Source organism: Tamandua tetradactyla, chromosome 12, assembly GCF_023851605.1.
Source record: "Tamandua tetradactyla isolate mTamTet1 chromosome 12, mTamTet1.pri, whole genome shotgun sequence".
Taxonomy (NCBI): Eukaryota; Metazoa; Chordata; class Mammalia; order Pilosa; family Myrmecophagidae; genus Tamandua; species Tamandua tetradactyla.
This window is the reverse complement of record NC_135338.1, coordinates 8116850-8188938: the sequence shown is the minus strand read 5'-3', so window position 1 is coordinate 8188938 and position 72089 is coordinate 8116850. Positions and strand designations below refer to the sequence as shown.

Here is a 72089-nt window from a genome sequence, read left to right as displayed (position 1 = left end):
ATCAAGATATTTATATGCGACGAAGACAACAGATCACTAAGCATATCACAATGCAAACAGATATAGCCTTGCCTAATGACCAAATTAAAACACCAGAGGAGACACAGACGTTGGAACAACTAATCAAAGATGTTCATACAAGTCTACTTATTACAATAAATGGGATGGCTGATGACATAAAGGGGATCAAGAAGACAGTAGAAGTGCATAAAGAAGAATTTGAAAGAATAAATAGAAAAAAGCAGATATTACAAAGATTAAAGATTCTGTTGACCAAATGAAAAACATACTAGAGGCATACAAAACCAGATTTGAAGAGACAGAAAAAAGAATAAGTGATATAGAGGACAGGATGGCTGACTTCAATCACACAAAACAGCAAATGGCAAAAAAAGGAAAAAATTGAATGGAATCTAAGGGAAATGATAGACAAAACAAAGCACACAAGCATAAGAATCATTGGTGTCCCAGAAGGAAAAGAGAGGGGTAAAGGGCTAGGAAGAGTAGTTGAGAATATAATGGGGGAAAACTTCCCAACCCTTATGAAGGATGTAAATATACAAGACAAAGAAGCTCAACAAACTCCAAACAATAAATCCAAATAGGCCTTCCTCAAGACACATACTAATCAGTCTGTCAAATGTTGAAAAGAAGCAAAAAATTCTGAAAGTGGCAAGAGAGAAACAATCTACTACATACAAAGGAAACAACATAAGACTGAGTTCAAACTACTCAACTAGCACCTTGGAGGCAAGAAGGCAGTGGTATGATATATTTAAGATCCTGAAAGAGAAAGACTTTCAGCCAAGAATTCTGTACCCAGCCAAACTGTCCTTCAAAATTGAGGGAGAGATTAAAGTTTTCACAGACAAACAAGTCCCAAAAGAATTTGTCAACTAGAGACCAACCCTACAGGAAATACTAAAGGGAGTTCTGCCAGCTGGAAAAAAACAAAACAAAACAGTAGTGGGAGTGGAGTGGAAGATCTGGAGGAGGGCACAGAATTGAAGAGTACCAGTAAGGGTAACTTAAAGGACAAAAAAGTGAAAGAGGGAAAAGAATATAAAGATCTGACAAATAAAATAAAAAAGATAAGATGGTGGATTCAAGAAATGCCCTTTCAGCAATATCTTTAAATGTTAATGGACTACACTTCCCAATTAAAAAACACAGATTGGCAGAATGGATTGAGAAATATAATCCAGCTATATGCTGCTTACAAGAGACTTATTTTAGGCACAAGGATACAAATAGATTGAAAGTGAAAGGAAGGAAAACGATTTTCCATGCAAGTTGTAACCAAAAGAAAGCAGGAGTAGCTATACTAATATCAGACAAAATAGACTTTAAATGTAAAGACATCATAAGAGACAAAGAAGAACACTATATACTAATTAAAGGGTCAATTCACCAAGAAGATATAACAATCATAAATGTTTATGCTTCCAATCAAGGAGTGCCAAAGTACATGAGACAGACATTGGCAAAACTGAAGGGAGTGATAAATGTTTTGGCGATAATAGTAGGAGACTTCAATACACCACTCTCCTCTATAGATAGAACAACCAGACAGAAGATCGACAAGGAAATAGAGAAGTTAAATAACTTGATAAATGAATCATACCTAACAGACATATATAGATCATTACACCCCAAAACACAAGGATATACATTCTTCTTTAGTGCTCATGGGACATTCTCCAGGATAGGTCATATGCTGGGGCACCAAACAGATCTTTATAAATTTAAAAACATTAAAATTATTCAAAGCACTTTCTCTGATCCTAATGGAATGAAGCTGGATCTCAATAACCATCAAAGAATGAGAACATTCACAAATACATGGAGATTAAGTAACACACTCTTAAACAACCAGTGGGTGGGTCAAAGAAGAAATTGCTAGAGAAATCAGTAGCTGTCTGGAGAACTCTAAACAGAATAGATCCAAATAGACATACTCCAAACACTTACTAATCAGATTGTCAAATGTCAAAGACAAACAGAGACTTTTGAAAGCAGCAAGAGAAAAACAGTCTATCACATACAAGGGAAGCCAAATAAGACTACGTGTGGATTTCTCAGCAGAAACCATGGAGACAAGAAGGCAGTGGTATGGTATGTTGCTGACAGGACGATGTAAGGATTAAGACAGACACAGATTTCTGAAAATGGGAGCAGGGGACTCTTGAGCTTCTAGAGCCAAGAGCCCTTTGCTAGTTTTGCTCCAGCTATTTATTAGTGTTTACTTCAAAAGGCAGGAGGAAGTAACATCAAGTTAATCTTTAAGGTTAATTACAATTATGCCAAAATGTAAAATGTAAGAAAATGCAAAACCTAAGCTAAATTGTTTATCTGTGAAATCTCTTCAAGGAATAGCACATTCCAGCCCCCAGCCCTTTTACCCTTCAAAGCTTCCTTGTAGGTGATGAGAAGCCTGCTATGTGACCCAGTGTTCCAGGTCACCATCTCAAGGTTTAGCCTGAAGGTCAAAAGGTCTGTTTCCCACAATGATATGTTTAAGATTCTAAAAGAGAAAAACGGCCAAAGAATTCTATATCCAGCAAAATTGTCCTTCAAAAATAAGGGAGAAAAAAAATAGAGGGAGAGATTAAAATATTTCCAAACAATTACTGAGAGAATTTGTGACTAAGCCTGGCTCTGCAAAAAATACTAAAGGGAGCACTACAGGCATATAGAAAAAGGCAGGAGGAAGAGAAGTCTAAAGAAGAGTGTAGAACTGAAGACTCCAGTAAAGGTAAAAAGAGAAAAAAGTTAGATATGGCATATAAAATCCAAAAGACAAAATGGTAGAAGAAAATACTACCTTTATAGTAATAACATTAAATGTTAATGGACTTACCCCTTCCCAATCAAAAGATATAGATTGGTAGAATGGATTAAAAATAAGGACCCATCTATATGCTATCTATAGGAGACTCATTTTGGCCCAAGGACAAAAATAGATAGAAAGTGAAAGGTTGGAAAAAGACATTTCACACAAACAATAATCAGAAAAGAGCAGGAGTTGCTATACTAATACCCTACAAATTAAAATTCAAATGTAAAACAATTAAAAGAGCCAAAGAAGTACTATGTAGTAATAAAAGGAACAATTCAGCAAGAAGACATAACAATTATAAATATGTATGTACCAAGCCAGAGTGCTCCAAAATACATGAGGCCAACTCTGACAATACTGAAGGAAGAAATAGACACATCTACCATGATAGTTGGAAATTTCAATTCCCCACTGTCATCAATGGATATTACATTTAGATAGAGGATCAGTAAAGAAACAGAGAATTTGAATAATAAAATAAATGAACTTAACAGACATTGTGAACATTGCACCCCACAACAGCAAGAGAGACATTTTTCTCAAGTACTCATGGATCATTTTCAAGGATAGATCATATGCTGGGTCACAGAGCAAGTCTCAATAAATTTAAAAAGATTGAAATCATACAAAAATACTTTCTTGGATCATAATGAAATGAAGTTGGGCATCAACAACAGGCAGAGGGCCAGAAAATTCATAAATGTATGGAGACTAAACAACACACTCTTAAATAACCAGTTGGTCAAGGATGAAATTACAGGATAAATCTGTAAAATCCTGAGGCAAATGAAAATGAAAAAATGAAAACATAACATATCAAATTTTATGGGATGCAGCAAAGGCAGTGCTGAGAGAACAATTTATTGCCTTATGTGCCTACATTAAAAAGGAAGAAATAGAAAAAGTTGAGGAATTAGCCATTCACTTGTAAGAACTAGAGAAAGAATAGCAAACTAACCCCAAAGCAAACAGAAGGAAAGAAATAATGAAGATTAGAGCAGAAATAAATGAAATTGAGAACATGAAAACAATTGAGAAAATAAATAAAACCATAAGTTGATTCTTTGAGTAAATCAATAAAATTAATGGACCCTTAGCTAGGTTGACAGAGATAGAGATAGAGATAGATAGATAGATAGATAGATAGATAGATAGATAGATAGAGAGAGAGAGAGAGAGAGAGAGAGAGAGAGAGAGGATGCAAATAAATAAAATCAGAAATGGAAGAGAAGATGTAATCACTGGCCCCTCAGAAATAAAGGAGGTAATGAGAGTATACTATGAGCAACTATGTGCTAATAAACTAGACAGCATAGATGAAATGGACAACTTCCTAGAAAGGCATAAACAACTAACATTGACTCAAAAAGAAATAAATTACCTCAACAAACCAATCAAAAGTAAAGAGATTGAATCAGTCATCAAGAAGCTCCCAAGGGCCACAGTGGGTCAATAGGCAGAATTCTTGTGTGCCATGCTGGAGACCCAGGTTTGAGTCCCAGTGCCTGCCCATGCTAAAAAAAAAAAAAAAGAAGAAGCTCCCAAAAAGCCAGGACCAGATGGCTTCACATGTGAATTCTACCATTCATTCAGGAAAGAATTAGTACCAATTCTGCTCAAACTCTTCAAAAAAATTGAAGAGGAGGGAAAGCTACTTAACTCATTTTCTGAAGCAACATCACCCTAATAACAAAGCCAAAGATAATACAAGGAAAGAAAATTACAGATCAATCTCTTTAATGAATATAGATGCAAAAATCCTCAACAAAGTACTTGCAAATTGAATCCAGCAGCAGATTAAGAGAATTATACATCATGACCAAGTGGGATTTATTCCAGGTATGGAAGGTTGATTCAACATAAGAAAATCAACTAATGTAATATACCATATCAACAAATGAAAGTGGAAAAACCACATGATCATCTCAAATGATGCAGAAAAGGCATTTGACAAAATTCAACATCCTTTCTTGGTGAAAACACTTCAAAAGATAGGAAAAGAAGGGAACTTCCTCAACAAGATAAAGGGAATATATGAAAAACCCACAGCTAACATCGTCCTCAATGGGGAAAGATTGAAAGCTTTGCCTATAAGATCAGGACAAGACAAGGATGTCCACTATCACCACTGTTATTCAAACTGTGCTGGAAGTTCTAGCCAGAGCAATTAGACAAGAAAAAGAAATAAAAGGCATCCAAATTGGAAAGCAAGAAGTACAGCTCTCACTATTTTGCAAATGATATGATACTATATTTCGAAAATCCTGAAAAACCTACAACAAAACTACTAGAGCTAATAAATGAGTACAGCAAAGTGGCAGATTACAGTATCAACACCCTCAAAGCATTAATGTTTCTGTTAGTGATGAGCAATCTGAAGAGGAAACCAAGAAAAAAATTCCATTTACAATAGCAACCAAAAGAATTGCACATTTAGGAATAAATTTAAATAAGGAAACAAAGGAACTATACATAGAAAACTGCAAGAAATTGTTAATAGAAATCATGGGAGACCTAAATAAGTGGAAGAGAAAGCTGTGTTCATGGAATGGAAGACTAAATATAGTTAAGATGTCAATTTTACCCAAATTGATTTATAGATTCAATGCAATACCAATAAAAATTCCCAAAACTTATTTTTCAGAAATAGAAAAACCAATAACTAAATTTATTTGGAAAGGCAGGGTGCCCCAAATATCTAAAAATATCTTCAGAAAGAAAAATGAATGGGAGGTTTCACACTACCTGATTTTAAAGCATATTATGAAGTTACAGTGGTCAAAACAGCATGGTACTGGCATAAATATAGATATACTGACCAATGGAATAAAATAGAGTGGTCAGAAATAGACCCTCTCATCTACAGACAATTGATGTTTGGTAAAGCAGTCAAGTCAGCCCACCTGGGACAGAGCAGCCTCTTCAACAAATGGTGTTTGGAGAACTGGATATCCATATGCAAAAGAAGGAAAGAGGATCCATATCTCATACCCTATACAAAAATTAACTCAAAATAGATCAAAGACCTAAATAGTAGCACTTAGACCATAAAAATTTTTTGAATAAAATGTTGGGAAATATCTTATAAACCTTGAAATAAGAGGTGGTTTCTTAAACTTTGCGCCCAAAGCATGAACCCTGAAGAAAGAAATAGATAAATGGAAGCCCCTCAAAATTAAACACTTTGGGGCATCAAAGAACTTTGTCAGGAAAGTGAAAAGCAGCCTACACAATGCGAGACAATATTTGGAAACCACATATCAGCTAAGGGTTTAATATCCAGAATATATAAAGAGATTCTTCAACTCAACAATAAAAAGACAAACAACCCAATTAGAAAATGGACAAAAGACATGAAGAAAGAGGAAATACAAATGGCTAAAAGGCACATGAAAAGATGCTCAACTTCATTGGCTATTAGGGAAATGCAAATCATAACCACAATGAGATATCAACTGACACTCACTAGAATAGCCATTATCAAAAGCACAGAAAATGACAAGTGCTGGAGAAGATGTGGAGAAAGGGACTCACTTATCCATTGTTGGTAGGAATGTAAAATGGTACAACTGCTCTGGAAGGCAGTTTGGCGGTTCCTCAGGAAGCTAAGTATAGAATTGCCCTATGAGTCAACAATCTCATTTCTAGGTACATATTCAGAGGACCTGAGGGCAAGGACACAAATGGACATTTGCACACCAATGTTTATAGCAGCATTATTTATGATTGCCAAAAGATGGAAACAGCCCAAATGTTCATCAATGAATGAATGGCTAAGCAAGCTGTGTCATATACATATGATGGAATATTGTGCAGCTATAAGACAGAATAAAGTCATGAAGTCTGGAACAATGTGGATGTAACTTGAGGACATTATGCTGAATGAAATCAGCCAGAAACAAAAAGGCAAATACTGTATGATCTCACTAATATGAACTAACATTAATGAGTGAACTTTGAGAGTTGAAGCTGAGAACACAGGTTATCAGGAGAGAGAAATTAGGTATAGATTAAGCATTTGGTGCTGAAGGAATACAGATTGTGCAACAAGACTAATTGTAAAAATTCAGGAATAGATAGCACAATTCCTCCTGACTGTAGCACAATAATATAAGCACACTGACTGATTGCGAGTATGATTGAGGGAGAAGGGCTAGGGGCACGTACGAAACCAGAAGGAAAGAGAGAGGGTAAAGATTGAGACAGTGTAATTTAGGAATGCCTAGAAAGGACAGTGATGGTGATTAAAATAGAAATATAAAAACATTTTGCATGAGGGAGAACAAATGAATGTCAGCATCGCAAGGTATTGAAAATGGATGGTATATGGGGAAAAGTACAATCAATGCAAGCAGGGGTCTATAGTCAACATAGCAGTAACATTGTAATATACTTCCACCGAAAGCATATTACAAAGGCCCAAACTAAATATCAACAGGCAGGGGCCATGAGGGAGGGGTATGGATTTGTTTGTGGAAGAAAAGGAAATGTCTTCATATAGATTATAGTGACAGAGGCAGATCTATATACTTAGGTTGGATTGTATGATGTGTGAATAAAGCTGTTTAAAAATGAACAGAGAGAAACAAGTGCTAGAGAAAATGCAGAGTAAGAGGTGTGCCTATGCACTGCTGGTAGGGAAACTCAGAGGTACAGCCCTTGGAGGGCAGTGTGGGTGGTTCCACAGGAGGCTAAGGGTGGGGTTGCCATATGATCCTGAAACCCCTACTCAGTATATACCTGGAGGACCTGAGAGTGGAGACATGAATGGACATTTGCACACTGGTGTTTATGGCGGCAGCATTCCCAATCCACAATGGACGGAGGTGGCCTAAGGGTACAGTGATTGAGGAATGGAAGGGGGAACCATGGTGTATACATAGAATGGACTACTGAGCAGCTGTAAGAAGGAATGAAGTTGTGAGGCATGCAACTAGGTGAATGAACCTGGTGGACTGTATGTTGAGTGAAATATCCGGAATAAAAAGACAAATATTATCGTGCCTCAATCATATGGACTAACTATAATACAAAACTCTGTGCACTGAAGTCAAGGGCATGGGTTATCAGGTTGGGGCCTATTGTAAAGGACCCTAGATTGAAAGCTCTTTCAGCAGACACATATATTCAGGAGGTGTAACTGTTATTCTAAATTCTGAGATACTGAGCTGTTTATATGTAACCTAGTTTTCCCCAGAAACTTTGGGGATTTGTGTGACACCTGAGACTCAGAGTTAGACCTCTGAAGCTGTGAAAGTCAGCAATATGCCATACAGAAACTGTTGAAAAAGCTGAAAAAGGGATTAGACTTGAAGTAGAAACATGAAAGAAGCTGATCTGGATGGAACTAAGATTGAGCAGAGTACAGGGTAAAGGATGATATCACCCATATTTTAAAACTTCAACTTCTGTGTGAGACCGAAGGGTGAGATGTTTATTTGTTGCAAAATTTATATTTTGAGAAGCATGTTAGCTAATTTAGCTTGTATGGTATGTTTAGTTGAACCTTATAAGTACCTGGAATCTTGAATAGGGTGTGAGATTTTGTTGGTTTGTCCAGATTAGTGTGATGCCCCGATATATCCCAGAGTGATTTGGGCTGTAAATAAAGAAGTATTTGCAAAGTTCTCTTGGGGGGCTGGGGAGAAAGGAGGAAATACTCAATTTCCCTATTTGGAGAATTTCTGATATTCTCGCAAGCAGTGGAAACAACCAATTCAAGCAGCTGAGCCCGCGGTCTTGGGGTTTGCACGTATGAAACTTATTCCTGCAAAAGATAATCTAAACCTTCTCAAAATTAGGTCCAAGAGTCACTCCCAGAGAACCTCTTTTGTTGCTCAGATGTGGCCTCTCTCTCTAAGTCAACTCGGCAGGTGAACTCACTGCCCTCCTTCCTAGTTGGGACATGATTCCCAGGGGTGCAAATGTCCCTGGCAACGAGGGGCAGAATTCCCAGGATGAGCTGGAACCTGGCATCATGGGACTGGGAAATCCTTCTTGATCGATTGGGGGAAGAGAGAAATGAGAAAGAATAAAGTTTCAGTGGCTGAGAGATTTCAAACAGAGTCAAGAGATTATCCTGGAGGTTATTCTTATGCATTATATAGATAACCCTTTTTAGTTTATGGTGTATTGGAGAGGCTGGAGGGAAGTACCTGAAACTGTTGAGCTGTGTTCCAGTAGCCTTGATTCTTGAAGGTGATTGTATAATGATATAGCTTTTATAATGTGACCATGTGATTGTGAAAACCTTGTGTCTGATGCTCCTTTTATCCAGGGTATGGACAGATGAGTAAAAAAAAAAAAAAAAAAAGAATAAAAATAAACAAATAATGGGGGGAGGGGTAAAATAATTTGGGTAAATGGAAATACTAGTCATCAATGACATGGAGGGGTAAGTGGTATGGTATGTGTAAGGTTTTTTTTTTCTTTTTATTTCTTTTTCTGGAGTGATGCAAAGGTTCTAAAAAGTGATCATGGTGATGAATACACAGCTATGTGATGATATTGTGAGCCACTGATTGTACACTATGTATGGAATGCAGGTGGGTGAAGATTTGCCAATAAAAAATATATATTTAATAAAGATCCAACAAGCTCCTGTCTCCAGAGAATATCAAAAGTAGTCTTGAGCCCACTGGGGTGTTGTAGTGGGACCTGGCATCGTGGGAATGAGGAAACCTTCTTGAACCAAAGCTCATCAGACCATTAAACCGTGGGGCTCCCAGTCTTTCTGCCTCTGGGTTCCTGGCACTAGCTCCCTCACACCATCACCCCCTGTCCATCGCTCCCTCCAATTGCTACACATGTGGAAAAAATAGAATTAGAATTAATAAAGACTTCTTGTTCTAGCTTGCCAGATAAACCAGCATTGATCGTATTAAGTCTTCTGTGTATTTCTGAAAAGCGTTAATGGATAATTAAGAAAGAAGATTTATACTTAAATGTCAGAATTTTTCTAAGGCTTGATCGCTTATACTGTTCACTCTTCTATTGCTTGCCTTGTCCTTCGCCACATGATTTGTCCTCTGGTGGTTCTTGACAAAGCACCTGAACAAAATTAACAGGAGTGCGAAACCTAGATGAGCAAAATTGATTTGCCTATAATCTGTTTGTGAAGAAATCAGGATGTGGTTGAAGTGATTTTAATTTTAGAGCCCAAGTCTCCAGTCTGTCTTTTTGTCAGGCAATTAGTTCCACTGGCTGGGCAAGAATGCCTTGATGCAAAGTGCCAAGGGGAACTGGGCAAATGGAAACGGCATATCCTTTTTTGCTTCCTCCGAGTGTTCCTCATGCCAGGTTTCTTTTGTCACTCTGCTTTATTTTGGGTAAAATTCCCTGCTTGGCACCATGCTCTGTGACTTTGGTAGGCCTACTGCTGTGAAACGGGTGGCCCAAAGTGTCAAATTTGTATGTGAAAGTCTGGGATTCAAAACGAGGAGGGAGGTAAACCAAGGAAATTCAAACGGTACTTCCTACTTCTGGATTGTCTCGCAGTGCGTCAGTCTCTTTACACACATTACTTTATTTAATCTTCAGCCCCACATGGTAGGGGTTAGTCCCCTCATTTTACTGATGATGCAAACGAGGGAGAGGAAGGTCAGTAACTTGGAAAACGTTCATCTAAGATGCAGAGGAGCTAGAGTTGAAACATGGTGCTCTTAGCCCCTAAACGACTTTGGGGAGGAACAAGGTGGGATGAAGAGAGAGGACGAGAGCAACATCCACAAGGCTCTCCCACCCATGAGGAAAGCAGGGCCTTTGTCCTGCCCCCTTCTTTATCCTTCCTACCTAACTGAATAAGTCCATCGGTAGCACACCTTAGGCACAGAGGAGGCACGCTCGTGTTTGTTCAGCGACCGAAATACATGAGCTTGACTTAGAGAGGTAACCAGCAAAGACATTATTATCATTTTCGTGATTGCTTTTACTTTACCTGATTGCTTTTACTTCACCTGAGTGAAAAGGAATATCTCACATCGCCAAAGCTGATTCAAAAAAAATTCTGGGTTGTTGTTGTTGTTGTTTTAATTGTTCAATTACTATTTTAATTGTAATTTAATTTAACTTACCTATGTAAATAGCAAGTTCCTGGGAGGCAGAGATCATTTCTCATGCATTTTTTTTTCCCCTCCCCACAGAGGAGATATGGAGATGTTCTCTAGAGGCAGGGTGGGATCACTTGGTGATGATCTAGCATAATATCCTGCCTCAAAGCCAGAATTCAGTAATTTTTAATGAATACCATAATTATGGGGATTGATCATAGGTGAAATCAGTGTTTTCTAAAGTTGATGACTCCACTTTTCAGAATGAATCTTCACCAAGAGAAAAAAACTTTTCTTTTAAAGGTGGCCAAAGGCAATTTTAACATACACACAACGTAAAATTTCCTCCTGTAACCACACTCAGATATATAATTCAGTGGTGTTAATTAATTACATTTACAATGTTGTGCAACCATCACCCTATCCATTACCATAACTTTTCCATCAACCCCAAGAGAAATTCTGTATTAATTAAGCTTTTTAACTCCCCCTTCCTTAGTACTCACCAGTCCCTGGTAACCTGTATTCTAGTTTCTGACTCTATGAATGTGCTGATTCTAATTATTTCATCTCAGTGAGATCATACAATGTTTGTCTTTTTGTTATTTCACTCAACATGAGGTCTTTGAAGTTAATCCGTGTTGTCACATGCATCAGAACCTCGTTTCTTTTCAGCTGCATCATATTCTACTGTATATCGTATATACCACATTTTGCTTTTCCATTCATCTGTTGATAGATGCTTGGGCTGCTTCCCATCTTTTGGTAGTTGTGAATAATGCTGCTATGAATTATCGGTGTGCAAATATCTGTTCAAGTTTCTGCTTTCAATTCTTTTGAGCACATACCAAGAAATGGGATTGCTGGGTCATGTGATGATTCCATACTTAACTTTCTGAGGAACTGCCAAACTGTCTTCCACAGCAGCTGCACCATTTTACATTCCCGTCAACAATTAATGAGTGTTCCTGTTTCTCTACATCTTCTCCAACACGTGTTGTTGTTGTTATTTCATAGTAGCCATTCTAAAGTGGCATCTCATTGCAGATTTGATTTGCCTTTCCCTAATGACTAATGATGTTGAACATCTTTTCTTATACCCAAATACAATTTTTAGGGTCATGTTAAGTAATGATAGGATTCTGGACTGGGTGAGTTAATGCTTACTGCTATTTAGCAGTAGTCTAAAAGCAGGGTAAGAGTTTGTACCGACACAGTGATCAAATAGTCAATACGAACTCTGTTTAGACAGTGAATTGATTTGTGCTTATGAATAGTAATTTCAATGATTTGTGCCATCTTTTTTGTAGCTTAAAATGTGTCATGGTTCTTATTTTAGTTAATAACACACCATCTATCTATGCCGGGAAACTGATAATGCCTTTTTAAAAAAATCACAGAGAAACCGAAGGTTGGACACATTAAGGCATTTATCCACCACCGTATCACAGCAGTGGGTGTGATATCCTAAGCCCCCTATTCTTGTCCTGTGATGCCCTCACCTACAATTTTGGAACACGTGAATAAAAAAGGAATAGTAAAACAGATACCAGAAAGACCTGGCTTCTTGCACTAAATTTTCCAGAGGGTATACTTGCTAGCTACCCTATCCAGGCCCTCGGAGAGGGAAGAGAGGGAGTACCTTTCATTGCTTTGATTGTTGGTAGTTTGTGGAAACAAGCAAGAAAAATTGTGGCATATTTAATCCCATTCATTCCTTGCTTCACTCAGTCTTACCTAGAAGATTGCCTGTTGGTATTTTAAAAAATATTTTTATTCATATATCTTCACATACATGCAGTCCATCCAAAGTGTATGATCAGTGACTCACAATATCATCACATAGTTGTGTATTCATCACTGTGATCATTTTTAGAACATTTGCATCACTCGAGAAAAAAGGAAAAAGAAAAAAACCTATCCATACCTCTTACCCCTCCCTCTCATTGACTACTAGTATGTCAACCTACCCCAATTTTTTTTTACCCCATCCTTCCCAAATTGTTTATTTATTTTAATCATTATTGGTTTACTCATCTGTTTATACTCTGGATAAAAAGAGCATCAGCTACAAGGTTTTCACAATCGCACGGTCACATGGTAAAAGTTATATCATTATACAATCATCTTTAAGAATTAAGCCTACTGGAACACAGCTCAACAGTTTCAGGTACTTCCCTCCAGTCACTCCAATACACCATAAACTACAAAGGGATATCTATATAATGTGTAAGAATAACCTCCAGGATAACCTCTGCTTGAAATGTCTCAGCCCCTGAGACTTTATTTTGTTTCATTTCTTTTTCCCCTTTTAGTCAAGAATGCTTTCTCAATCCCATGGTATCAAATCCAGGCTCATCCTTGGGAATACTGTCCCCTGTTGCCCGGGAGATTTATACCCCTGGGAGCCATGTCCCACATAACGGGAGGACAGCAAATTCACCTGATGAGTGAAGAGGTTCTCTAGGGGTGACTTTTAGTCATAATTATGAATAGGCTTAGCTTTTCCTTTTCAGGAACGTTTCATAGGGACAAGTCCCAAGATTGACAACTCAGCCTATTGAATTGGTTGTCCCCACTGCTCACGAGAATATAAGGAATTCCTCAGATAGGAAAGTTTAATATTTCCTCCTTTCTCCCCAGTTCCCCAAGTGACTTTGCAAATCCTTTTTTAGTCTCTGACTAAATTATTGTAGGATGTATCAGGATATCACACTTACTTGTACAAACCAATAGGATCTCATGCCCTATTCAAAGTTCCATGTAATTATCGTGTTCAAATAAACTGATCATGCTAGTTAAATTAGGTAGTGTGCTACCCAGAATATAAATTTTGCACCCAATAAATATCTCTCTCTTTGGTCTCACACAGAAGTTGAAGTTTTATATATATATATATATATATATATATATATATATATATATATATATATTTAAATATAACAACAAACAAGCAAAAACATTCTTAACATAATGATCATTCTGTTCTACATATATAATCAGTAATTCACAATATCATTACATAGTTGCATATTCCTCATCATGATTATTTATTGGAACATTTGGATCAATTCAGAAAAAGAAATAAAAAGACAACAGAAAAAAATTCATACATACCATACCCCTTACCCCTCCCTTTCATTGATCACTAGCAGCTCAATCTACTAAATTTATTTTAACATTTGTTCCCCCTATTATTTATTTTTATTCCATATGTTTTACTCATCTGCTGTTAAGGTAGATAAGAGGAGCATCAAACACAAGGTTATCAAAATTACACAGTCACATTGTGAAAGCTACATCATTATATAATCATCTTCAAGAAACATGGCTACTGGAACACAGCTCTACATTTTCAGGCAATTCCCTCCAGCCTCTCCATTACATCTTGACTAACAAGGTGATATCTATTTAATGTGAAAAAATAACCTCCAAGATAACCTCTTGACTCTGTTTGGAATCTCTCAGCCATTGATGCTTTATTTTGTCTCATTTCACTCTTCCCCCTTTTGGTCGAGAAGGTTTTTCTCAATCCTTTGATGCTGAGTCCCAGCTCATTCTAGGATTTCTGTCCCATGTTGCCAGGAAGGTCCACACCCCTGGGAGTCATGTCCCACGTAGACATGGGGAGGGCAGTGAGTTTGCTTGTTGTGTTGGCTGGAGAGAGAGGCCACATCTGAGCAAGAAAAGAGGTTGTCTTGGGGGTGACTCTTAGGCCTAATTTTAAATAGGCTTGACCTATCCTTTGTGGGGTTAAGTTTCATATGAACAAACCCCAAGATTGGGGGCTCAACCTATTGCTTTGGTTGTCCACACTGCTTGTGAGTATATCAAGAACTCTCCACTTGGGGAAGTTGAATTTTCCCCCTTTCTCACCATTCCCCCAAAGGGACTTTGCAAATACTTTTTTACTCACTGTTCAAATCACTCTGGGATTTTTAACATTTTTTGCTTTAGTTTCACACATAAGTTAAAATTTTAAAATATTAATTACCATCTATTTTCAATACCCTGCAATAATGACATTGCTTTGTTCTTCCAAATACAAAAACATTTTCAAATTGTACATTTAGTCACTATCATTATACACTCTAGGCATTCCTAGATTATACCATCTCAGTCTTTATCGTCCATCCTACTTAGAAGTCGAAGTTTTAAAATATGGACGGTATCATCCTTTACCCTGTATTCTGATTTACTTTACCTATCCAGATCAGCTTCATTTATATCTGTAGTTGAATTCTGATCACTTTTTCAACTTTTTAAACCATTCCAGTATGGGTTAATAGTGATTTTCATAGCTTCAGAGCTCTAACTTTGAGTCTAAGGTGTCACATAAGTACCTGAAGTTTCAGGGAATGACCAGGTTATACATAAACAGCTCAGTATCTCAGAATTTAGAAATAACAGATACAACTCCTGAATATATGTGGCTGTTGTAAGATCTTACAATCTAGGACCCTTTACAATAGGCCCCAACCTGATAGCCCATGCTCTTAACTTTTATTCTCTGAGTTTGTATATTATAGTTAGTCCGTATGAATGAGGCATGATTATATTTGTCTTTTTGTTCCTGATATTTCATTCAACACATTGTCCTTAAGAGTCATTCACCTAGTTGCATGTCTCATAACATTCCTTCTTGCAGTCGCTCAGTAGTCCATTGTATATAAACACCACCATTTGCCCTTCCATTCCTCAGTCATTGCACCCTTAAGGCCACCTCCACAACTGTCCATTCGTGTCCCCACACTCAGCTCCTCCAGGTATATACTGAGCAATGGGGTTGCAGGATCTTATGGCAACCCTACCCCTAGCCTCCTATAGAATCATCACACTGCCCTCCAGAGGGGCTGCACCTCTCAACTTCCTCACCAGCAGTGAATAGGTACATCTCTTTCTCCACATTTTCTCCAGCTCTTGTTTTTCTGTTCATTTTTAAACAGTTTTATTCACACATCATTCAATCCAACCTAAGTAAATAGCATGCCTTTACCACCATAATCTGAAGACGTTTTGTTTTTTCCAGTAAGGAATCCAAGCCCCTCCCCCCTACCCTGTCCCCCCTCCCCCCCCCTTGACATTTAGTTTTGGCATAATGCCTTTGTTGCATTCAGTGGAAGCATATTACAGTGTTACTGTGGACTGTAGACCCTAGTTTGCATTCATTGTATTTTTTCCTATATACTATCCATTTTCAACCCCTTGCTATGCTGACATTCATTTGTTCTCCCTCATGCAAAAACGTTTTTGTATTTGTACATTTAATCACCATCATTGTCCACTCTAGGCATTCAGTAGTTACACTGTCTCAGTCTTTATCCTCTATCTTTCTTTCTGGTGCAGATGGCCTGTTCTTAACCAAGAATGGTTCTAATAGAGTGAGGGAGGGGTGTGTATATCTCTACTGTGAAGCAGCCCATTCATCCATTAATTTATTTAGTGTCTATACATGCCAGGCGCTGTGGTAAGCACTGGGAACACAGTAATGAATGCCTCAAAGAGCTCACAACTTATTGAGAATTCAGAGAAGTAGACTGACAACTTCATAGAGGGTGATCAGTGTTACAAGGGGGATTAAGCAGGGGCTGCTAAGAGATCTGCATTGTTCAGCCTGGGGCATTAGAAAAGTCTTCCTAGGAAAAACAGGAATAAAAAATGTTATGAAGCCTAGGTAACAGTTAAGCAGGAGGCAAGAGAGGGAAGGAGAATCCAAGGAAGAGAGCATGGTTTGATTGAGGAACTGCAAGAAGGACAGTGTTGTTGAAGCATAGAGTTCTCATGGGGACCTGTGGTATGGTGGAATGAGATTCCAGAGCTGCACTGTCTAACATGGTAGGCAATAGTCACATATGGCTACTTAAATTTAATTTTAAGTTAATTAAAATTTAAAATTCATTCCCTCAGTTATACTAGCCACCTTTCAAGTGCTCATTAGTCACCTGTGGCTGTCTATTGGACAGTGCAGTTATATAATGTTTCTATCATCACAGAAAGTTCTATTAGACACCACTGCTCTGGTGATAGACAGGGGCCCGTTGTGATGAACTTTGGATGACATGCCAGGATGCTTGGACAGAAGTGTTTTAAGCAAGGGAGCAGCATGATTGAATTTATGTGTTTAAAAAGTCACTCTGCAGTCACACAAAAGGGATTAGAGAGAAACGAGACTAAGAGTTAGGGAAAGCAGCAAAAAGAGTATTGTGTTAATTGAGATAAGGTCTGGAATGGGTACACAGATTCAAGGAAATAGAACCAAAAGGATATGTGGTTTAGATGGGGAGGGTGAGAGAGGGAAAAGCTGAGACTGATCCTTAGGGTGGGCAGCTGGTGAATGACGGTACTACTAATTTAGGTAGGGACCAAGGGAGAGGAATAGGTCTGGGGAGGAGAGAGGAAAAATTCAAATTTGAGGTCTACAGGGTGGCATCCAAGTGAGCATCCAGAAGGCAGTTAGTCAGGTCTGAAGCGCAGGGGAGAAATCTGGGCTGGGGATAAAAAGTTCGAAGTCATCACCATATGGATGACAACTATGGAAGTCATGGGAGTGGTGGAAATCCCAGAGAGAGAGCGTGGAGTGAGATGCTGAAGGTGCCAAAGACTGAACCCAGAGAGCACTGACAGTGATGGCACCAACTGAGGAAGAAGAGTACAGCAAAGCAAGCCAGGAGACTAATAGAATTCAAGGGAAGAAAATGCTTTAGGAAAAAGAATTGGTTGATCATGTCAAGTGCCCAAGAGGATAAGAAGGCAAGGGTCGGAAAGTATCAATATGATTTTGCAAGGGAGAAGGCATTGGCGACTTTGGTAAAAGCTCTTCCAGAGGAATGATGAAGGCAGAAGCTGGATTCCAGTGGGGATTAGACTAATGGGAATTGAGGAAGGAGAGACAGCAAATATAGACAATTCCTTCAAAAAACTTGGTGGTATGGGGATTTAGAGATGGCTGATAACAGATGTCCTCTTTCCATCCACTGTGCCATTTTCAAACATCTACCTCATATTAGAGATATCTGTAAACTATCTGAAGTTATTACTCTAAGCATGTTGAAAGTGCAAATGAGCTTTCTCGATCTTTATATCTTCGTCATTCCTAATGCAGGTCCTGCTCTACGGATATTTTTTTAAATGACTTTCTAGCTTTCAAATTTCAGGCTGTGCAGAACTTAAACAAAGAGTGTGTCCTTTTCATGTGTTTACCTCTTATGCAATTTCCCCTGAGATAACCAAATAAACCAAAATAGACGAGTTAATAATTTGAGTTCGAGATTTTCACACCACGCTCTTGGAAGTTGGTAGAATAATTAAACAGGAAATTGCTAAGAATATAGGAAATGAAAAAAAAAACTGCCCAAAATAAAAGATAATGCCACAATTTAATAGAATCTCATGTTTTCAGGGAATTTTGTGAGTTAAGGAAAAAAAACTTAGAAAAAGCCAAAACCTGAAAAACACAAGAACTAGAACAAGGACAAAAAGATTTTAATAAAAAAATTTATTATGATTATTTACACCAGTTCGTTGATGAGCACATAAATGTAAACTTTTCTTGTTGGCATTATTTTACATATGATTTATCCAAATTCTGAGTTAACACTGTCATTTGATTGTACAAGGTAGTGACAAAATTTTATTATATTCACAGAATATACATCCACGTGCGTGTGAAATATGTCCCTCTTTAGGCCAGTGGTAGAGGCACGGTCCCATTGGCCCTGCCCCTGCCTCTCAGGTGCAGGCTGGGGTCAGTGATGCCGTCCCCATGCTCCTCGCTTTTCTTTTCCTTCAGGCTGTTGATGAATTTCAGGGTAATTTCATCCCACTCCTCAGGCAATAGCATTAGCAGAAACCCAATGCAGATAATGGTGGTGGCAGCCAAGCGGACAACATTGAATATCACCTCCTGCTTCAGGAGATCCACAGCTATGGAAGAAAAATCAAGTCAGTCCCAGTCTATGGCTGAAAACAAATGACCCAAATCTGTGTTTTAGCTACAGATTTCCAAAAGTCTCCATTATTCTTTCAAGCTGGCCTTTCCTTTTTCCATGACATCATTTGTTTGCTCCTCGGGTTGCTTTCCATTCTTCCTCTCTAAATCATACTTACCATTTAAGGCTCTGCTCAAATTCCACATGATCTGATTCTTAATTATCTTTGCACTTTTATCTCTTATTACTTTTCCTCTACTCTTACACTTCTTCACTCCTCCACTGGCACCCTACTCTCTCTCTTTCTTAAAAAAATATTTTTACTGAGATATCTTCATGCACCATACAGTCCATACAAAATATACAATCAATGGCTCACAATATCACCACAGGATATAATTGTGTATTTATCACCATGATCATTTTTAGAACATTTGCATCACTCCAGAAAAAGAAAAAACCCATCCATCCCATAACCTTTATTCCTTCCTCTCACTGACCAGTAGTATTGTAAGCTACCCAATTTCTTTTACCCCTTATCCCACCTATTATTTATTTACATTTTTGTCATTTTTTTGCTCATCTGTCCATACCCTCAATAAAGGGAGCATTAATCACAAGTTTTTCACAATCACGCCGTCACATTGTTAAAGCTATATAGTTATACAGTCATTTTCAGGAATCAAGGCTTCTGGAATAAACAGTTCCACAGTTTAAGGCACTTCCCACTAGCCACTCCAATACACCATAAATTACAAAGAGATAGCTATATAATGCATAAGAATAACCTCCAGGATAGCCTCTGTTTGAAATCTCTCAGCAACTGAAATTTTATTTTTCTTATTACTCTCTTCCCCCTTTTGGCCAAGAAAGTTTTCTCAGTCCCATGATGCTGGGTCCCAGTTCATCTCCAGGAGTCATGTTCCTCATTGGCAGGGAGATTTACACCCCTGGGAGTCATGTCCCACTTATGGGGGAGGACAGTGAGTTCATTTGCCAAGGTTGCCTAGAGAGAGAGGTCACATCTGAGCAATGAAAGAGACCCTCTGGGGTGACTCTCAGGCATAACTGTAAGTAGCTTAGCCTATCCTTTGCAGAAACAAGTTTCATAGGAGCGAGCCCCAAGGTCGAGGGTTCAGCCTATTGAATTGGTTGTTCCCATTGCTTGGGAGAATATCAGGAATTCCCCAGATGGGGCAGTTTAATGTTTCCTCCTTTCTCCCCAGTCCCTCCAGGGGGCTTTGCAAATACTTTTTTATTCTCTGCCCAAATTACTCCGAGATGTATCAGGGCATCACACTTACCTGTACAAACCAACAAAATCTCATTACCTATTCAAGATCCCGTGTACTTTTGGTGTTCAACTAAACTGACCATACCAGTTAAATTAAATAATGCGCTGCCTAAAATATAAATTTTGCACCCAATAAACAGCTCTCCCTTTGGTCTTATACAGAAATTAAAGTTTTAAAACGTGGACCATATCATTCGTTATCTTGTATTCTGATTTCCCTTAGTGCTATCCAGATCAGCTTCATTCATTTCTTTACTTGAAATCTGATCACCTTTTCAACTTTTTTTTAAAACAGTTGGCACCCTATTCTCTTAAGGGAGTATTGGAAATTTTTCAAATGAGCCAAATTTGCTAAGACCTAGGTTTTTGCACATGCATTATTTCACATGGAATGCCTTTCCATTCTTGTACCCACTCTATCCAGACTTCTTGCAGGAAGCACCTCTCCTATTCGCTTTCCGGATATTCAGTGCGTAATTTTATCAGAGCATTTCTCTCTCTACATTGTAATCACGCAATAACTTTAGTCTCCCTTGCTAGACTACATGGTCCTAAAGGCAGTTCTTATCAGCAGAGTTTCTGGCACATACTAATACTAAGTGCCTAGTAATTATTTATTGAATGAGTGAATCTACAGATGAATGAATGGACTTCCTTGACAATGCCACTCCTCCCTGAGGTTCTTTCCCTCTGAATATCTTAAGGCCCTTGGAGTCTGTTTCACTCAATTTTGCTTTTAAGAATAAATTACTTTGTAGAGTTCCAAGTTGTTTCATGTATATTGGTCTTGTTTTCTGAACTCAGTTGTAAGTCTCTTAAAGGAATGGTAATGTCATTTTTTTTTTTTTAATATTCTACAGTGCTGATCACCTAGTAAGTGCTCAATAAGTATTTGTGGACTTTTCTGGGGTAAAGAAAGATGGGCTTATGGATGGCATAGTCACCCACTTTCATTGCTTGCTCCAGTGAAAGATTTCACTGGAAAGATTATGCTGGAAAATAGCTTCTCCTCTTGTTCCTGAAGTGAGTCAAATTGATTTTTCCCTTACATCTATTCCAGAAGGCCATCTGCTCTGCCTGCAGGAGAAGCTTCCGGAGCTCCCCATGGATAGTCTGATGTGGAGCCAGCATCCTGTACATTTCCTACACTTTCATTAGTGATGTTTACTGAAAGTCCTATGCTGGGGTGCCTTTTGTTTTCATCGGATTTCCTCTAAAAATACCACAAAATTGGGTTGTCAGCAGATTACATGAAACCCAAATGATACATTTGGTATTTAACTCTAAAAGCACAACCAAGTAACAACAGTGTTTGTAGCTGCAAAATCTAAATCGGCTGCATAGTTATTCTGTTGTCTGCCAACTTCATGATACTTCAAAACATCTTCCCAGCAAGGGACATAATTCACAATTGCTAGGAGAAACACCTCCATGTGTAAAACAAACATGAGCAGGAGACTTACTGTGGTGGTCGAAATCCGTAGAATTTAAATTGTACTAGTACCTGCATTTCCAGGAACACTGAGCACTGTCCCGATGGAGATGAGGATTGGGTATGTCAGCACCACACCCACGTTTACCAGGATGTTGAAGGCTGTGAAACAAAGGGGGATATACAGGATGGAGAGGAGTCGGTATACAGGGCTCTTGTCTTCTTAATCCAAAAGAGCCAAAGACTTTGCTCAATAAGACTTCTAAAAACTGTCTGCACATTTGGTCAATTAATCCTCTGATTTCAGAGCTATATCTGATAATCTGATATATCAGATATATATCTGGCCTGAATTAGTCAAACATTTTTTTCTCCTCTGCCCCCCTGGCTGTCTGATCTCTTGCCAGTTGACTGCAAAAGGGTGTTTGGAGTAAATGCAAAGAGGTGAAATAATCAATTCACTACATTGCTTATTCACTCTATAAAGGTAGGTCAGTGCCAGCCGGAGATTGAGAACTGGTGATTGATGGGAGTTCGGGACTTTATCTCTGTGTTACGTCATATTCATGGATAACTAAAAGGCCCCACCGTTACTACCCAAAGGAAGGTCTATCCAATAGTCTATGACATTTCATCCCATCTCTCTTGAGTTAAGCATCATACGGGCAAAAAAATGTGGGTTCAATATAATTTCCTGAATTTTAGGGATTTTTTTTTTCACATCGTGGTTTGCATACAAGTAGCCTGAGAACTGATCCACAAAACAAACTGAAGGTGTAACTTGATACCATTTAATTAATACCTTGGATCCCTTTACTTAAATATAAAATTTGTTAAAATAATCAGCTAGCCCTTTCAAAAGTTATCAAAAATAAGTCTTCAAAAAAGAAGTACACATAAATTATGCAGAATTATTTTAATAGATTTCCCACAAATCACCAATTCATTAAGTAGAGCATGGACTCTGCTGAGTTCATTAGCTATTATTTTATTGGCTGAACTGGATGTTTCAGCAGATTGAATAAGAGTACTGGTCTTTGAGTGAGAACAGAGCTTTCCCATTCAGCAAGAACTAGGAAACGTCAGTGGAATTGCTGTTTTTCCTTAGTTACTGGGATGGTGCACACTCTTATAACACCTAAGGAAAAGAATCTAATTCAATGTTCCATCTGTAGCACGGGGTGGGAACCAAGCATATCAGGGGAATGGATGAGGACAATCTACATTTGGCTAAGGCACTCCCAGGGTTGACAGCTTAACCTGAGAGAAGACGCAAGAGAAGGTGAACTTAAGCAAACAAGAAAGCTGTAGTTTCAGGGAGTATGGGACAGTTCAGAGGGCAGCCTGGTGTTTTTCTCCTCGTCCCTCAAATCTGTGTCCTAATCCAGCCCCAACTGATCATCTCTGATTCCTATGGAGAAATAAAACTTTGGAAGTGCTGACGATTATAAAACACTGGGGGCAGCAGCAGTGTAACACAGACAGGAGAGAGGCTGTCCTTTCCTTGTCCCAGTGCCACTTGGTCACGGTGGGATTCCAGTGCATTGGTGGCGGACCTGGTGGACCATGGCGGTACCCAGTGCAGCACGCAGAGCATGCTGGCTGCTGGAGAACTCGAGTCCCCTGCTAGCTTAGGTGATACCCAGTGCAGCACGCAGAGCATGCTGGCTGCTGGAGAACTCAAGTCCCCTGCTAGCTTAGGTGGTACCCAGTGCAGTATGCAGAGCATGCTGGCTGCTGGAGAACTCGAGTCCCCTGCTAGCTTAGGTGATACCCAGTGCAGTATGCAGAGCATGCTGGCTGCTGGAGAACTCGAGTCCCCTGCTAGCTTAGGTGATACCCAGTGCAGCACGCAGAGCATGCTGGCTGCTGGAGAACTCAAGTCCCCTGCTAGCTTAGGTGGTACCCAGTGCAGTATGCAGAGCATGCTGGCTGCTGGAGAACTCGAGTCCCCTGCTAGCTTAGGTGATACCCAGTGCAGTATGCAGAGCATGCTGGCTGCTGGAGAACTCGAGTCCCCTGCTAGCTTAGGTGATACCCAGTGCAGCACGCAGAGCATGCTGGCTGCTGGAGAACTCGAGTCCCCTGCTAGCTTAGGTGGTACCCAGTGCAGCATGCAGAGCATGCTGGCTGCTGGAGAACTCGAGTCCACTGCTAGCTTAGGTGGTACCCAGTGCAGCACGCAGAGCATGCTGGCTGCTGGAGAACTCGAGTCCCCTGCTAGCTTAGGTGGCGCCCAGTGCAGCACGCAGAGCATGCTGGCTGCTGGAGAACTCGAGTCCCCTGCTAGCTTAGGTGATACCCAGTGCAGTATGCAGAGCATGCTGGCTGCTGGAGAACTCGAGTCCCCTGCTAGCTTAGGTGATACCCAGTGCAGTATGCAGAGCATGCTGGCTGCTGGAGAACTCGAGTCCCCTGCTAGCTTAGGTGATACCCAGTGCAGTATGCAGAGCATGCTGGCTGCTGGAGAACTCGAGTCCCCTGCTAGCTTAGGTGATACCCAGTGCAGCACGCAGAGCATGCTGGCTGCTGGAGAACTCGAGTCCCCTGCTAGCTTAGGTGATACCCAGTGCAGCACGCAGAGCATGCTGGCTGCTGGAGAACTCGAGTCCCCTGCTAGCTTAGGTGATACCCAGTGCAGCACGCAGAGCATGCTGGCTGCTGGAGAACTCGAGTCCCCTGCTAGCTTAGGTGATACCCAGTGCAGCACGCAGAGCATGCTGGCTGCTGGAGAACTCGAGTCCCCTGCTAGCTTAGGTGGTACCCAGTGCAGTATGCAGAGCATGCTGGCTGCTGGAGAACTCGAGTCCCCTGCTAGCTTAGGTGATGCCCAGTGCAGCATGCAGAGCATGCTGGCTGCTGGAGAACTCAAGTCCCCTGCTAGCTTAGGTGATACCCAGTGCAGTATGCAGAGCATGCTGGCTGCTGAAGAACTCGAGTCCCCTGCTAGCTTAGGTGATACCCAGTGCAGCACGCAAAGCATGCTGGCTGCTGGAGAACTCGAGTCCCCTGCTAGCTTAGGTGATACCCAGTGCAGCACGCAAAGCATGCTGGCTGCTGGAGAACTCAAGTCCCCTGCTAGCTTAGGTGATACCCAGTGCAGTATGCAGAGCATGCTGGCTGCTGAAGAACTCGAGTCCCCTGCTAGCTTAGGTGATACCCAGTGCAGTATGCAGAGCATGCTGGCTGCTGGAGAACTCGAGTCCCCTGCTAGCTTAGGTGATGCCCAGTGCAGCATGCAGAGCATGCTGGCTGCTGGAGAACTCAAGTCCCCTTCTAGCTTAGGTGATACCCAGTGCAGTATGCAGAGCATGCTGGCTGCTGAAGAACTCGAGTCCCCTGCTAGCTTAGGTGATACCCAGTGCAGTATGCAGAGCATGCTGGCTGCTGGAGAACTCGAGTCCCCTGCTAGCTTAGGTGATACCCAGTGCAGCACGCAGAGCATGCTGGCTGCTGGAGAACTCGAGTCCCCTGCTAGCTTAGGTGATACCCAGTGCAGCACGCAGAGCATGCTGGCTGCTGGAGAACTCGAGTCCCCTGCTAGCTTAGGTGATACCCAGTGCAGTATGAGGAGCATGCTGGCTGCTGGAGAACTCGAGTCCCCTGCTAGCTTAGGTGACGCCCAGCCTGAGCAGATTTGCTTAAGAGCATGCATTACACATGTCAAGAAATCCGGGTTGGTGGAGTGCTACTTTGCAGCAATCTGGAGATCATGTGAGCACAGCTGGGGCCAACAGTCAGGGAAATTCTGGTTATGGTTGTTATTGTGCCACCATCTGTTCCCAGTTAGGTTGTCTTTGTCCAGGAAATAATCTAGGCACTTTTCATTAGGGAGTTTTGGCCTTTTGGAAGCACTGCCATTGATTTCTACACAATTTAGTAGAGGTTATGAGAGATGATAACCATACATTTTTTTTGGTCTTCAAAAAAAGAACCCAGGGGACTGAAATTAAGGATTGTCCCTTCTTTTGAGTGTTCCCTGTTTTGTCCAGACCTTCCTCTTTAGGGGTCTGAGATGTGTGGAAAAAGATGACCTAATGTCCTTGTGGGAATGAAAATAAGGACTTTTTTTTTTACTGCTGCAGGAGTTGCACTGCTGCTACTCTTACGAAGCATATCAGATGGATAAAGAAGGTCTGCTATGGTTTGGCAGATGTCTTACAGGTGAGCCTGGTAGGTAAAGGTGGAGCGGGTAGGGGGCTTAACCTTGGGCGGTATGAGGAAAGAGGAGTGGACTGAGAGTGATTTGATTCTGTGTAAACAGACACTGAGATATTGGGTTGATGTTTTTTCAACTGCTTGGTGAGAGGAGAGCAGTCTTGTTATTTTTCAGGCTCCTTCCACATGAAGTGACAGCAGCAGCACAGCTTGAGAGTGGGCACCCCCTAGTCATCCAGGTGAAGACGAAAGCCTCTGAATTACAGGGAACGGAGAGAGAAGACATCAAAAAAAGTCTCCTGCTGACTTTTTCTTGGCCTGCAGAGCCCAGCTCAGGCCTCCATCTTCTCTCGTCTGGTGAAGGATACCATCTCAAATCCACTCTTCATACTCAGCCAGACTGGGCTTTTTAAAATGCAGTTAGGAGCATGCGACTTCTCTGCTTCAGGATTCTTAAGTGGGTTTTAAGTCCAACCCTCTCAGGGTGACTTACTAGGACTTCTGTTTTTTTTTTTTCATGGGCAGGCACCAGGAATTGAACCTGGGTCTCCAGCATGGCAAGCAAGAGCTCTGCCACTGAGCCACTGTGGCCCACCCTGTAGGTCCTTTTTGATCTGCTTTCCTCTTGAATGTCATCTCCTCCCTCCCCAGTGCCCCTGTGCTTGGTGCTGTAGACATTTTGAACCACTCTGAGTTCCTCAAATATCTGCCCTCTCACCTCTGTCTGACACACTGTGGCACACATGGAAGTACATCGTGATGAATGGGTGAGGCTGCTGGAAGACCAATGCTGACAGTGTCCTGGGCCTCCAGCTGCACACATTAACCTATGTGAGGCCAGGTGGGTAGCTCTGAGCTAATCAAACAATAGCCTGAAGAGAACCTTCTAAACATTCAACATCATTCACCAACTTTAGGTAAGTTTCAGAAATAGAGGACAGGGCTACCCAAGGGAACAAATTATGATAAACTAACAATCCAAGGAAAATCAAGGTGAAACCTAGGGCCACTTACCTAGCCACAGCCCTGCCATTCCACAAAGACAACCCCAGGGCAGAGCTGCAAATGAGGACCAATGCTCCACTTTGGTGAAATACAGGATGACAGGGGTGAAGGAGATGAAGATTAAATTGAAGAAACCCAAGGTGGAGACAAAGTGTGCTGCTTCACCGAAGTTGGCACTTCCAAGAAACATCTTAAACAAAACCTGGAATGGGAAAGAAAGGCTCTTTTTTTTTTTTGCATGGGCAGGCATTGGGAATCGAACCTGGGTCTCCAGCATGGCTGGCGAGAACTCTGCCTGCTGAGCCACCGTGGCCCGCCCCTCCATTTCTTCTTTCCGTGCCATCTACATGGCCCTAGATGAGTTGTTGCAATATGGAATTAAAAAGCTCTATAGCCTTTGCATAAAATAACAAATGCCATTAAAATGAATTCATTAAGGTGTTGACAACTGTTGGGGGTACCGTACACCATGCCATGGACTGCCATCCATGCGGGCATAAGGTGAATGATAAATTAGAGTGCTGACAGGCCAGAAAACTCATTTGCAATTGAGATGCCATCAATTCTTGCCTCAAAACATGGAATTCATTTTACCCTTATTTTTTCACTCTTGTTTTGACAGATTCTGAAAACTAAATTGGACAGGGAGAACCTGTCATTATGTTGTTGAGAGAAATAATAATGATGCCTTGGGTAAGTACTTTTCTCTCTGAGCTTAAGATAGTTTCACAAACATTGTGTTTATTCTTTGGATTTAGAAAAAAAAAAAACCAGCCTCTCCCCTGCCCCCTTTTCTTCCCCTGGATTATAAACCTGCGTGAGGAAGATCAGCAAGGAGAGGAGAATGGCACAGATAGGTTCCAGGTGGGTGCCAGGTCTATACTTCATATTTCTTAGCTTCCTAACCACTTCTTCTATACTAATCCTCTATGCGCAATGTAGAATGGACAGGTCTTTTCTGCCTGGAATTATGGTGCAGATACGCTTTTGTGTATCTCAGCAAATAGTATCTCCCCTAGAATGAATAAATTCTGCAACATGTTCAGGAAGATTCTCTGTATAAGGTAGCGTGCCTGGTCACAAAGCAATACCAGGCTCTGCTTTTAATTTTAACCTAACTCAGTATTTTTTCTCTTGAGTGACTTAATCAAGAGAACTTGAACACATGGTAGTCTTTGGTCACATCAGACACCTCCATGGAGCCTCGGTTGGGGGGCAGGTTGGACGCTAATGGCTATGGAGTGAACACTTGTCAAGCCTGTCACAGAATCAATGGGCCAAAAACTGTCAATATGGAAATAGGCCTCATCCCCTCTGAGCCGCAGTGTGGGTGGATAATCAGAAGAGACGTCCCGGAGGGACGCAAAGGACATTTTCAGGCTTTCAGAGAGTATATTCTCATTGAAACAGTGCGAGAGGTGACATTGGAACAGCCTTGAGAGACATTCAGAAGGGCGGTTCTTAAAAGTAGAGCATTAGGGAATAAGCTTTGAGATCTGCTCTTTTAGTCCTCGCCTCTGAAGTCCGGTGCAATGACTCTGAATAAAATATTCACTGCTGACAGGGACTCTAGGGGAGAAAGAACGATGTGTACTTAGAGCAGACACAGAGCATCCCGTGGAGAGGAGGAGAGGGTCTGCATTATGGTAACAACACACGGTTCTGTGGAATGCGGTTAATATATAGCAAACAGTGGGCTTGCAATGGACAGTTCATTATTTCTAACATCTCTCTGGAGTTGAAATAATGACCATACATAGTTAAATTAAAGAAACATAAGAAAATGCCACAAGTTAACCTGCCAAGGAGAGGCTCTTCTCATCCTGCCATAACTGCTTGCTGATCGAAGGACAGGCTGTGTGGTAGAGCACTGACTTGGCCATTGGCCTTGGCCATCAGCTCGGTCACTTCCTGCCTGTGTGACCTCGGGCAAATTACCTAATATTTCAAAGCCTCAATTTCCTCACCTGGAAAGTGGTGGTAAGTACCTGTGCCTCATAAGCTTGAGTTAATACAGATAAGATTTGCTGGCTAGTGCAAGTACTAAATAAATATGACTTATTATTTAAACACATCTCTCTCTATTTTTTCCAACCAAGGTTTTCTTTGTGCTTCCTTACTTGAGTCTAAGCTATGAATGACAGTTGACTACAAAAGAAAGCGGACGGCATACCTTATATAAAGCAGATGTAGAGGCTGAGCCCACTGCAAATGCCACACCTATGATGGAATCAGCGTGGAAATTATCTGCATAAGCCATCATGACAATGCCGGTGATTGCCATTATTGCGGCAACTATCTGTCGAATCAAATGCAAAAAAATAGAAGATATTGATGTCTCTATATCCTAGAGCAAGCAATTCAAGACTTTATGAGAGCTGCTACATGCCAGCTCAAACCTAATTGCACTGTGGTTTACATGCAGGAGGGGTCAGTATTAAAAAGAGATCAGAATAAAGGTGAAGAATCCGGGCATAGAATATAAAAGCTACTGTTAGCCTAATTAAGGGTTAGTGGTTTTAAATTTAACTTTTAGCACAACATTCTGAAGATTAAAGTCCATATTGGTGAAATAAATTTAATAGGAAGTCACTCCTGAGCATTTTCATCTATACTTGTATTCTTTTGCTGCAAATAATTTGGCATCCATTTCAATCAGCTCCTTGGATCAGTGCATGGTTTTGAAAATCTCCACATAACCAGGACTTGATTTAAGGAGACAGAATATTGATGCAGCTAAGATGCAAAACACAGATCAAGGGAAAAAAGAAGGCGAGTAACGTTTCGCAGTGATTTATACAGGAGTTAGCTGAGTTTGCACTTGTTGGTTTAAATGTCAAATGGAGGCCAGTTCTTCCTTTGGTTTATATGCAAATTCCTTACATCTTTGGTAAACCACAGAAAGCTAATATCATGCAATGCTTCTATAGCATTAAGTGCGTAAAGTGAAATATTCAAACTTCAATTGAAGTCATAATGGTTTACTGTAAATTGATATAATCCTTGGTATATTCAGAACCAGTGTCCACTCCCTTAATGAAATGTTGGTTTGCATCTGTTTCTTTAATTGTCTTGAACTGATTCTACTGGAAACCATTTCAAAACTGCAGCAAACAGTAAAATAACAACACTGACATAAGGAATAGCATGTCATTTCCTTGCAAAATAGTCTCACGACTTTAAGATCAAGATGAAATTTGCAAGAAGTTTAAACATGCATAATGATTAGTTTTGTAAATCTTCAGTTCTGAGTATTCCCATACAAATAACGTCTTTTCGATAGCTCTTCACATATGTGATTTCCTCCTCCTCTACCCTCTTGGCCATTAATAGTGAATTATTACATCAAAATGCAAATCTTTAACATGTAACTGCAGACTCTCTTGAGGCCAATGCAAAGTACGCTTATGATGACACATAAAATTTAGAAGCTGCTAGAGCAATTCTTTTGTTAATGACCACTAAAAGCAAGTGCACGGTTGGTTTCAGAGCAGCTCCACACTAACGCGTCCTTTATGAAAAACAGCAGGAGTACTTGAGAACAGACGCCGACATGTCAGCAGTGAAAAACCATCTTCATAAAATGTTATCCAGGAGGCTGCTTGGTGGGGGGCATTTCCTCGCTGAGTGAATATCATGTTCTCTAAAGCTGTCAGGTGTGTGTTCTAGTTAGACTATACCTAAATCTGTAGGGAATAGAATTTAATACACACACCATGAGGTGTCAAGGAAATTTTCCAAACAAGAAGTAATAGACCCATAAATAAACATGGTGAGGGGTTTATCATTTTCTTTCATTTGGGGATTTATAGTTCAGCCAGGGATTTGCAACAACTCTCTAGGCAATCTGATTTCAGAGAAATGAAAAAGCATATCAGGCACTGACATTTTCTGATTTGTTTTTGGGTTTAAGTAATGTTCATGGGTTAAAGTATTCATGTGCACAAATAGATTTCCCTCATAAGATAGAACTTGCAGGCAATACATTTATTTAGTGTGTTTTCTTTTGACCAGCCATCAATTGCATGTTCTTCATTAAACAAACAGGTAAATGCTTCAGGACAGGCTTAATGTAACACCGTTAATCCTAAATGAACTTTAACATGACGTGCTGTTTAATATTTAAATTTTGTAAAAGTATTCTATAATATCTACATAGGTGTCTGGGTTTAAGGAGTTGTGGAAACCAACAGCCCAGAGGGAAAAAAACAAAAGCAACCCCCAAACAAAGCCTGGAAACTGAGGAACATCTGCTATGATTATCTTCAGGATACAGGAGCTCTTCCTTTTCTGAGTCAGCCATTAGTAAAAATACTCAGGTATAGTATTTCTGTTATAAATTTTCTCAAGACAGGAATTATAGATAAGGCCAAAAATTATATAAATTTTATAGCAATTTAAAATTATAACCATGGCAAACCTCTTAAGAGCTCCATTACTTTTACTTTATATGCCTGTGAAAATATTAGCCTGAACCACTTAAAATGACATTCAATTACACCAGTGTCTCTTTCAATTGCCTTCATGGAGAGAAGCATTTTCACGTCAGGGGGCCAGACAATGCTTTTAGCTAGGTCTTTAAAGCATGAAGGTCTGAATATTTGATATGTTAGATTCTTTTCCATGACATAAGCAATAATTTATAGATTATATGGTGGGTTCTGGGGGTGGGGGTGGCTGGGAAGATAAGGTATGTTATTTGTCACATTTTAATTTAAATTTCACAATTATCTGATAGGACAAATTCTCTATGGCCACGTTTTAAGTAATTTTCAATATATTCCTTATCCACACAGTTGGAACTATGGGCAAGGGTTTCAGCTAATCTAGAAAATGCAGGAAAATGTTGGGCGGAAGGCCGGTTTGCAATGGTTATTCAGATGATTGCAGAGTGGCTCTGAACGGCACCCTTGGTTGAACTGCAGAGAGTAAATACTCCTCAATTTTGTATAGAATAAATAATTCAAGCACAATCCGAGTCACATGCATTTTCAGAATCAATCTGTCATCAAAAAATGATTAATAGTCTGTTCTTCTCAATAGAAAAGCACATAGCTACTCTACTCAAGTTTAGGACACTGAAAATCTTGAATTCTAATGCGTGAAGCCAGACATGCCTTAAATATTTTGTCAAATGTCAAATGTGCTCATCCACATGGTGATAACCAGCAAAATTCTCCTGGGACAAATTAGCATCCATATGAGGGACTCTCTACTGTACATGCACCACCTAGAGATTCTTCCTCTTTGGCTTTGGAGAAAACGTGGCCCTTCTGAAAACCAGCTTCTTAACCAACCAGAGCTGTCTAAATAATATGGAGAAACCATCACCACCATCACCTGAATCCTGTTTAGTTGATAACATTAAAAACTGTAGTGTACATAAAACAGCCGATGCCTCCATTTTTAACTTTCTAAACTTCTCAGTCCTCTCATGTCATGGTGTGCCCACTTGGGTTGAGTACCCTATGGAAGAAGGTTTGTTTAGCCCATTATCCCAGCACTCAAGCTGAGCAGCATTGCCTCCTAAGCCAGCTGTCTTCCTCAGCTCTCTCTGACATCCATCTGTAACAATTTTCAGAGCTATGAGGTCATTTGAGCCTGTTTCTAAAGCCCAAAGAAGATTTTAAAGGTAGATATTCAGTGCTCTCACTATGCTAAGTACAACCTGTGGCCCTGCATGAAGGTAGGTTTCTTTCCCTTCTCAAATAATGTTTGTTTGTAAAGGTAGAGACTAGAGAAGTATGTAGTTCTTGGCTATTTTTATTTTATCTTCATTTTTTTTTTTTTTTGGCCCTCAAAAGCTACGGGGTCCAGGTCTTTTTTGATCTCCATGGAGGTTTACTAGCCCCATCCCATTCACTGTGTTCCCATTCATAGTTGATTTCCAGAATTATTCACATAACATATCAGCTTTTTTAGGGTCCAGGGCATTGAGAGGAATCTTCAATTGCTTCTCTTCTTACAGCGTTCCTTCAAAGATTTTAAAGTTCTAAATGAGTGATCGTAGCCCAAGGTGATTTCCTTGCTTTGCCTTAAGCAGGATGAAGCAAGATGGATCATGGAAGGGCTTTACTGGCCCACAATGGGCCTCTGAACCCCAAAGTCTACAGCAACCCCTAAAATGGAGGGCCTCAATGCTATACTACTGGCAGTGGCTGTACTCAGATTCAAGATTAGAGAAGTCAGCAGCTGAGGTTGGAATGCACTTTAATGGCTTGGCCAACGAGTGCTGCCTAATGATCATCCTTGTTCTCTCTGAGTGTATTTATGTAAGTAGAGTCCATTCCCAAGGAAGTATTTAGGGTTCCATTTCTTTACCCAGATTTCTTGAAGCTGAGCAAGAGCTGAAGTGTGAGAAATGAAAGACCTGCATGGAAAAGACAGAGATAAATCCAAGAAGAAAAGACTAAAGGATGTGTGTGGAGGGTAGTGTAGTCCCACCCACTGCACTTTACTGAAAGGGTTATGGATTCTGTGGGCATACAATCTCGAAGCCGTTACAACTCAGTTTTCTCCTCTGTTGGTACTGTGTGCATAAGCATTGCTCTGCCAAGAGGGGGATGGAAGAGATGAGTCCCCCTGCCCATCCTCCACTCCCTTCCCCATAACGATTCTGGAGAGAGGAATCATATTCTGCTCTGTTAATGAATGAGGTTTCTGCGTAAGTACTAACTGAAGGCACGATGAACACAAAAGGTCATCCTGAATCTTATCTTAAGTTGTAATATTAGCACAAATCAGTAGCAGCTCAGTTCTAACATCCTATTCTAGAGAGCTCTGGAGTCCAGACTGAATTCAAAGAAGTGGGGTTTAAGCAATGGAAGATCCAGTTTAATTGCATACTCCAGTCGGTCCTTGGTGGATCTGTCTCCAAAAAAGTCATAGTTTTGGAAGAAAATTGCATAGAGGCCCAAATGTAGTGGGAAACTATGTGGGTACCAAACTGAAAAGATACAAATTAACTTCCTAAATCTGCTAAGAAATGCAGGGTCTGCTGAATCATTCATTGCCCATCAGTTTTCTCCATATGTATAAGGAAATATAAAAGTGGAAAAAACAATTCAATTAATGATGCAAAAAAAATGAAGGGAGGTTGGCAGATTTGCAGGAAATGTTTTTAACCTTCTATTCTGACTTCTAATTTTCACTAGAGTGAAACAGACACCAGAGACAGAGAGGAAACTCCCAGTGAGTGGCTCATTTCCCTTGGGGAGGACCCTCTTTCATTATGGTGGCTCCTGTGGTCCCCATGAATTTGAGGGAACCTGTCCAGCTAAACAAGACAGGAACTCCGAGATGGGAAAACACCCTTCTGAGAAGCTGCAAGAGGTGGATGATCACTTAACATTTTCTTCAGTTTTTAAAAAATTACCATCCTTTAAAAAAGTTCATTAATTTCTATGGATTGATCGTTAAGTAATTGCAAGCAATTGCTCATGAAAGAGCTTTTTAACCAGCATACCAAAGTGTATCAGCAAATTGGCTGAAATGATTTCAAAATAGAAAACTAAAGGCATAACAGGTTATCTTTCTGTTTGTAATTCAAGTGATATTCCAAGGAAACAAAATATTCGTAAGTTATTCAAAATGGTTCATTAGGTCTTATGTGAGCATTGCTAATTCTGGCCAACTGGAGTTCCAGATAAATTCATGTTTACTGATAGCATAATTTAAAGCATCCTTGATTCTGTCTATGTATTATTCTGATATGAAAGAATAGAAGTAGGCAAAGCCGTATCTTTTTACCTTAAATGTGATCATTCTTGGGGCCAAGCAATTGAAAGTTATAATCCACCAACTATCTATTATTTCTAAACAACTGAAGCTTTAGCAGGAGTCAGAAATATAAATTTCAATCTGATGATTGAAAACAACCCTTTAACCATTTTCTTTAAAAGAAGTGGTTTCGTGGGTGGCATGTTTCAGCTTATTTGTGGATGTAGGCAATAAGTAAGAGCTGCATTTACGCTGTCAGTACTCCATTTGCTCTCCTTTGATTTCTCAAATGACCCAATTATACATGCTTTTATTACATCTCAGGAGGAAAAGAATTGATGATATTGTCAGAAAGGCAAAATGCTGAAGATACTTTGGTGCTTCTCTTATTCCGTGGACTGATTATGGGCATCGTTAAAAATGACATTTTGACATTCTTCTGGAACATGGCATTAAACACTTCCTAACATTTCACAGTGAGACATGAAACACTTCCTGTGATTTAGAAAGAAAAATATCTGACTTTGACTGGCATGGCTGACACTGATGCTTACTGCTTTGTCATCTACGATGTCTTAATGCGTATATGTTTATTATTAACAAGTTCTTATTGGCTACTTCACATGTCCTCTGTCAGGTCTTATTATTTACAGATGCTATATTAGTTTCCTGAGTTTGCTGTAACAAGTTACCACTAACTGGGTGGCTTCAAACAACGGAAATTGTATTCTTTCACAGGCCTGGAAACAGGCCGGCAGGACAGTGTTCCCTGCCAGATCTTTAGGGAAAAACCATTCCTTGCCTCTTCCAGCCCTGCCATTTCTGGGCTTGTGGCTGCATCACTCCAAGCACTTCCATTCTGGCCACATTGCTTCCTCTTCTACTGCGTGTCTCTCCTCTCCGTGTCTCTTATAAGGACACATTAGTGGATTTAGGACCCACACGATATCCCTCATCTCAAGATCCTTAACTTACATCTGCAAAGACCCCCTGCCCAGATAAGGTAACATTCACATTCTGGGGATTAGGGTGTGGCACACCCTTTGAGGACAGAGTGGGGGTGCACCATTCAATCTATTACAGACGCCAAATTTAAAACGGTAAAATGGCAATGGTTACCTCTCGATAAATTTCCTAAATCTGTGATTTAAATGTTATACACCTGCTTTTATCCCCTGAAAGACCTCAAATAAATATTGCACCACTTTTGATGTGACCTTTTCACTGGTGAAGGCCTATGATGGAATGTATTCATTCACTCGAATACAATTTATTTTCTCACTACTCCATCTAATAGTGACTATACTGATTTACTTTTGGTATTCAGATGCCACTGAAAGAGAAGAAAAGCCCCCAAATCACCTCTCTTTCCCCCTCTTTGGGTAAGACCCTCCAAGTGCTGGTAGAAATATCTCATAAGCATGTATTCACTTGTTCCACCCTCAAATATCTATTGAGCCCCTACTTTGGGCCCTGTGCTACTCTAACACTGGAAATAGAACCAAGGCTGGCTTCACTGGCGTATGGCCTATGCTGTCACACAGGGGCACACGATTGGCAGGGACCTGCACCTGACAATGCTCTGCTGTCGCCAACTAGAAATCGCTTAAATCTTTTAAAATAAGGACCCTCCATTTTCATTTTGCACTGGGTCCCATGTATGACGTGCCATCCTGAATGGAGTGGTGAACAGTACAGGGACGGTCCCTCCTCTCAAGGACTTGGCAGGGTCCCATTTGGGAAAAGTCAGCACCAGTGCTCCAGGCATAAATAGAGTATGTGGAGCCCTTTGGGTGTCAAATCTAAGATTAGCTAATGGAGAGCGTGCTGCCACATTTAGGTAGATTCTAATGGTATCTTGGACAGATTCACTGAGTTTCTCATCTTGTCTCCTAGCTTTCTATTTCCTGTTCATGCCAAGCATCTTCCAAGATACAATTAGAATTTGCTAATTTGGCTAGCAAAAAAAAAAAAAAAAAAAAGCTTTCAGAGTTAATGGCCATCATAAACTTAAATGCATTTCTGCATTTGGCATTGGGCAAGGACCCTGGAATCATCACCAACAAGAGTAATATCTTGTTAGTAAAATATGCTCTGAATCCAATCCTGAACATCTTTTTCAGAGAACAATAAGTCGTGTGATGTTTATTTTCTAGAAAAGGACTGGACTTTCTTTTAAAGAATTAAGGCCTCAATATGTTCATCATAGTGGCATCCCCAAAGGTAGAAGCCAGACTATATGAATGAGACCTCAAGCAATCTATTTCTAAAACAGAGAAATCATACCAAAAAAAAAAAAAAAATTAAATCCATGTGATTTCCTGAAAGGAATAAACTCAGAACTGAAGTGTTGGAGGAAGTTTAATGCAGTTCAATTAAGGATTTGTACCCCAAAGTACAAGTCGTTGCTTTTAGTTCCATCTAGATTAGTCACACTAGATATATAGCCACTTTTAAAAGCATTGTGCCATTACCAGCGACTTTAATTACTATTTGGTAATCTTATCTACTCACACCAATATTAATTAAATCCATCTCTGGTAGGGAAAAAAAAGAAACATGAGGGGGTTGTCCCAACATATGTTGATTGAAAAAGCAAATCATAATCTTTACTGTGCCTAATTTTCTCAGACCCTTCTTTCCTGAGGACAAAAGGGGCTGATCACATCATTAATTCTAAAAATTAATTCTATAAAAAGAGCTTATTTTCTCTAACTGTTTTAGTGCCTCCTGTTGAAAGCAGCCGACTACCCAGGGAAACAGCTCCTTTATCCTTTCATGATGATGTAACTGCCTAGGCTTTCTAATGCATCTTCAAAGTTCAGTTTGTACTCAGAACCAATGGGAAAAGTTCTACAGAAACTCCGTGAAACAAAGCAGCTCTCCTAATGCCAAGGATTTATGACCAAGAGAGGCACAGGGCATTGAATCAAACGTGCCATTACCCTCACTCCCATAAACCTGTCTTTCAGCACAATCCACGACAGCAAGAAGACAAAGGCTTTGTTACAACAGAAAAGAGCAGACACATCCGTGGCCGTCAGCTTCTTTAAAGCCAGTAGATACAGGTAATTGGTCAAGGTCCATAGAATAGAAAAGGGAGCAGTTCTTTTAAGAAAGAGCTTCAATGTCAGACCATCTTCACCAAAAATCCGACTGCATTCCCTAGGAAAGAAAAAACAGGTTAGTATCCAGGCACTATTTGTGATCAGCTTGTCTTTCCTAATTCTTGGCAGCGATGTTTCAGGAAACAGTACAAGTGCTCAAGACCCATCCTTCATACCTGGAACATTCTGAACCCAGCTCTGCAACTGCAGGTCACAGCATGGGCACAGGTTTCCTTGGGGAGGCACACGTGTCTCCCCAGGCACAGAGCTGGGTCCGCTCCGGCCTAGACATTCTATAAAAATGCCAGGGCAACCATTCTGTTGTTTCTGAACATTCCCAGGGAAACCTGGAGAAATTCAGAAACAGGTAGTTGCTGAAACCACTAAGCTATGAGAAAAGGAAGGAGATTCGTCCTATGGGTAAATGCCACAGGGTCAAGAAGGCTGCTTCTCTGCCAAGCAGAGACCCTCATTTACATGGAAAGCCACACACACAGCTTGGGATTTCATTATTCCTAAGACACTTTGCGTCTTTCTAAAGTATCTGTCAAATTGACAAATTTCTTTTTTCCTCTAGCATTTTTTAAGGCAGAAAAATAAGACCGCCTCTGCAATAACCCCCAAATGGTAAAAACACAAAATATAAAACTCAGGTTTTCTTGTCTTGTCATTTGGCCATTTAGGAGGAATCGCCTGAATTTAGAATGTAGAAATAGTCACTTCAGTTAAATTCTTGATTTCTGACTATTTTGATTATTTAATCCAAGGGACCGTTTTAATCAAAATGATGCATACAAATAAAACAAGCAAAAAATGATGCAGGCAAAACTGGAAGTAATACAGTAACAGTGTCTCTAAGTCTATGGACTGAAAACAGACTTAACACTGGGAGAAGTTACATATTTTTTTCTCTCAGTTGTTCATGAACATTCAAGCATTTATAAATTTGTCCAATAAATGCTTTGTATTTTTAAGAATAGTATAAATATCTTGTTCAAAGCAACATGTTATTAATATTTACACATTTATAATGTTTGTAATAAAATATTTTTACACAGCTCTTGAGAGTACTGGGTTCCTTTCCAGCTCTTTTCTGAAGAGAAATAATTGTGCCTCAAAGTATTGCAAACCAAGATAATATTTAACCAATGTTTGCCTCACATGTATGCATGAACCTATCTCCCAGGAGAGCCTCGTGGGGTGAGGAAGTGATTAAACGATGAGGCTCTAATTCAGGAGCATGGCCTTAAATAGAAAGTCTCAGTAAACTTCGCTTCCAGGCAGCCAAGAATGCTGGCAGTTGTGCATCTGTGATTCCAGGCAAGTTAAAAATACATCCTGCACACACAGAAAGTTGTGCAGTGGTTTTCCTTTCACGTGGGAGACAACCAAAATGAAAGTATGTCACTAAAATGAAAACATGATTTATCAGAGGTAAACTTTAACTCGAAAGAGACAAAACTTAACCAAAGAGATTAAGTAACCAAAAGGCAAAGCCTTTTGTCAAGTAAACAGAAATCACAGGAAAAGGAATGATGCTTTTTTTTTTTTTTGCATGGGCAGGCACCGGGAATCGAACCCGGGTCTCCGGCATGGCAGGCGAGAGCTCTGAGGAACGGTCTCTTTAAAGCCCCATGGCCACTGGAATATTCTGAAGTTTGCATATAGAACAAGTGGCAGTTTTCAGCATCCTGGACATGAGATTTATATATTCTGTACTTTCGAAGGGAAGAGCTGTGTGAGAAAGCCGGAGTCGAGAGCTGTACCCACTTTGGTGGGGGGTTGAACTTGTGGCTTTAAAAACAAAAGATTTGCTTTTGTATATTTTTTGTTGGATTTTTTGTTTATTTTTTTTAGAATCCTCCACAGCAACATGCAAGATCTTCACCAACATGGAGTAAGAGGAACCCAGAGACCTTGATCAATTAATTGTACTGTTTGTGAATTTGTATAAATAATTACAAAGATCCTCTTAAAACGTTTATATTCTTAACAGTAAAAGACATCTATACCCGCTAAATGCTGTTTTAAATACAATTTTTTTTAAGAACCACAGCAAAATCCATATCCTATTAAACAGTTTCTTTTGCTCATTACTAGACCCAGCCAGTGATGGCTCTCCTTTCCCAGAACCCACTCTCATGCTGGGTTGAGTGCTCTTAAGCAAAGACTCTGGATGCACATTCGGGGGTCCCCAATCCCACAAAAAGACCAGCAGATGCACCTGGACAGGCCAGCGCTCAGGAAACCAGCCACCATGCACTGATGGCTCTCCTTGCCTGGCTTGTCTGGTGCCCCAGAGGTTCACTTCCTTATTGTTCCTCTTTGTTTTTCCTTCTCCTCTCACTGCCAAACTTTGTCCCATTTGTCACATGGTTGCAGCCATGAAAAATACTCTCCATTCAGATGCCAGGTTACCTGGGTAAAACCTTATGCTATTTAAATATCGTTTTAGGAAATGGGAGCACTCATAAAAGAAAAAAAAAAGGATTTTTTATGGAAAAGCAAATAACAGTGGGCTTGTCTTTGGGATGATAAGATCAGAGTTTCTGCACAAGAGACATTGACAGGTGGCAAAAATTGGAATGACTCAGAAGTTGGGGGACACTAGAGAATTTAATTATATTCATCACTGTACCAACAGTTAAACAGTTACTAGTTGAACCATTTCTGTATGTCAAATAGTGTCTTAAGTACCTTTCATCAGTGCCTAATGCAGCAAAAATGATTTCTTTTGGTTCTAGTTTCATGTTTTTTAGACATTTTTTTTCCTTAAGAAGCCATCACTTTTAACACTATAGCATATGAGTTTTTCTTCCTAAACTTCAAATTCACTTGAAGCAACTGAATTTTCCTAGTAGTATATAAATAAAATGATTGAATTATCAAAATCTGTTTCTGCCTGGACAATGCTTATCATCTAGATTTGATATTTTATTGAAAATTCTTTTGATGTTAGCGATAAGAACAAAAATCTGGAAATGCTTTCATAACTATTCAAGAGAAAAGAAAGCAGTCAGAGGGTCTGGCACTATCGTACAAATTCTGTTTCCCAGTCTCACACTTGACTCTACTTCCCCCTTGTTTTGCCATGAAAGGTCTGGGAAGTACTTCTTGGCAAATGGTATTAATGAATCTGCCAAGAAAAGAGATCAAGGATGTCAGAAGTTTCTGGCAACTTTTACCTTTCATGTGGAGAGGGGTCCCTGGAGAACAGTCCCTTCAAAGACAGTGCTTTCTTCTTCACAATAAAAGCTCTTTGATTCAGTTTCAGAAATGGTCACTTTCACTCTAATAGCACTAACACGGGAATGTCTTGTCAGATCCCAGATTCTGCTAAATTCAGACGTAGTACGACATGGGGCACGTGGTAAAGACGAAGCTATTTCCCCAAATAACATTTCTATCAGCAGCAGCCGCTCATTATAAATGTATTTATTATCTCCAACAAAAGTTTGTGCGGTACTACTTCACGTACCAACTTTTAAAGATTTTAGTTAGTCTGTATGCTATAAACCATAGGGACAGCCACAGAGAATGCACACACCATGGCTGCTTTTTAAACAGGGAGGCCTTTAGTCTGATAAGCTCATTCCCTTGCAGTCATTTATTAAATATTGTCATAAAAACCCTTATGACCAAGATTATGTCTATTTTGATGAGAATGGAATACAAAGCAATCATAAACAGGCATGGTACTTTATTTTTTTTACTCCAAACCAGAAAATATTTCTCCTTTTTGAACTGTTTGTTGTTTCCTTAATTATAATTGAGTTTTTTTAAAGAGGCTTTTGCATTTTTATTGCTACATTGGTATAATTGAGTTTTTATGGGGGCACATAGAAAATCAGCTCATAGTATGATTTTAAGAATCCCAGGCATTTCCAAGCTAGTGACAGAAAATGGAAGCTGAAGGTAAGACGATTTACAGTTTAGGGTTTTAAAATGCACTAATTATAATAGTCATTACTTCTTTTCATGAAGTACAGTGCAAGAAAGGAAGTTTATCTGGCTCTTGCAAGACAAAACTATCACCTTTGTGCCAAGGATTCCTAAGCCAATGTGGAGAACCGCTGCCCTCCCGACGGCCACGGCTGAGGACTCCTGTTTTCCTCTTGGTGATCAGAGTGACAGTAATGGGACTGATTCACTAACTTTGGGCTTTTTTTGTGCCAAGGATTCCTAAGCCAATGTGGAGAACCGCTGCCCTCCCGACGGCCACGGCTGAGGACTCCTGTTTTCCTCTTGGTGATCAGAGTGACAGTAATGGGACTGATTCACTAACTTTGGGCTTTTCCTTTTCAAGAAAGGGAAAACTGACCAGGGTACTGACGGAACACTGCTCTTGCCCTCCCTGAGTGTTGTGCAAGGATGATGGCGTTGGCCATGTCAGCTTCCGGAGCTGTCCAACATGGGGCTGCAGGTGCCACATTTAGCACAGAGCAACTGCTAGAACTGCGGACGACAAAGCAAGCCCAGCAGCCACTGTTCAGGGCGAGTGAATAAACATTCACGGACCCATACGCTCCTAGCCAGTAAAGAACCTGTCAAGCTTTTTGCAAAGCACTCTGGGGCAAAACCTCTCATTGCATGTCACCTGTTTAGGTTTCACAGATTCTGAGATTTTTGTGCAAATGTCTTTTATAATAATTAATCTGATTAATATAAATTCTTTTCTGGGTTTGGAATGCCGGATATTCTGCTAAATTATGACTTTTAGAGATAGCTAGATCTGGGTTTAACTATAGCTTGCATTATTTATAAGTACGTAACCTTGGACAAGTCATTTACTCCTTCTGAACCTGTTTCCCTGTGTGTTAAAATGGGGATAATAACACTATCTCAAGAGGTGGATGTTAGCACTGGTGACAAATAAAATAAGATACACGAAAGCCTGAACACAGTGCCTCACATGTTATAGACACCCAATAATTTTTTAGGGGGTGGGGCTGATTATGCTTCCTAACAATCATTAACAATTTTAGACCCTGCCCCTCCCCAGTCCCCAAGAGAACTCATATTGCGAAGAGATGGACATACGCATATTTGCATAAAATATTTTTGAAAACGTCTCCCGTCAATGACGTCACATGAAACGCACCTGAATTTTTTCCTTGGAGACTGCTTTTCTTGAGCAGTGGCCAGATGACCAGAATAGTAGACTGGGAAAAACATAATGTTCCAGTTTGTTGAAAACCAAGTCATGAAAAACGGACAGTAGAAGTTCTTATACGTAATCTTTACAATCTGAGTGGTGCCAACCCAAGACGAAGACACTGACAAGATGATCAAGAGTCCCCAGATGGCCTTCAGCACTAAGGATGTGCCTGCCTGGCAGCGAGCCTTGATTCTGTTTTCTGGGCTGCTGTTCTCGGGATGCGTCTGTGTCCCATCGTCCCCTGAAAACAGGAAAGGGATACAAATGTGCAGAAGTCAGGTCTCAAACGGCAATTAAATATATCAGTTCCCTAAAAAAGGTGGTTGAAAGCGAAGAGGCAGATACTAGAATCATCGGGTGGTATTCCTTTTCTACCATCATTTTAAGCCAGAACGCTGGGTTTCTGATATAAGTATTTTAGGGGAGAAGCAAGCTTTGGAAGAGGTTGATAACTCTGGTTCCTTTTCTCTCCTGAATCCTTCCTCTGTAAGGTGCAGTATGGATGCAGCTCCCCATCCCAAACCTTCATAACATCGCATGCACTGTGCTGGGTGGTATGTGCTTCTCCAGCGTGCCAGCCCCCTTCCTTGTAAGAACATTACGTATCCCAGCCCCCTAAAAGACTCTGGGCATGGCCATGGGACCTGCCTTGTCCAACCAAATGTGAGCAGATGGATGCACCTCATCCAGAAAGAAGCTTTAAGAGACATCACAACGTGCCGCCAGCTAGCTTGCTCTTTCCGTCTGTCACTAGAATGGAAACTCCCTGCTCTTTTGGTCTGTGCTGGGGAATGAGAGAAACACGTGAAGCAAAACCCAGTCAAAGCTGCCCTATATCCCTCACCATGAAAAGGGAATGAGCAATAAATATCTGCTGTTATTAAGTCACTGAGATGGTTTTTTAAACTGCAGTAAAGATGATGACTGTTCAATTAAAGAGCAATGTGTCCCAGAAACCAGGAGCAAGTGCTGACTACATAAAATCATTTCCCACCTCAAAGTAGATGACTATTTAACCTATCTCTGGGAGTACAAGTTCTGCCTTGTTTTTTTTGCATTTACTAAGAAAATGTAGTAGCAACATTTTCCACACGAGAATAGCCACAGCTCTCTGATAGAGAAAACAGGGCCAACATAATGAATTCATGTACCTAACAGGAAGTTAAATGGGAAGTCACCCTGAGTCCAGAGCTGAGATTCCAGTTGCTGGATTCCTAGGGCAAGGGAGACAGAGTCATCTGCAAGATTCTTTTGTGTCTTTCCTTAAGGTCTATTCTGGCAGTTAAGAAAGGGTGCAGCCCACAGACATCAAGGTGGCAGTAGAGGGAACTTCTCACTTTATCTCTCCAGAACCTACTGGTCTCCCGCTGAATATGTTTTTACTGCTTAATGTGCCATGTGTAATTGCCCCAACTGGGTTAAAAACGTGTATCCAGCTAAGACAGAACCCTGGCTTTCTGGTATAATTATGTTGGGACAGGAGCAAACCTTGAAAGTGGCCTTCTCATTGGGGAATATAAACCAAGTAAGTAAGAACACAGCCATTATTGCATGGTTTCTAAGGCTTATAGACAATACTGAAATCTCAAGATAGGGCTACAGCTCCTGAAGATGAAAACTGGCATTTTTTTATTCATTTGGTCAGGCAAATATTATAGACCCTTTATCAGGAGCTGGTTAGTTTGTGAGGTTCAAGGGGCGTAAAGATGAAAGACTTAGGCTCACAATCTAGTGGAAAAGCCAGAAAACACATCCAATGTATCCAACACAGTATGAGAAGAGGCAACCCTGATAGGTAGAAGGCCACATGTAGGCAGAAGGGAGGCACTTGTCATGAAGTGAGGAAGGAAACCATCAGGAGAACCTTCCACAATGCAGTGACGCTGAGAAGAGTCTGGAAGTGGGAGTTAGCCAGCTCTTTCGTGACTGTGTAGAGACAATACCTGCTTTTGACAGCAGTGTTATAAATTCCCTTTATGACCATGTGGCTTATGCAGAGAGCAGAAGTAAAAAGCTAGGATGAATAAGCAAGGAGAATAAAAGACTTGTGTTGGGACTGGAAAAGGAGCTTATCCTATTGATTAAGTAGGTCTTATCATTTCCACTTTACAAATGAGAAAACTGAGACTCATGTTAAGGGTTGTCCAAGGTCATGTAGTCTAGTGCCATATTGAACCCAAGTCAGTCCAAACATTTTTTATTCCAAATATTCATTCTGTGTAGGTATGGCTTTCAGCCTTGTGCCTCTCCCCTCTATTCAAGCACTGGAGGTCTCAGAAATGGTTCGGAGAAAAAGCTGGGTTTCTTTCCAGGAATGGTCATCATGCTTGAGGTTTGAGAGAAGCAATACTTAAAAGAAGCATGTACATTACAGGCTACTACACTTCAGGCTGCATTATTCTCAGGGACCACCTCTTGGGAGGAATGAGTCCACCCAGAGATTCTAAGTGTCCCTTTGAGGCAATATCTGCCTTAACTGTCACCTTCTTGGAAGACTATTTCTATAACCACCACCTTACTGTGGGCAGTGCTTTAGGGGGCACTGGCAGCCACCCAAACCCTTTCATAGTATTGGCTCATTCTTCTGCTCACTAGAATTATTACCAATTCTTAAATTTCACAAGGCATAGAAAGGTTGAGTCTTCAGAGATATCTTATTTTTCGGATCAATTTAAATTTATTTATTCTTTTGTATAAATAATTAAAATTGATTTACCAGAATTCCATTCCTTTGTTCAAACCTTAATTGAAGTCCTACAAATTGTTTTCGGAGGCCACTAGTATTTGGAAACATGAGTCCTAGTCCTGCCTTTGGTATATTGTCTCAGCTTCCTTATATGTCAAACAGCGGTGGCATCTATCTCATGGGATTCGTTTTGAGGTTAAGTACCATAATATTCATGAAAGTGCCCTGTGTACGGAGCTGCTCTTCCTTTTTATTATTTTCCTTTTATCTCTTCTCTGTGATTTGCTAGGCTATCCCAAGGTGCCTTCTGAATCATTAAAGAAAAAGCATATTATGGTCTGTGTGATCTTTGGCAGTATGGTCTTTGAAATTTTGTAATCTCTGCATGATAGATAGGACAAGTCTTATTAACTAGCATATTTAATTAACCAGAACATTCGGTTCTGCGGACAACTGGAGTAATAGGAATATTACTGCAGTTTATATAAGCCAATTAAAACTTTCTGAAGATTTAGGAAGATGTCATTTTCCTTACTTTTTTTCAGTCTTAGCCTCAGGGTTCATACAGTAGTTGAGATACCACTTAAAAAATAATATCTTCAAAAATATCTTTTCTCATTACAAAAAAGAACACATCTCTTTTCTAATTAGTAGGGCCCAGAAGAGGTTTTCACATCTCTTCTATTCCTTTGTTTCGCACCCCCCACCAACCCTAACTGAAAGCCTCTTGAACTCCCATATTTCTTCCTTTTTTTTTTTTGGTTTGTTTCTTTAGCATAGGCAGGCTCCAGAAATCGAACCCGGGTCTCTGGCATGGCAGGTGAGAATTCTGCCACTGAGCCACCATGGCCCACCCTCTTCCTTTTCTAAAAGCTGATGCTCTCAAAGGTCTGTTTTTTATTTTATTGATTTATTTTTTTAGAATTTACTTATTTAGGATGGCATGTTTCAATGCTATCGTTTGTTTTGTTTTTTGGGAGGTACATGGTCTGGAAATCGAACTTGGGTCTCCTGGATGAAAGGCGAGCATTCTACCACTGAACCACCCATATACCCTCAATGCTATTGTTTTAAAGGACGAAGGAGATCGTAGTACATTTTGGCCAAGCTAAAGGAAGGAGTGGAGAAGGAGAGATGGAAATGTAAGTGAAAAAGTTGGGGAGTAGGTGATCGTGGATGCAGGTAGAGGAGTCAGTATTGGAAAGATAGAACAAAGGGGCAAGGCAGAGGCAATAGCGCAGGGATGATTGGCCAACAAATGCACAGAGACATTTTGGGGTACAGATGAGAGAGCTTGCCAGCATACAATTATGTTGCTTCTTTGCAGGAAGGTAGAAATGTGGCTGGTCATTTGTTGAGAGGAAGTGGATTTAGACCTTGGGGCTTGAGGGTGTTCTCTGGGGAAGGCAGAAAGGTCCCACCACTGACAATGAACAGTACTTGGAAGCAGCCTGGTAGTCCCCGCTGCATCAAAGAATTATAAGTTTCCCGGGAAACCGATGGGCACAGATGTGAGATTTATCTAGCAATGTCCCAAAGCCCAGGATTTGGAGAGTGATTGGTCAGGTCGATGTGACAGGCTGAAGGTCTTGACCGAGCAGTAGATACTGATCAGGGATCAAGGGAAGTCCCCTACAGGAGGAGCGAAATTGGGAAAACCGGAAGGGTTTCAGGGTTGGTGGTCCCAATGAGGATAAGAGGAGATTCTGTGATTTAACTGGTGTTTTTATTCTTTTCAGAATAAGCACAGTGTGTCGCATGACAGAATCCCATGCTGAGATAAAAGAGGCTGACTTTTGACTTCTTGAATGTAAGAAAACCAGCTAGCTGTAAGCATCGTTAGATGTCATTATTTAACCGTGTATTAAATTCTTCAACTATAGTTTTGGTATTCAGTTTCTGCTACACTCTGTGCCACTAATATATGGCATCTACTCACTTTCCTTCTCCCTGCTCCTCTTAATAAAACTGTCCCATGCCTACTCATCAGACTCCATGTAACACCTCTGAATTCTGTGCCAACGGGGAGCTCTTTCATGGCTGGGTGGAAGCAAGTTACCTAGAGGCACTGTTATTTGAAAGGAGGCCACCGGTATACCTGATCGGGTCTGTCTCTCAACTCTATGACCGTAAACTCCAGAGGATCCTTGACTCTGGAGTTCAAGAATAGGAGCAGAAGAATCTTCAGTGACAGATAAAGGAGACAGTTGTCTGCTGATGCCACTGTGTGAACTCGGGCAGCTGGTTCCTGGCTTACATCGAGCGACGGAGGATCTGGAGGTACCTAGGAAGAAAAAGTTTACACCACTTTGAGAATTTCTGGGAGGAAACATTGGAAGCAGATTTGAAATGTTTTGGCAGGGAAATAAATGGCAATGATAACTGCAATCCTGATTTGATCACACATTGAGTCAATTTCCAAGTCTATAAAAGCGGATCCTAAAAAGAAAATGCTGTTTTGGCAAGGTCAGTATCCATAAGGAGAAAGGGACCTTTTTTCTTTCTTCTTCTTCTTCTTCTTCTTTTTTTTTTTTTTTAATAAATCCATTAACTAGAAATGAACATTAGAAGATGGTGTTTGGACTGGTGCATGTGTTCAAGAATTGGAACTGTTAGCGGTCAAATAGCTTACCTCAAGCAAAGCAGTACAGTGCTCGTTTGTACCCTTTTCTTCCTAAATCTGTTGAGTGCCTAGTGGGTAAAACTGCCAATATTGTCCCTTATCAAATCCACTATACATTTTTCCATCAGATTAATCACTGAAATCCAATTTCATTGTGTCTCCTCAATCACCTCGGGCCTCCATCCAGTGCTACAAATGAAAATTCAGCCACAGGCGACCTCCACGGGTTGTGCCCCTTTCTACCCTGATTCATGTTCCATGAATGGCCAACCTGGGGATTTGTGACCAGTGTAATTGCAGTGTATTGTGCTCAGAAGGGCCACACTTGGGGGTTAATATTCTTCAGTTGCTGTCTCAAAATTCTTCATCATTTAATCTTTGCATTTGTGTTTTGTAAGTGACATCTGATGGGACAAAGGTGCACATGCCATGAGAGGAGAATGCTGGGTCTCTGCTCAGGGGAGGTGCGGCCTCCTGCTGCCAGCTGGTCTCCTGGGGCTGATTGTTTGCTGTCCACTCCCTCCCCCGCTCCTAGCAACTGCTACTGCTCTCTGTCGCCTGCAGGGGCCGGGGCGCGGGTGGGGGGGAGGGCTAGGGTTGCAGGGTAGGGTGTCTGGTTCCCGTAAGGTCTGCACTCACCCAGCGAGCATCCCTGTGTCCAAGGGAGCTGAGATTAAAATAGTAAATACAAACTACCATTACAGTTTGAAAAAGGCCACAGAAAAAGGGAAAAGCTAGTTTTCTTTTTATTGAACAAGGGGCCCACCCTACGTTTTCATTTTGCACTGGGCCCCCAAGTAAGTTGGCCAGCCTCTCCCCAAGCTGAGAACTTGACAAAGCTGCCTCTAGCTGTGTTCTGACATCTTGCCCTCATTGTTGATAGCTTTTAAGCCATCACTGGCTGTTCGTCTACCTGGAACACTCTGAATCTACTCAAATCCTTGAGGGTGAACATCACGTCTTGATGGCTGCATGCAGTCTTTGCTGTTAAATCACAGGTATCCCACACTTTCTTTGAACTTTTACCATCTGAACTCGTTGTGACAGCAGCATACACTACCTCATCCCAATACTTAACTTTTTCAGGTTTGAATGCTTTGTCTCTCCCAGTCTGCATGAGCTGACTAATGTCAGAGATCTGCTCGCGCTCTCTTATTTTGGGATAATTTTAGATTTACTGGAAACTTGCAAAGATAGTTCAGAGATTTCCTGTACACCCTTCATCCAGATTCTCCTACGCACATCCTACACATCTTACACACACACACACACAGTGCATTTGTCAAAGCTGAGAGATTAATACCGGTACATTATGGAACTGTAACCCATACCAAACTTTGAAATCTGTTCCATAACTACTTGTAAAAATGTACTTAGAAACTTATTGCTTTTTTGTATATATATTTCACAATAAAAAAATTTTTTAAATACTCTTACATTACTATTAGTCAAATTCCCAACTCCAAACTTTATTTGAATTCCAACAGTTTTTTTTTTAATCATTAATGTCCACTTGCTGTGTTGAGTAATGCCCATAAGCCCAAGATAGAATTGCTCCTTTTAAGCCCAATGTCAGCAACTGACACTTGGTTCATTTTTCTTATGAGTGTCCAGCTTTCTGCGACCCAGAAACCTAAGGCCAACCAGACAGTCCTCCAGCTCCAATTTAGTTGTGTGCTCTGTGCCCTCTGGCTTGGCATTAGTCAGATAAGGATAATACTTTCATCCAGCCAGTGGAGTCCCTCACACTGCTGGCCTCCCTGTTGGGAATCTGCCTGTAAAATCCTTGCCTTTCCTGCCACTCTTTGGAGCTCCCTTTTCTTTTCTGGATGGGATGCTACCCGATTCATGCATTGCTCACGACAATTGCAAGATCCTAATTTCCATGTTGTTAAAAGGTTTTTCTTGTACTCTCTGTACCAGGATCTAATCCAGGGTACCACATTACATTCTGTTGGCACAGCTCCTTAGCCTTCTCTGGTCTGTGACAGCTTTTCAGTCTTTCCTTGTTTTGCATGACTCGACAGCTTTGAGCAGTGCCGATGGATTATTTTGCAGATTATTGCTCAATTTGGATTTGTCAGCTATTTTTTCACATGGTTAGACTGCAGTTATTAGTTCTGGGGAAGAACACCACAGAGGTAAAGGGCCTCTCTCATCACGTCATGGCCCGTGTCACAGGCTATCAATGGGACCTGTCACTGACGATGCTAATCTTTTTCACTTGGCCAAGTTAGTGTTTGCCAGGTTTCTCCACTGTGAAGTTGTTTCACCATCTTCTGTCCTCTTGTCTTTGGAAGCAAGTCATTTAGTCCAAGCCACCCTCCAGGAGCATGGCTTTTAAACCTCACTCTCTGATAGGGGAGCATCTTGGAATTCTTCTGTAAAGATTTGTTTCTACTCTCCCCTTTATTTATCTAATCATTTATATCACTTTAGACTCATGTGCATTTATTTAGTTTTCTTTTTTAAACAGTTTTTATTATGAAATGTAACATATATACAAAAAAAGCAGTGAGTTTCAAAGTACATTGTAACAAGTAATTATAGAGCAGATTTCAGAGTTTGGTAGGGGTTACGGTTACCCAATCTTAGTTTTTTCCCTCCTAGCTGCTCCAAGACACTGGAAACTAAAAGAAATATCGGTATAATGATTCAGTAGTCATACTCATTTGTTAAATCTTGTCTTCTGTATTATAACTCCTCCTTCTCCTTTGATCCTTCTCCCAATCTTTAGGGGTGTTTGGGCTATATCCATTCTAAATTTTTCATGTTGGAAGAGGCTGTCCATAATATGGGATGGGGGATGGAACTAGTTGATGCTGTTGGAGAGGCTGGACACTCTGGGTTTCAGGACTTATCTGGCCTAGGAACCCATCTGGAATTTGTAGGTTTCTGGAGAGTAATCTTAGTATGTGAAACTCTTGTAGAATCTCAGATAGAGCCTGTGCTAGTTTGAAAGTATTATGCACCCCAGAAAAGTCATGTTTTAATCCTGATCCAATTTTGTGGGAGCAGCCATTTCTTTTCATTGTGATTCAATACTGTACGTCGGAAACTTTAGATTATCTTCATGGAGATGTGACACACTTAACTGTGGGTGTGAACTTTTGATTAGATGGATGACACCACTCGTTCCAGGAGGGTCTTGATTATTTTACTGGAATCCTTAAAAAGAGGAAACATTTTGGAGAAAGATCAGAAATGACAGAGCCACCAGAGCCACCAGAGCCCAAAAGCCAGAGACGTTTGGAGATGCATAAAGAAAACATCCCCAGGGAGGTCATTGAAGAAGCCTGCAGAGAAAGCTAGCAGACGTTGCCATGTGCCTTTCCGGCTGAGAGAGAAACCCTGAATGTCATTGGCCTTCCTAAACCAAGGTATCTTTTCCTGGATGCCTTAATTTGGACATTTTTATAGTCTTGCCTTAATTTGGACATTTTCATGGCCTTAGAACTGTAAACTTGTAACTTATAAATTTCCCTTTTTAGAAGCTGTTCCAGTTCTGCTATATCGTGTTCCAGTAGCTTACAAACTAGAACAGAGCCCCAGGTGTTCTTTACGGTTAATAGGAATGAGTTTGGTTGGGGTTTAGCAAACCGTGGTAATTAGCAATATCTAACTAAAGCTTGTGTAAAAGTCTCCAGAATAGCCTCTCAACTCTATTTGAACTCTCTTAGCCACTGATAACCTCATTTTGTTACATTTCTTTCCTCCCTTTTGGTCAGAAAGGCATTGCTGATCCCATAGTGACTGGGCCAGGCTCGTCCCTGGGTATCATGTCCCACATTGCCAGGGAGATTTTCACTCCTGGATGTCATGTAGTGTCATGCAGTCATGTAATGACTCTCCTTGCAGAGTTGGGCTTAGCAAGAGAGAGAGGCCACATCTAAGCAACAAAAGAGGTTTTCTGGAAGTAACTCTAAGGCATAACTACAGATAGGCTTAGGTTCTCCCCTACAGAAATAAGCATCACAAAAGCAAGGCTCAAGATAAAGGGCTTGGCCTATTGACTGGGAAGTCCCTAATATTTGAAATGGTATCAGGGTTTCCTTGGTGGTAAAGCTTAATAGTGCCATATTTTTTCTCCCATCCCTCAAGGGACTTTGTCAATACTTTTAAATTAACTGCCCAACATACCCTGGGATGTATACCTTAAGCTATACAGAATTACATGCCCTCATTTCCATTCTGGGCTCTATGTGTTGGGTTGTTTAAATGAGTTATCTAGACAGGTTAAATTGTGCTACAGAAAATTAGGTCCAAAATTAGGTTTTGGACAAAATAAACCTCTCTTCCTTTAGTCTCATACAGTAGGTGAAATTCTAAAATACAGAGAACGTCCTCTTTACCACTATATTCTGATTCATCTTAGTATCTGATTCAATTTCTTTAATAATTGTTGTATGTAGCAATGCTGATTTTCAGAGCTGCAGAACTCCAGCTGAGAATTAAGTATCACACAGGTAGCCAAAGTTCCAGGGTGATACCAGATTATACATACACAGCACAGCATCTCAAAATCTAGGTATAACATTAACAGCTTTGGACTAAATGTGATTGCTATAAGAGCTTACAATCTAGGTCTCAATTTTCTTATAGGTATTTTCTAAAAGACACTATACAATATTTGTTCCCTTGATCCTGGTTTATTTTGCACCATATAATGTCCCCAAGATTCATTCACCTCATTGCATGCCTCATGACTAGGTTCCTTACTGTAGCCACACAATATTCCATTATATATATGCACCCAGTTTGCCATTCTACTTCTCAGTCAATGTATCCTTCAGCCACCTCCTTCCATTGGGCATCATGGCTAATGTTCAAAATAAACAATCCACGTCTCACATTTATCCTCACTTGGTTGTACAATCATCAATACTCTAAATTTTATACAATTTTCATTGCTCCAAAGAGAAAAATAACCGATGAACACAAATAGAAAGTTCAAACCTCCCTTTAAAAATTGTACCCCCCCACCCCAATTATTTACCCCTGCTATTGCGGTGGTACTGTTGATGTCTTCCTGTTAAATATAGACCACAGCATGCAATACTAGCTTACCCTTCTATTACTGACTTTTTGTACAAGATCCCTACTTTTGAAGTAGTTCATGCAAGAGTTCATTTAAATTTGTGGTGTTAATCTGGGTGATACATGGCTCTATACAAGCCCTTTCAATTATATTCACCTTCAATAGGCAATATTACTTATAAACCCACTAATGACTGCCTTTACTTCTATCCATTCCCTTACATTTAAGTTCAACTTCATTAACTGTCTGTTCACCCATCTCCAGCTTCTGTATATCTCTAGGTCCCCTATATTCTATATTATAAGCCTCTGAGTTTATCTTTACCAAGGTCATAATAGTGAAATCATACAGTATACATCTTTTTGTGTCTGGCTTATTTCACTCAGCATTATGTCCTCAATGTTCATCGATGCTGTTATATGCTTTAGGACGTCATTTCACCTTACTGCTGCATAATAGTTCATCGTATGTATATACCACATTCTGTTTATCCACTAGTCTGTTGATGGGCACTTGGATTGTTTCCACTTTTTGGTAATTGTGAATAATGCTGCTATGAACATTGGTGTATAAGTGTCTGCTTGTGTCATTGCTCCCAGCTTTTCTAGGTATATATCGAGGAATGGTATTGCTGGATTACAGGGTAACTTTATATTTGTAGTTCTAAGGAACTGCCAAACTGTCTTCCCTAGTGGCTATACCATTATAGATTCCCACCAACAGTACATAAGTATTCCACTTTCTCTCTGTCCTCTCCAGCATTTGTAGTTTCCTGTTGACTAGTAGGCATTCCTATGGTATGAAGTGATATCTCACAGTCTTGATCTGCATTTCCCTTACATTTAATGAAAATGAGCATCTCTTCATGTGCTTTTAAGCCATCTGTATTTGATCTTCAGAAAAATGTCTATTTACATCTTTATCCCATCTTATAACTGGGTTGCTTATTCTTTTGTTGTTGAGTTACATGATTTCTTTTGTATATAGGATATCAAATCTTGATCTGATACATGATTTCCATATATTCTCTCCCATCGAGTTGCTGTCTCTTCACCTTTTGACAAAGTCTTTGGAGGCATAGAAGCATTTGATTTTGAGGAGTTTCTATTTATCTATATTTTTCTTTCATTGCTTACACTTTGGTTGTAAAGTTTAGGAAGCTACACTTTTACAAGGTGTTGAAGATGTTTTCCTATATTTTCTTCTGAGAATTTTATGGTACTGGCTCTTATATTTGGGTCTTTGATCCACTTTGAATTAACTTTTGTATAGAGTATAAGGGAAGGGTCCTCTTTCATTCTTTTGGCTATTGATATCCAATTCTCCCATGCCCATTTATTGAACTGTTCAGTTCAGCGGATTTGGAGGCCTTGTTGAAGATCAATTGACCGTAGATTTGGTGGTCTATCTCTGCACTCTCGATTTTATTCCATTGGTCAGTGCTTCTAACTTTGCATCAGTACCATGCTGTTTTGATCCATGAGGCTTTGTAATTAGGTTTAAAGTCAGGAAGCATTAGTCTTCCCACTTCATTCTTCATTTTTAGGATATTTTTAGCTATTTGAGGTCTCTTTCCCTTCCAAATGAATTTGATAACTATCGTTTCCAAGTCTTCAAAGTAAGTTGTTGGATTTTCTTTGGTATTGCATTGAATCTGTAGACCGATTTGGGTGGAATTGACATCTTAACTATATTTAACTTTCCTGTCCATGAGCACAGAATATCTTTCCACCTATTTAGATTTTTAAAAATTTCTTTTAGCAATGTTTTGTAGTATTGTGTGTACAGGTCCTTTACATCCATGGTTAAGTTTATTCCTAGATACTTGATTCTCTCAGTTGCTATTTTGAATGGATTTTTTCCCTTAATTGTCTCCTCAGATCATTGCTTGTGTATAGAAATATTACTGATTTTTGTACCTTAATCTTGTATCCCACCACGTTGCTGAATTTTTTAGTTCAAGTAACTTTGTTACAGATTTCTCAGACTTTTCCTATCATCTGTAAATAATGAAAATTTTACTTTTTCCTTTCCAATTTGGGTGCTTTTTATTTCCTTTTCCTGTCTGATTGCTCTAGCTAGAACTATTAGTACAATGTTGAATAATGGCAATGCCAGAGGGCATACTTGTTCTTGATTGTAGAGGGAAAGTTTTCAGTCTCTTTCTGTTTAATACGATGCTGGTTATGGTTTTTTCATATATTCCCTTTATCATCTTAAAGAAGTTTCCTTCCATTCCTATGTTTTGGAGTGTTTTTATCAGAAAAGGATGCTTTTTCAGCATCAATTGAGATGATTATGTGATATTTCCTTTTGATTTAATCTGGTGATTTACATTGATTGATTTTCTTGTGTTGAACCACCTTTGCATTCCTGGTATAAACCCCACTTGGTCATGTTGAATAATTCTTTTAATGTGTGATTGGATTCAGTTTGATAGTATTTTGTTGAGAATTTCTGCATCTATGTTCATTAGGGAGATTGGCCTGTAGTTTTCCATTCTGGCAGCTTCTTTACCAGAAAGATGCTTTAGAGTGATGTTAGGTTCATAAAATGAGTTAGGTAGTGGTCTTCTCCTTTCAACTTTTTTCAAAAGTTTGGGCAAGATCAGTGTTAATTTTCTTTGGGATGTTTGATAAAATTCCCCTGTGAAGCCATCTGGCCCTGGGCTTTTCTTTGTAGGAAGACTTTTAATGACTGATTGGATTTCTTTACTTCGATAGGTTTGTTGAGATCTTCTATTTCTTCTGGGGTCAATGTAGTATGTTCATATGTTTCTAGGAATTTGCCCACTTCATCTAAGTTGTCTAGTTTGTTGGCATACAGTTGTTCATAGTATCCTCTTAGGATTTTTTGAAAATTTCTTCAGGGTCCATGAAACCTCCCTCCTTATCTTTTCTTATTTTATTTATTTGCATCCTCTCTTTCTTTTTCTCAGCCTTGCTAGGGGTCCACTGATTTTACTGATTTTTCTCAACAAAGTAACTTTTGGTTTTATTGATTCTTTTTATTGTTGTTGTTGTTCTCCAATTCATTTATTTCTGCTTTAATCTGTCATTTCTCTTCTTTTATTTGCTTTGGGATTACTTTACTGTTCTTTCTTTAGTTCCTCCAGGTGAGCACTTAAGATCTCTATTTTTGCTCTTTTCTCTCCTTTAATATAGGCATTTAGGGCAATACATTTCCCTCTCAGCACAGCCTTTGCCACATCCCATAAGTTCTGATATGTTGTATTCTCATTTTCATTCATCTCTAGATATTTACCAATTTCTCTAGCAATTTCTTCTTTGACTCACTGATTGTTTAAGAATGCATTATTTACTCTCCATATATTTGTGAAAGTTCCAGTTCTTTGATGGTCATTGATTTCCATCTTCATTCTATTGTGATCAGAGAAATTGCTCTTATTCAATCTAAAGTGGTGTAATGATCTATATATGTCTCTTAGGTCTAATTCAGTTATCACATTTTCAAGTCTTCTATTTCCTTGTTGATTTTCTATCTGGTTGTTCTATCTACAGAGGAGAATGGGGTATTAAAGCTCCCACTATTATTGTTAAAATGTCTATTTTTCCCTTCAGTTTTGCCAGGGTTTGCCTTATGTACTGTGGGGCTCCTGGATTGGGAGCATAAACATTTATGATTGTTATTTCTTCTTGATGAATTGTCCCTCTTCTTAATATGTAGTGTCCTTCCTTGTCTCTTATGACATATTTACATTTAAAGTCTATTTTGTCTGATATTTAGTATAGCTACTCCTGCTTTCTTTTGGTCACAGCTTGCATAGAACATCGTTTTCCATCCTGTCACTGTCAATCTATTTGTATCCTTGTGTCTAAGATGAGTCTTTTGTAAGTAGCACAGATGTATCATTTCTTAATCTGTATCTTTTAACTGGTGAGTCTGTTAACATTCAGTTTTTACTGTAAAGACATTTCTTGAATTTACCATTTTATCCTTTGGTTTTTATTTTTCAGATCTATATATTCTTTTCCCTCTTTCCTCTTTCTATCCTTTAAGCTATCCTTACTGGTCAATTCCGTGCCGTCCTCCAGACCTCCCTCTCCTGTCTTTTTCTTTCAGCCAGCAATATGCACTTTAGTATTTTTCATAGGGCCAGTCTCTTGTTGACAAATTATCTCACCCTTTGTCTGTCTGTGAAAATTTTAATCTCTCCCTCACTTTTGAAGGACAACTTGGCTGGATAAGGAATTCTTGATTGGAAGTCTTTCTCTTTCCGGATCATACCACTGCCTTCTCACTTCTATGGTGCCTACTCAGTAGTCCAAACTCAGTCTTATGTGGTTTCCCTTGTATGTGGCAAGTTGCTTTTCTCTTGTCATTTTCAGGATTTTCTGCTTCTCTTCAACATTTAGTATGTGTCTTGGAGTAAGCCTATTTGGATTTATTCTATTTGGGGTTCATTCAACTTCTTTGATTTGCATATCTATGTCTTCTATATGGGTTGGGAAGTTTTCCCCCATTATCTCCTCAACTACTCTTCCTAGCCTTCTCTTCTAATCTTCTCTTTTCCTATTGGGACACGAGCAATTCTCACATTTGTGTTCTTTGTATTGTCTATCATTTCCTTGAGATCCAATTTCAATTTTCCCATCTTTCTTATTGTTTGTTCTTTTGTGTGTGGGTGTATGTGTGTGGGGCGGGGGGCACAAGATGGAGGGTGCAGCGTGCTTCCTCATCCCCGCCTCCCTGTCCACACACTTTATGGCTTCAGGCCTCCATATAGAAAGGGGATCAGTAATCTCTGTGCACTAGCTGGCTGCTGTCCAAGAGCAGGGAAAGTAAGTGTTCTAGTTTGCTAGTTGCCGGAATGCAACACACCAGAGACGGATTGGCTTTTAAGAAAAGGGGATTTATTTTGTTAGTTCTTCAGAGGAAAGGCAGCTAACTTTCATCTGAGGTTCTTTCTTACGTGGGAAGGCACAGGGTAATCTCTGCTGGCCTTCTCTCCAGGCCTCTGGGTTCCAACAACTTTCCCCGGGGTAATTCCTTTATGAATCTCCAAAGGCCTGGGCTGAGCTGCGAGTGCTGAGATGAGGTATGCTGAGCTGCTTGGGCTGTGCTACGTTGCGCCCTCTCATTTAAGCACCAGCCAATTAAGTCAAATGTCATTCATTGCAGCAGGCATGCCTGCTAGCTGACTGCAGATGTAATCAGCAACAGATGAGGTTCACGTACCATTGGCTCATGTCCACAGCAACAGAACTAGGTGCTTTCAACTGGCCAAGCTGACAACTGACTCTAACTACCACAGTAAGTTTATGGTTTCTGGGTTCAGCAAGGGAGCTCAGGTTGCAGAATTCAGGGGGCTGATATTTCAAACTAGCTATGGGGCAGGCATTTTCCTGGGCATAGCCTTTTGTCCTCAGTGGAGTCCTGCTGAAGCCCATTTGCCCTGTTCTCTGCATCCCAACTCCTCAGCTTTTCATCCAAGACCTCCCTATATTGTGTAGAAGACCCTCTTAGGCCACTTGCACGCTGGAACTGCTGTCCTGGTTATTTTCATGCCCCTTCTCTAGTTGTTCCTTAGAGCAGGCGTGAACTCAGCCTATCCTATTCCACCATCTCTCTGTGAGTCCATGCATATTTATTTTGTACTTTGCATTATGATTAAATCCTGTGTTGTTTATTTTGTTGTTCAAATTGTTACAGCTTTGGCCATTGAGAACACTTGTAGGTTGGCTTTTGAATCTCTGTGACATAGTTCCATCCTTTTTTTTTTTCTTTTTTGAGCTTCTCATCACTTTGAGGCATTACAAGATACTCTGGGCTTCCCTGCCCCAGACCTAGATTTGGCCATTTCTCTAAGAAGCCTTATTTCCTTTAATTGGTATATGGTGTTTAGAAACCAAGATCTGGCTTTTGGTGTGCCAATAGTTATTGAGGATCATTGATTCTGGGCCCTCTCAGTGGACACAGCCAAGAAATGTATGTATGTATGTTAACCAATGCATACATAAACATCTATAACTATGTGTCTGCCTATCCTGTACTCTTTTTATGGCATTTAAGAGCCAGGTAAAACATTCTACACATAGTATGGCTTTAAAAAGTACTTGTTTTCTGATGAAGATCAACCAGAAAGATTTGATGCAGAGTACCAGAATCAATTGGGCATTGGTGGACTTTGGCTCCAAGTTAGGTATATTTGGTCTGACCACTCTCTGGGGCTTTTGTGTTACTCTTCCCCATGAGTTATTAACTTATCACTGACACAAGGTGGAGAGCAGAGTAGGCTATCATTCTCTCTAGGTCATGCAGGCTAGATCTTCAGGGGGGCTTTACCGATGAAGGGGGTAGAAAGTGTCAAATGAAAGGCAAAATCCTGAAATTTCAATAACGTCTTAGATTTGAACCCATCCTATTATGTACTGGTGAGTAATCCCTTGAAGCAATCAGATCAGAACCTGCAGAAGGAGTGATGTCCACAACAGAGAAAGCTTCAGTTCCTGAGCCATCCTCTCCAACAAGAACTTAATGAAACAGTAGTGTAACTTTAGACACTGATGCTGCTCCATAGTTCAGTACTCTCCATGACAAAAGCTTATTTTTGTTTTCTTTTTCTCCCCCCTCAATCTTGGAGAAAATAAGTACAAGTAGATAAAAATGTGGTTACCTTCCCGGTGCCTGTCCATGCCAAAAAAAAAAAGGTAGTTAACTGCACCATCTATCATTAAGTGTCTTACGTTGACCTAAATAAAATGTATTAATTAATCTTAGATTAAAAAATAATACCTACATAGCTAACTGAAAAGTCAACCAGCATTATACACTGATTACCATGTTAAAATTAATCATATGCTAATATTGTTATTATAAATTGTCAAAATATGAGATTACTATTTTACATATCCAAAATGTTTACTTTACTTCCTTAACTAGTATATCTAGTTGATGTTCTTAACAGAGTATTTCAGCTTCAATAAAGAGAGCTCATCATAAAAAATTAAATTAATTCAATTATTCATGCTCATAAAGAGGGGCTGACATGCAGATACTCCAAATGTCTTTTTTTAATTTATCTTTCAAGTACATTTTACAATTTACTTTTATGTAAGTTTTGCCTTCTTATCTTTTTTGAGATTAACAATGGGTTTCATTTTGTGGTCACTTGCCAACTATGGGTGGAAAGTTCTGAAATAAGCTAAGAAGCAAGTTGTTACTGCATTGAGATGAAATATAAACCACAATTACCAAGGTTGGCAAATAATGTGCATATAGGAAGTGTTGGATTTGCAAACCACACCAGTGACCTATTTTGTTTCCTCATTTTCCTTGAAGTATTATGTCTTAGCTATTGTACCTCCTCTCTCTAAGCAATATAGCTCAAAGCCCATTGTCTGTTGCCAACTACCTCTCACTGGTTTGGAAAAGTGATACAGGGATAGATCAGTTACTGGAGTCACCGTCTTAAAAAGGCAAACTTCAAATTTCAGTGTGAGATTCAGAGGTACATTCAGGACCCAGAGCATGAAACAATCATGCCTAATCCTGGAAAGGAAGTTAGTAGTCTTTCTTATATGGTCTCATGCCATTCAACTAATATAAAGCCAGCCCTGACAGAAATAAATATTTAGAATGTTGCACAGGATGCAAAGATCATAAATAAATCATCCCAATTTTTTTTCTAGGCTACATGGAATGCCTGGGTGGAAGCAGGACTTGTAAATTCAGTTAGCAAACAGTGTTCAGACTGTTGCTGGAAAATCTTCAAATCAAATAAGAGAAAATTGTCAGGAATTAGGAAATCATTAAGAGTCAGTTGTGTTGGGAGTGATAGGTTAGAAGTCACTCATTAGTCACACCAGATGGTCCATTCTCTCCCTCATAAAGACATACGCTCACCTGGGTCAGAGCAGTAGGGCTGTCTTGGGCCATTTTTCATATTTTTCCAGACAGAAGAACATGGTTTCTTCACTTGTACTGGGTAGGTTCTGATGTTCCCAAATTCAAGGAGATTCAACAAGTAGTTATTGAGTACCTATCATGGGACAGGCACTGTGTCAGGAAGAGGAGTTAAACAAATGAAGAACACACATTCTGTGCCTTCATGGAGCGCTCAACTGAAGTTTAGAGTCAAACACCAATTAACACTGACCTAATGTGCCCTGGATGTCAGGGAGCAAGAAGAAAAGGAAAGGGTGATTCGTTCAGCTTGGAGCAGGGAAGGCGCCATAGGAAGGTACCTCAAAGTTGGCTTTGAAGGATGAACAATACTTCACCAGGCAGGGTTACAGGCTGAGGAGCAGGCAATACAGTCAGGAGACACGGCATGCCATGAAATGCAATGACGTAATGCCATTCAATTACGGAAATTATGCTGAATTGGAAAGAGACCACATATGAGTATAAAAGAGCACTGAAAATCCAATTCTTTTACCCTTGCCTGTTTCTTAGAAAGGAACTGTTATCTGAGATCCAGACAGAATATAATGGTTAAGAACATAAGCTCTTTGAAGTTGGGGAGACCTGGTAGGAATCTGGGCTCTGTCATGTTCTAGTTGTATGAAACTGAGCCAGAAATTGACCATGTAACCTCTCTCAGCCTTGGTTTTCTCATCTGTAACTCATCTGTACTACCCACCATCCAACATTAAGAGGAGTGTTGTGGGCATACCCATGGATGGTACTCAATAAACGTAGATATTATCACTAATAATGAGCAGGTAACAGCAAATGAGTATTAATGGTGCTTTATTAATTAGAATGCTTGGCTTCAACTAATAGAAATCTCAACTAAGTAGGTTTAAGTAAAAAGGGGAGGTTTTAGGAGCTTAGCAGCCATGGGGCAGGAAGGCCGGGGTACCCCAGAGCCTCAGGCACCTCTGGCACCAAGGGCTCAGTGTAGTCCAGGCAGTCTCCTGTCACACCTCACACTGCCGGGTGCTGGCTTCGTTCTCACTTGGCTGCTTGCTTGCTTTTCTCTGTAGAATACTTGCAGAAACCCCCAAGCTTTCAATTCACAGCTTTTGTCTTCTGAGAAAAATCTAGTTGTGCAAAGTAAAAAATCCCGAGAAAGGGACTAGGTCTAATCCTGAGACCAATTCTCGGTCTAATTTCTGTGGCGAGGGAGGAATACCGCAATAGGAGTGCAGCTTCCAGGAAAGAGTGACTGAAACTGGGCAGGAGGTGCCTTGGTTATGCACTCAAGGAACTTCAAAGCAAAAAGGTGAAGGAAGAACTGTAGCTGCTATTAAAGCAATTGCTTAAATAAGGATTGAGGGTAAGGTATGGGGTTCTCAGATAAAAACTTGGAAGAAATAAGCTGATAAAGAGGAACTAGGAAAAGATCTTTAGAAAGCACTGTAAGTAAGAAGCAAAAGGCCAGATAAGTGTCCATGGACTAGTGTAAGTGGGAGATAATAGACCAGACTCTCAGTTGTCATTGAAACAAGGGTACTACACTGACTCTTTCTTCATATGGGCATAAAGAATCAATGAAACATCTGGCTTTACCAAGCACTATAGTGAAAACGGAGCTAGGAACTTTATCTTGACTTGTCCCAAGCTATGGTGCATGCTTAACTGAAACACTATGCATAGATCTGGTCCCCAAACTGGAAATACAGAGGCAATTCACAGAATCCCGGGGATGAGTGTGTAGGCTGGGGAAAGGAGTTGCCATATGAGGAGGACAGGAGGCAGGATAGTATCCTGGAAAGAAGACTTCCCTGAAAGGCAGGACACCTGGGTTGACTGTGTCACCTCAGGTATCATCTGACTTCTCTTGGGCCACATCCCTTCAACTCTGAAATCAAAAGTTGGGACTAAATGATTTCCTAATTCCTGACAATTTTCTCTTATTTGATTTGAACATTTTCAAACAAGCACCTGCAAATCATCAACCTGCAAATGTTTACTCATTAAACAAACTTTGTCTATTTGCAGCGATTTTTTTAACAGCCATTTATATCAGTCAAAGTCCCAGAAAGAAAGAGATGACACATTCAATTTAGGATGATTTACAAAACGATGGACAAGGTATGGGGGCTGAGGGTGGTGGTTCTCTAAATTCCGCCCCACTTCCCAACATTGTCATCACCTGGAACTTGCTAGCAATACAAATCCTCAGGTCCCACCTTAAATCTATTGAATCAGAAAACCTGGCATTGGGGCAACCTATGCCTCAGAGAGCCTTCCAGGTGGTTCCAATGAAAGCTCACATTTGGGCACCACTGTATGTGGGAAACCACAGTGGGCAGGGCAGTACCTGCAGCAGCTGTTCCTATACCTGGGCCTGAAGGAACAAGGGGAAGGGCACAATTAGAAGAATCTAGAATCTAGAGCTGCCTGTCACGGATTTATTTTTAAATTTTTAAATTAAAAAAAATACGACAAGAAAGAAACACAAACATTCTTAACATATGATTATTCCGTTCTACATATATAATCAGTAATTCACACTATCATCACATAGTTGCATATTCATCATCATGATCATTTCTTAGAACACTTGCATCAATTCAGAAAAAGAAATAAAAAGACAACAGAAAAAGAAGACGAAAACACACACAAAAAATTACACATACCATACCCCTTACCCCTCCCTTTCATTGATCACTAGCATTTCAAACTAAATTTATTTTAACCTTTATTCCCTCTATTATTTATTTTTATTCCATATGTTCTACTCGTCTGTTGATAAGGTAGATAAAAGGAGCATCAGGCACAAGGCTCTCACAATCACACAGTCACATTGTGAAAGCTATATCATTATTCAATCATCATCAGGAAACATGGTTACTGGAACACAGCTCTACATTTTCAGGCAGTTCCCTCCAGCCTCTCCATTACATCTTGACTCTCAGGGGTGTGGACCTTTCTGGCAATGTGGGAAAGAAATCCTAGAATGAGTTGAGACTCAGCATCAAGGGAGTGAGAAAAACCCTAGAATGAGTGTAAGAGATTTTGTTAAGAAGTAAATCTGAAATATTTGGATGGTAATACATGTGTACTAAAGTGACTTAAAAATAACTTTGAAAATTTAATTCATTTTTTATTTACCCAAAATCTATAATTGGAAGAAAGGACTACTAATAGGTATATTTCTACTATGCACATTTTGTCTCAAAAACAGTACTAATTCATGCTATCTGGAATATATTTATCTTCTCTACCTACAACTGACTTTAAAGCCAAAGAGTACATCACTGCTATCTGTGATGTAAAAATAAAAAATACCTACCATTAATTTGACATCTACTATGTGCCAAGAATGATCTCTAGACCTCACAACAACACTGTTGGGGTGGATTTTACTATCCCCATTTTTAACAATGAGGAAAATATCTTTCAGAGCCCACATCAGGATTAAAACTCAGGCAAACCCAACTACAAATCTTATATTCTTTCCTTGCCTACCCGTGTCAGCTAATCTGTATTATCGAGATTCTTTTGTATGTAAGAGGCTGACAATCTTGTTGGGGTGATAAGACAATATATATTCACAAGAATACCTAAGAATATTAAGGGGAACAATTCAGTGGTACAGAAAATCAGGACTGTTCTTGTTCAGACAATGGGGAGATCAATTCCAGCTCAGAAAGCTAGAAAAAGCTTAGTGGAGGTCGCTGGATTCTTTACAGATCCTGAAGCATGGGCAGAGTTTGGAAAGGAAGGAGCCTGGAACGGCTTCGAAAAAAGGCAGATGGGAATTTAGGTCTTTTTATTGTGGCGTGCAAAAGAGGTATTTTGTAAAAGGATGATGGGTTGAAAGCAGAGTTCAGGAAGGCAAAGCTGGCAGGAAAGGGCAGAATGCACGTGGAGGGAAGAGACCTATTTGAAAGTTATTCAAGCAAAACATATTCTTTAAAGAGAGCTGAGATGTCTTCTTTGGAAAAGGGTATTGAGGTGGGACCCTTCATTTCCTCTGCTAAGACCCAGGCGTTCACGTGGTAAAGGTAGAAAGAATATTAATGATATTAGTACCTTGTGAGTGGCACAGTTATTCTTCCTGGTCTGCTCATGCTTGTGCAATGCAACTAAAGGGACCCTTACCCACTGCTTGCGTGTGCCAAGAGCATTCCACTATTGCTTGTGCAAACCTCATACATGTCAAACACACGTCGGACTTGTATTCTAAAGAAGGGATTGGGGATCAAAATATATTTCCTTTTCTTTGATTTCTCTGGCTCCCTTCCCCCTCCCAAAGAAATATAATCCTTAACACTTGTTTATTTAGACACTTTCTGGTCCAATATCTCCCTCAAATACCAATCGTTGTTTCCTCAGCATTGCCCAAGGTGACACCCTACTCCCAACTTTGGCCCTAAACACACATATATTTTAGTAATTCGAGAATTGTTTTCCTAATCCCAGCTACCCCTTATCTTGCCCACACCCAGTCTCTGTCTAACTACTGAACCCCCATTACTCCTTTCCCCACCTGTCAGCTGTAGAATCTTTGCACAGGCTGCAATCAGAGGATAGGTTAAGCTTGATGTTTTCTGCTGAACATGCATAGAAATCTGAAATGGATTTTAAAGAAAGATCTTTGACTATTTTGCTGATCCCAGGTATGAATCAGCAGAAAGACCACAAATTTGCCTTTAATTAAAGAATTAATTAAATTTGATTTTTGATGCTAGTGCGGGTCTTAAATAATTTCCTGGAAAATGAAAAGTGCTTTTCATTGCAAAAGACAACAGTTGTTTTTTTTAAAGAACAGAACTTATCCAGTTAACAATTTTCCAAATGTTTTTAACACAGATACCTTGGCCCTCTGCCCCATTGTTAGCTGCCTGAACATCTACTCCCATTCTTCATTAGGAAAAGCCAACCCTGATCACGTGAGCCCTGTTGGGAGAAAATGCCTCCTCCACAATGGAAGCTGAAGGAAGCCAAATCTCCCCGCCCCTGGCAATAGGGTATGGGTATGATTTGGTTTCAGCCTGTCAGATGCTCCTATCCAGAACTTTCGACTCTCGAGGAAGTAAACCAGGATGGTTAAAATTCAGTGAGGCAACAGCTGCAGGGTACTGGGTTCTGGGCAAAAGCAATATCCTGACCAGATTGTGCCAGCTCCCGGCTATGAAGGCATCTTGGTTTCTGCACATTTTCCAAAGTCCTGCGATCCTCTCCCCTATAGCCCATCCAATCAATCTCCTTTTGCTTAACAGCCATAATTGGTTTTTGTGGCTTGCATCTAAGAGCCCTGTCTGAGACCAGCCCTCCATGGTGTCCCATTGTACCTCATTCTGCAGCTCCTTCCTCATCTTGTAGGTTCTCTTTTCTTTCCAATGTCTTCACTTACCATTTCTCTTGGCATTCCAACCTTCTCTGTGGGTAACAGTCTCTGTGACCAGAGAAAGAACTCTTTGAGAGCATTCAGGAAGAATTTCTGGTTTTCTTGATTGCTTCCTTAAAAGAACCCCATGATGGACATACTTAAGAGGGCTTACCTGGCTGTTACCATAGCCGAACACATGGGAGTAAGTGTTCCCCGGAAGAGAGCTGGCTCATTCCTAGGGGAAGGTGCACAAGGAGAATCTCTAAGATGCACCTACCTTGTTTCTTCCCCATTTTACTCTAGTCACTCAGATGCCAACAGAAAGTGGAAATTCATTGGCCATATCATGAAAGACCTATCCTCATGGCTCGTAGGTATTCACTTTAACTCAGGAAAACGGAAATAAATTTGGTATTCATTTTAGAATATTTCCCCAAAAGATTGGCTCAATAAATTTAAGCAAATTAGGTAAGAAAATGCTGTGCTGTGTAAGGAAAGGTAAAAATGCCATCCTGGTCTGATATAAACCTACTGGTCTACTTTAAATCTATGATATAAACTACTCCTAGATGCAGTTCTTGATATCATACCTTTGAATATACACTCCTTTCTTTTAGGTACTAAGATGCTGACAGTAAGACTACACAACTACTTTGCTTTTTAGAATACCATATATACTGTTCCAAAAAATACCTACAAATAATTTCATGGTATTTTAAAAATCATATTTAGATGTAGTGGGAGTGTTGCATGAAATAATAACATGTTGTTAAAATTAGTAACTGATTCTAATTTGCTTTCTAATTCTGGATTTTCATAAGTTGAACTTGCTTCCTGGAATTAACTATTTTCTTTTCATTAAACCTTCACAATCACTGTCTTTAACATGGGTCTTTTTCTCTTTTCTGCCCAAATTGTGGCTTTTTCCATAATTTGAACAAGAGTATCTACCCATATATATAGCTGCATTTAAAGGATATTAATATTTTTATGTACAATGCAACATCACTTCCACCCCCTTGCAATATCACTACCATTCTGAGAACCCAGGTAAATATTCCCTATTGACTGCAGAAACCCTCTACTTACAAATTCCTCTTTGGTAGGGTCTCCTGGAATCCATTTTCTTCCAAATAGCACTGGTGAGTTTCCTGATTGATGGATTTGAATAAACACTACTACGGCAGCCTCATAATTCATTTTAGTGTAAACACCAGGTCAGGATAAACCAAAAGACCTGTGGCTATTGGCTTCTGTGATGATCCACTAATTAATAAGTCACTGGTACCTACTATGTGCCTAGCAATGCTTAGCTCTCTGCTAAGTGCAGGGAAGAAGGCATGGGGCTTAGCCTCATTTTCTTATGATCCAGGAGGGAAAAACAATTGTATAAAGAGTGCTAAATTCCAAGTAGATAGACAAGTCAGCACAGCACAGCATGGTTACTTGGGAACCGATTTACAGCACACTCCCTTGCCATGCTAATGGCCTACAAATATCTTCTCATATGGGAATTGGGCTTTTAAACCATAAGCCTATGGATCAGTTCACAAAATATTATTTATGCTTTGTTCATGAGCAGAAAGAAATAAATGAGCAGAAAGAAATAAATGGGCAGAAAAGCATGCAAGAGTACTACAGCTAAAGCTGTTACCCTATACATTTGTCTCAGGAAAGGAGAGCAAATCAGAAACTGGCAGTGTCATCAGCTTAGTCAACTTGGCTTTGATTTAAGCCACAATTTAAATAAAACTATTGGCAAGTTTCTCCCTATCAGGATATTGGGAAAGCAAAAGAAACCTGCATCAAGGGTGTATGGGCTGATCTAGTACTTGAACCTAAACCCTCAATGGTAAGTCCCACCTCCACACTCATTCCCCAAGCTTCTTCCTCACTGACCTAAATCTTACTCTCCCTTCAAAATCCAGCTCAAGTCTAAGGCCAACTGTCTGGGCCCAAAACTCACTTCTGAGTCATTTGAATGGTGTTAAATAGGGAATTGGTATGATCAGATTTAGGTTTTTAGAGAATCACACTGCAATATGGAGAACAGATTGAAAGGGAGTAAAAACTGGGGATGAAAGGACTACTAAGAGACCCCTGGAGCAGCAGAGATGATAGTGGCCTTAAAGAGGTGATGGCTGTGATGTTAAAGAGAGGTAGACTTGAGAGATACTGCAGAGACAGAATTGACATAACTTGGTAAATGATTGGATATGGGTGTAGAAATGAGAATGAAGGAATAAGTATTGGTTTCTTTCCAGGACAACTGAATTGATAAAGAAACATTCACTGAGCTAGATGGAACACCTGGTTTGTGGGAAAAGATGATGAATGCAGTCTTAGACATGCTGAGTTTAAGTGACATGAAAGTCATCAAAGGGCAGCTGGACACAAAGGCACAGAGTTCACAAGACAGGTATGGGCAGGAGACACGAATTTGAGAGTCATTAGTATATGGACAAGTCATTGAAGTCATGGTATGGGATGAGATCACTCACAGAGAAAATATTGAGACACAGGGTTGGGACTCAAGAAAATCAATAATTAAGGGGATATGAACCTACAAAGGTGGGAAATAAGCCAAGAGGGTGTAAAAATGCAGAAACCAAGGGAAGAGAGTGTTTGGGAAAGAAAGCCATGGTACACAGTGTACTTTAGAGGTATGACTGTAATTGGTGACTCTGCAAAGAGCAGTGTTGGTGGAGGCTAAAGCCAGATTGTCATTTATTGAGAAAGGCATTGGAGGTGAAAAAGTAGATGCAGGAAATGTAGACAGCATGCTAATACAAAGAGAAAGGAAATAGTTATCTATCCAGAAATTTTGAAGACACACGAATCATGTTACTTTAAGGAGATGATAAACCAAACCAAATCTTTTATGTGGGAAGTGGGGGTGAACACACATGTGAATAGATGGATGGAAGACAATATGGCAGAGCCAAGTAGCACAGTGTAAGTTTGCTGGAAGAAAGATGATCTTTTCTTAACAGTGCAAATGATTCATGTGGTAGTTTGAAGCTGTATGTACCCCAGAAAAGCATGTTTTTAAATTTAATCCATCCCTGTGGGTATGAACCCATTGGATGTAGGACCTTTTGATGAGGTTACTTCAGTTAAGGTGTGTGTGGCCCACCCCAATCAGGATGGGTCTTAATTCTATTACTGAAGTTCTTTATAACCAGAATGAATTCAGACATGAAAGAGGGAAAGGCACTGGAAGAGAAGGAAGAGATCAGGAGACGCCATGTACCTAGACACATAACACAAGAGCCAAAGTTCCCAGACAGCCAGTCCCAGAGCTCCATGATCTCCTTGAAGGGAGAAAGCACCACCTGGATGATGCTTTGATTTGGACATTTTCCCTGCCTCAAACTGTGAACTAATAAATTTCCATTGCTTAAGCCAAACCAATGCAATGCCATTGGTATTGGTTTGAGGAGTCCAGGAAATGAAAACAATTCATGGTAGTCATGTGTGACTTTTTAAATTCAATCTGAGAAAATGTGTAACTTTCTATAAGCTCCCTGAAATCTTCCTACCCAGAAACGTGGGGAGGTGATCTGGCATGTCTACCATTCCCCTGCTCCAATGTTCAATCAAAATCCCCACCAGAGAGGACAAATATCTTGGCCAAATATGAGAAAAAAATGATATTAAAGTATTTTCTCCATTCCTCTGGTAAGCAAACAAGTGTAAATTATCTCCTGAGAGTACTGTGTTCATTGATGTGAGGCAAATTACAGCAACTATGTTAGTATTTGAAAGCTTTGTGTGCTGGAACTGACAGTTGAGCTTAATATATTTTAAATTCTCTTGTAGAGGCAGCTCTCAGAATTTGTCACGCATGCTCTCCTCTCAAAAAGCAAACTCATTTAAAGAGGTGAAAGATATTTCTTCTGATGTTCATATCTGGAAGATGACTTTTATTTACTAAAGAGCCCTGTGATAAGGTGAGGTCTGTCTGGCCTTATAAACATTCCTTGAATCCATTCCTTCTTGGGTCTTTATCCCTATGCTTCCCTACATTAGGATCAGGCTGGCTTTTTCTTAGCTAACTGACTGCCATACGCTCCCAGCTTCCAGGATGCACAGAGGTAGGAGCTGCCAAGTGAGGGTGAAGTTATCCCATACCAGAGAGAAACTGGGCAAACCTTGACTGTCAAGTCTAGAGGCTAATTTTCATCACCACTGTTTGGCTAGAGGAGATTCAGCACCTCTCATTCATTCACTCACAAACATTTACTGAGGGGATCTTTTACATGCCATACATTGAATGAGGCTATTCGATGAGACCAAGTTTCTGCCCTTCATTCACAGTGTGTGTGTGAAGGATTAATCTTACTAAAAGAGAAGTCTGGCTTTTTCCTTCAGTACCTGGAAGGTGACCTCTAGGATTGCAGAATGTCCATTTGCCTGTGGGCTTTGACCCTCAGACAGTCTAACAATGGGATTTATGATGGAAGCTTCAGGCCACATCCTATTGGTTCCAACCTCCAGAGGATCTGATGACTAAAGGTATTAGGCTGACTCTGGGGGGAGGGGGGGAGACTGGAGGTTCAAGGTTAGCCACAGGGCAGTTTGTAATTGAGCCCCAATTAAAACTTTGGGCACTGAAGGCTCAGGTAAGCTTCCTGGTGGGCAGTACTCTGTGTGTATCACACATCTTGACAGGGCTGAGGTAACATCATAGGAAGAAGATGAGCAGGAGCTTCATGTGTGGGCTCTCCCAGACCTTGCCTTGTGTGTCTCTTCCTTCAGCTGGGGGTCCGAATTTTTTATAACTTCACCATAATAAAAGTGTAATTGTGAGTACAGTACTTTCCTGACTTCAGTGAGTTGTTACAGTGAATTATTGAACCTGAGGGTGGTCATGGGAACATCCAGATTTGTAGCCAGCTGGTCAGAAGTGAGGGTGGTCCTGGGAACCTCCAAACTTCGGGCTGATATTTGAATGAGGGGAGTCTTGTGGGGAGTGTGGAATTGGACTCTAGCTCTTTTCACTGCATACTGGGAGCAAAGAGGCTGGAAAACAGGAAAATTACCATAGAACATGGAAAGTGCTAACATAATGTCAAATCTTGGACTTAATGGAAATTAGGATCTACAGGACCCCAAACCTGGAAGGTAGAGAGAAATTGTAAGACAAAAATCAGTCTAGACCCCAGAAGGAGGAACAGAATATAGGGGCAACCACTTCTTTGGGAACTAGTCAAATCCAACAGCAGATGATGAATGTTCATCATCTATGGACACTCAACTGTACCTCCGATTCACAATGACAAAGATGAGTTATAATGAGGTGCAATTTGTGCTACAAAACCAATGGTGGGTTTCAGCTTTAAAAACCCTACAACCAACTCCTTTCCCTAAAGTTAATCCCTCAGTTTCCTAGCCTGGCAGAAGTAAATTCTCCTGTGTTCACTTTGTCTAAGAAACTTTATTTTTCTTTATTAATATAAGAACAAAAGGTTGCAGAAGTATGGGAGACAATGTTTTATATGATTATGTCTCTAACATCACTGGCTAGCTAGACACACACTGGGTCAGAGTATGCCTCTGTAGAGAAGAAGAGGCTAGTGACTCAAATTATTAGCTCATTCATGCATTCAACTAATATTTACTGAGTACCAACTATGTGCCAGGCATTAAAGGGACTTTAATTTATAAACAGACATGCTCTGTGAAGCTTAGTGTAAATAAACAAACATATCAACATAGGGCTGCAGTATGAGTAAGCAAACATATCAACAAATAATTACAAATTATAAGTACTATGAAAATAGCAATGGGGATTAGTGATTA

At 40.1% G+C, this 72089-nt stretch overlaps 1 protein-coding gene and 1 long non-coding RNA gene across 9 annotated transcripts; one reads left to right on the top strand and one right to left on the bottom strand.

The window, feature by feature from the left end:
• Positions 1-18405: 18405 nt before the first annotated feature.
• Positions 18406-70737, bottom strand: SLC35F4 (solute carrier family 35 member F4). 8 transcript variants are annotated; one of them, XM_077122533.1, is made up of 12 exons: positions 70662-70737; positions 67374-67435; positions 66457-66519; positions 66247-66350; positions 65442-65523; positions 47473-47658; positions 42632-42929; positions 37369-37588; positions 28878-29003; positions 26714-26906; positions 21614-21703; positions 18406-18810 (listed from the first exon to the last, which is right to left on the bottom strand). In XM_077122533.1, exons 4-12 carry the CDS (start codon positions 66268-66270, stop codon positions 18569-18571), a joined length of 1461 nt encoding a protein of 486 aa, XP_076978648.1. In that variant the 5' UTR covers positions 66271-66350; positions 66457-66519; positions 67374-67435; positions 70662-70737; the 3' UTR covers positions 18406-18568. The 8 variants fall into 8 exon arrangements, with proteins under 8 accessions (XP_076978648.1, XP_076978651.1, XP_076978649.1 ...); XM_077122536.1 differs by having other exon boundaries at positions 70556-70667; XM_077122534.1 differs by lacking the exon at positions 66457-66519.
• On the top strand, positions 48606-70213 carry LOC143651770 (uncharacterized). Its single transcript, XR_013160203.1, has 3 exons — positions 48606-48995; positions 68549-68703; positions 70107-70213. It is a non-coding gene; the product is annotated as an uncharacterized LOC143651770 (long non-coding RNA).
• Positions 70738-72089: the final 1352 nt, after the last annotated feature.

Bases quoted from the DNA above. Each gene is read 5' to 3' on its own strand.
- SLC35F4 (XM_077122533.1), bottom strand. From the start codon at position 66,270: ATGAGGAAGGAGCTGCAGAATGAG. The intron at 65,524-66,246 runs GTACAATGGGAC...AATCCATTTCAG, and splicing joins GGAAGGAGCTGCAGAATGAG to ATTTCTATGCATGTTCAGCA. The intron at 26,907-28,877 runs GTATGCCGTCCG...TTCCCATTCCAG, and splicing joins CTACATCTGCTTTATATAAG to GTTTTGTTTAAGATGTTTCT.